Source organism: Hypomesus transpacificus, chromosome 10 (assembly GCF_021917145.1).
Source record: "Hypomesus transpacificus isolate Combined female chromosome 10, fHypTra1, whole genome shotgun sequence".
Lineage (NCBI taxonomy): Eukaryota > Metazoa > Chordata > Actinopteri > Osmeriformes > Osmeridae > Hypomesus > Hypomesus transpacificus.
The window spans coordinates 1,016,429-1,088,332 of record NC_061069.1 but is presented as its reverse complement, the minus strand read 5'-3'; the positions used below and the strand labels follow the sequence as shown (position 1 = coordinate 1,088,332).

The 71,904-nt window shown below is 44.9% G+C and overlaps 3 protein-coding genes and 1 long non-coding RNA gene across 6 annotated transcripts in view; 3 read left to right on the top strand and 1 right to left on the bottom strand.

Annotated features, from left to right (window-relative positions):
- LOC124473135 (tubulin beta-2A chain) overlaps positions 1-852 on the top strand; it is a 5,448-nt gene extending 4,596 nt beyond the window's left edge. The window contains exon 4 of the mRNA XM_047028409.1: positions 1-852. This exon is cut by the window's left edge and continues 578 nt beyond it. Within this exon, the coding sequence (XP_046884365.1) occupies positions 1-507 (507 nt within the window). The 3' untranslated portion in view covers positions 508-852.
- A 1,997-nt stretch (positions 853-2,849) lies between these two features.
- Positions 2,850-11,863, bottom strand: LOC124473044 (desmoglein-2-like). 2 transcript variants are annotated; one of them, XM_047028280.1, is made up of 14 exons: positions 11,664-11,863; positions 10,683-10,805; positions 9,965-10,120; positions 9,627-9,768; positions 9,189-9,352; positions 8,839-8,973; positions 8,533-8,718; positions 8,019-8,302; positions 7,687-7,829; positions 7,372-7,593; positions 6,918-7,151; positions 6,590-6,723; positions 6,100-6,471; positions 2,854-5,687 (listed from the first exon to the last, which is right to left on the bottom strand). In XM_047028280.1, the coding sequence occupies exons 1-14, from the start codon at positions 11,715-11,717 to the stop codon at positions 4,554-4,556; spliced, it is 3,483 nt and encodes a 1,160-aa protein (XP_046884236.1). In that variant the 5' UTR covers positions 11,718-11,863; the 3' UTR covers positions 2,854-4,553. The 2 variants fall into 2 exon arrangements, with proteins under 2 accessions (XP_046884235.1, XP_046884236.1); XM_047028279.1 differs by having other exon boundaries at positions 2,850-5,687; positions 7,372-7,829.
- A 2,848-nt stretch (positions 11,864-14,711) lies between these two features.
- On the top strand, positions 14,712-22,347 carry LOC124472952 (desmocollin-3-like). Its single transcript, XM_047028138.1, has 16 exons — positions 14,712-15,000; positions 15,222-15,315; positions 15,501-15,700; positions 15,789-15,893; positions 16,264-16,419; positions 16,784-16,928; positions 17,043-17,197; positions 17,327-17,461; positions 17,600-17,785; positions 17,965-18,212; positions 18,413-18,555; positions 19,153-19,374; positions 19,602-19,823; positions 20,238-20,353; positions 20,466-20,792; positions 21,185-22,347. The coding sequence occupies exons 1-16, from the start codon at positions 14,935-14,937 to the stop codon at positions 21,380-21,382; spliced, it is 2,718 nt and encodes a 905-aa protein (XP_046884094.1). The 5' UTR covers positions 14,712-14,934; the 3' UTR covers positions 21,383-22,347.
- A 3,327-nt stretch (positions 22,348-25,674) lies between these two features.
- Positions 25,675-54,240, top strand: LOC124472981. 2 transcript variants are annotated; one of them, XR_006956670.1, is made up of 5 exons: positions 25,675-25,889; positions 30,970-31,032; positions 41,087-41,273; positions 41,422-41,569; positions 53,992-54,240. It is a non-coding gene; the product is annotated as an uncharacterized LOC124472981 (long non-coding RNA). The 2 variants fall into 2 exon arrangements; XR_006956671.1 differs by lacking the exons at positions 41,087-41,273; positions 41,422-41,569.
- Positions 54,241-71,904: the final 17,664 nt, after the last annotated feature.

The following is a 71,904-nucleotide window of genomic DNA, read 5'->3' as shown; positions in this document are numbered from 1 at the left end:
GTGCCCGAGCTCACCCAGCAGATGTTCGACGCCAAGAACATGATGGCGGCCTGCGACCCCCGCCACGGCCGCTACCTGACCGTGGCGGCCATCTTCCGCGGCCGCATGTCCATGAAGGAGGTGGACGAGCAGATGCTGAGCGTGCAGAACAAGAACAGCAGCTACTTCGTGGAGTGGATCCCCAACAACGTCAAGACGGCCGTGTGCGACATCCCGCCCCGCGGCCTCAAGATGTCCGCCACCTTCATCGGCAACAGCACGGCCATCCAGGAGCTGTTCAGGCGCATCTCCGAGCAGTTCACCGCCATGTTCCGCCGCAAGGCCTTCCTGCACTGGTACACGGGCGAGGGCATGGACGAGATGGAGTTCACCGAGGCGGAGAGCAACATGAACGACCTGGTGTCCGAGTACCAGCAGTACCAGGACGCCACCGCCGACGAGATGGGCGAGTACGAGGAAGACGAGGTGGAAGATGAAGAGGAAGTCCGTCATGATGTCCATCACTGAGCTGTGCCGTATGGAAGTACCAGTCTGTGCTCTATCTAACTAGTCACTTGAAATCGTCAATAATTGTTGTCCAGAGATCTAGAGGTTTCCGACTATGCAGTGTGTGCGTGTATGAAGTTAATTACAGCTCTTAAGCTATGCCGCATCTAATGGTGGTTTGAATATGTTCTTCGAAGACCATGATCGATCTTAGAATATGACAATTATGTAATTGTTATTATACTGTAGTAATTGGTTTTCCGGTTCATGTTTTAGGCTATCAATGTTGGTGTCAGAAACTTCCAGTATGTTTTTTGTTACCTTTACCTCAAAATGCATTCTCTCTTACAAGTCAAAATTAAAATGTTCTATCCTATTCATTCTAGTCCTTGTACATTTTCATAATATACACGCATATAAGGTTACACTTTCAAAAGACACTACCTGAAGTAAGCAGTTATGTCAGTTGAGCAAATACATCTATATTTTCCATTGAAAGATTCAATAAAAAAACGTTTCATATTGTGCGCCTTCCCTGAGCAATGCAATGGCAGTCTCATTATTCATTGTTTGCAGTGACAGGACAGAAGATTTCTTTTTCCAGGAGACAATGCTGTTCTGGTTACAAGCTTATGTGTCAGATGCTGGTCAGTCTTTTAGTTCTGTGGGTTCCATTGTCTGGGCATCAAAGATCTGTTCACACAAATATAAATGATCGATCACAACATTAGTTTCAGCTGTTTCAGCATGTGCTCGCGAGGATTGCCAATGCTAGTAATGCTCATTGGCAGAGGTTGTCACTGTGAGACATGTATTGTAATATCTCTTTTTTTGTTTGTACAAAAGTAGACATATAGCAACTTATATTGCGAAGAGCTCTGAAGATGATGAGGTCACGGAATGTAACAATCTCCAGCTGATCTCCAAGCCTAAACTGTTGTTTGGGGCGAGGGGGAGAGACAAACATCTATCATCACTTGAAGGAATGTGTGTGGTTATTAAGGCGGCTCACCCACACCAAACAGACACACACACATACACTTACACACCCTTATGCAATCGGATTCAACACCGGATGCATGAAGGTGGCACTGTCTTGATTGACGGTGTTCCTGAATCCTGACACGGCTGGGCGGTAACTCGTCCTCCTCATTCTTTTCTAGAAAAATTAGGAGCCTGATGTCAGGCCATGTCAGACAGTCACCTGTCTAACATTAGCAATGTGTCTCCTGTCTGTTACAACATCTTACACGTTTATGCAAGACTTCTCAGTTGATAATGTAGTCATGTCATGACTTATCTATGAGTCATATACAGTACCAGTCAAAGGTTTGAACACATTTCCGCATCGAATTTGAACTTTTGACTGGTACTGTATGTGCTCATATGCCGAGTAAAAGGTATTGTTAACTACTAACTTACTAAACGTGCCTGCATCACAATGTATTTATGAGATCAGAATGTTCCTGTAATTAGGTGTGGTTTCATCCTGTTTATCACTAAGGCACAAGGAACACATGAAAGAAGTACAAGGATAAGTTTAATTGTCAAAATCAAGGAAACTAATGATTTACATGTAGTCATTTAGCAGAAGCTCTTATCCAGAGCGACTTACAGTAAGTACAGGGACATTCCCCCCGAGGCAAGTAGGGTGAAGTGCCTTGCCCAAGGACACAATGTCATTTGGCACAGCAGGGAATCGATCCGGCAACCTTCTGATTACTAGCCCGACTCCCTCACCACTCAGCCATCTGACTCCCTGTTATCTGAAAACTGCAAACTCAGTGACATAAGAGATAACTAGGTCTTAGTCTTAACTGCCACCTGTGGAAGAAAATTGGATTTCCTGTGTACTTATTTGATTCACTGATCAATATAACTAGTAACTGGAAACTAGTTAGTATGTTGTCATGTGAGTTTGCTATTGATAAGAGTAGATTGTGTCTATTTGTCAGGTTGAATAGCTGTTCAAGGTCAGGAGAAAGTACTGGGTAAACTTGTCTTGTGATGACGACAGGGAGAGCTCCACCAATGATCTCTCTCTGCCCTGAGAGTGGTCATGGGCTGGGACCTGGGAATCTATTTCTCTGTAACTATTTAAACACCATTACTGCCTGTTTGTCACTATGTTTACTTTCTTGTGCCCTATAAAAGATGGTCCTCCGGCCTACATAGCTAAGAGACATGATTGATAACGAAGCCTGGTGTTGTGTTGTCATTTATTGTCAAAGGTCTGGTTCTCTCTCCCAATCCGCAGATTGATAACACTTATACAAATCCAGAACTAAACTGAACTTTGTCACTCCTTTAATGAAGAGAAGGACAAAAGCCTTTCTTCATCACACCACATAGTGCTTTAAAACACGTCCAGTGGATTGGCTCCTCTTGATCTTAAAAGTCGACATAACTGTACGGTCTGTGTCTACAGTAGACTTGAAGTGACAACATTGAGTGACATCTAGCGGGGATGTTGCGGTTGAAAACTTTGACAACAAAATTCATCCTAATGATCTACTCTTGACTCCTAAAACGTTCTCAGCTTGTGCTTTTGTCTCTGTTTAGGGTCTATGCCTCTCTTGTCTTCCACCATTAATCTCAATAAAGGACACAAGGAGACATTTTCGCAAAGATGAAACATGGCAAATTTATTTGGACCTATCATAGGCTTTCTAATGTGATCAATTTGAGGCCACGCCTATCAGAACACACAAAGTGAGCACACGCCTTGCTTTTGGATTAAAAAAAGTACATACATCAAAAATACATTAGACATAAAATCTTGAAAGTGAGCGTTTGCTAAACATTTGTAGCAATGTTAACAATATTCATGTATATCAGTGCATAGCAGTAGCTCATCCTAAATAGATTCCCCACACAATCTTGCCTTTACTCATCCAAAGTAAATATGTATACAAATGTATTCCCCAATTATATTATCCATTGTTAAAAAAGCATAAATCATTGACGTCACAAAATAGATCATAGACATATATGTACAAAAACTATTGCTTGTTTTTTGACAGTTTAGCTCCAGTTAAATCCCATTCCATGTACAAAATGGGCTACCATTTAAATCATGTTAAGTTGGCATTAATGACATCAGTTACATGGAAATGTGTCACAGTTGAACATTAATCTTATGACTTAGTTTTATTAGTTCATAAACCTTAACACATGATTATTTATTTTTCATGCTTGGTGATTATAAAGTGCAAACTGAAATACTGTTGCTTTTCCATGGATATGTTTCTAATTCAAATATATATATATATATATATATATATATATATATAAATATGAAAAGGGTAAACACAAGCTGGGTAAAGCAAGAGAGCTCGGGTAAATAATTCCTTTCAACTTTAGTTTTCAAAATACATTCAGGACAGGAGTTTCATCTGCACTAAATGTACCACACACTGAATATACTAACCATGCCATTTTTGTGCAGTACAATAACATCACTTCAACAGTTGTGTTTAACAAGTGTTTTACATATTACGCATTTATGCTTTAGTGCAGGGGTTTTCAACTGGTTTTGTCCCAGGGACCACCATTCTTTGTAGAAAGTAATCCGCAGCCCACTGATGTGCCTGCGCGCGGGAGCGTGCTTACGCGTGTGTGTGTGTGTATGTGTGTGTGCGTGCATGTGGATAGACATTTAATCTGAGAGTAATCTGAAAATGTGTTGAAATATCATATTTATAAAAATAAAAAAAACAATGGTGGACTGATCAACATAGGCTCGTGACGCAGACCCCCTGCAATGCCACCGTGGACCACCAGGGGGCCGTGGACCCCCAGTTGAAAACCCCTGCTTTAGTGTCTGCATTGCCAGAAGACTAAGAAAGCACAACATTTTCTCTCTCTCTCCCTCTTTCTCTCTACCTCCCTCTCTCTCTCTCTCTTTCTCTCTCTCTCTCTCTCTCTTTCTCTCTCTTTCTCTCTCTCCCTCTCTCTCTCTCTCTCTCTCTCGCTCTCTGTAACTATCTTTGCTCCTCTTTTCCTTTATCTTCCCCATCATTGACAATACAGCCAAAACAGACGACAAAAAAAGCAATAACCAGGGTTCAGGCAATGGAGGTGGTTTCCACGTTCCGCTCTGTGACACACACTTCCTCGTGTTGAACCAGCACTGTGTGGCTGCCGTGGGAGCCTGCAGCAGCCATGAGAGCAGAGTCCTCGTCTGACCCCACAGATCCAGCCTGGGAGCCGGAGCCCAGCGAGAAGCCAGTCTGAGCCCTCATCTCCACATGGGGAACTCTGACCTCCAGGCTGTGCTCCCCAGCGGAACGCCCCAGGGCCATGCCCGAGGTGAGGCCGGCAGAACCGGCCGCGCCCTCGGACACGGCTGAGCTGCTCTCAACCACACGGACATGTTTGGATCGAGTCACGCTGCCCTGTGACATGCCTGAACCCATGGCAAAATGCCCTGGCCTTACCATGGTCTGCCCCACCCTGTGTGAGACTTGACTCCCCCCTGACAGGGTGTGGCTTCCCCCGGCCACTACACCGCCGCCTCCTCCTATCACAGCCTGGCCTGTGCCGGTGAGCACTTGAGCCCCTCCACCCCCCCCCACCTGCCTCTCCACCAGCACCATGCCCTGCTGGGAGCCGTACGACCCGGCTACCTGGACCAGTCCCTGTCCCACCCCCACCCCCACCTGGCCCCCGACCCCTGCTCCCCTCGCATCCACCAGAAGCACCTGAGGCTGGGGCTCGACCACGTACAGGGCCGGGGTGGAGGTGTAGTACATGGCGGGCTGTTGGATGAGGAGGGTCTGGCTGGGGACCAGCATGCTCTCCTGGACGTGGACCCTGGGGAGGCTGGCGGACCCCTGCTCTCTGAGCACCGTCTCCTTGATGAGGGCGGAGGAGGAGGAGGAGGCCAGTCCGGAGCTGGTGAGGGTGTGGATGTTGGCAGACGTGTTCAGGGAGGTCTCAATGTGGGTGCCCGAGGAAGGGGTGGGTCTGGGGGGGCACACGGACACCCCCGCAGATTGTTCCGCCTCCAGGCTGGACCCTCGGCAGATCTCGGCCAGGGACCTGAACTTGTAGCCCAGGTCGTTGAGGAAGTCGAGGTCGTTGTCGTGCTCCAAGAGGCTGCAGCAGCCCACTGAGCCCGCCAGTGACCCCTCACCTTCGTAGTCGTAGGTCATTGGGGCGTCTTCCTGTTGTAAATGTTGTGCTGCGTGGTTGGCTTTCTGCAAGCAGCGAACAGCCCATGAATCAAACGGCTTCGAAAAAGTTACATACTGTCATACTACAATACAGTATTGCAAATCTAGGATTGATAGTGTGTCCTGTTCACATACATAGGCCCGAACAAAACATTGTCTTAACTGCAAGCTTGACTTTGTTTTACTTCACTTAGAGTTTGTCTTGTTAAGTCAGGGACAATTCATGTCTCTGAGACTATGACTTCCACACCCTATATGTATATTTATTGTGGACCATGGGACCATGTACAGTTTAAAACTCAAATGTCCCCATTTGTTGCACCTTACCAGATTATAACTTTAAATTAACTCAACTCTGTAGTCCCTTAGCAGGTCAAAACAAAAAAACAAAAACACATTTTATAATCTACGCATCAGGCTGATTGTTGATACTCACACTTGAGTAGTACTCCTCCAGGAAGCTGTCAGACAGGGCGATCCCGCCATATAACCCTGCATCGTGCCACGAGGAGAACTGCTGCCCTTCTGCTACGGTGGCTCCGCCCACACCCATGCCCATGCCCTGGCCGTCCACACCCATAAACATGCCCTGGCCGTCCACATGGTCGTGCCTGCTGACCATGTGCTGGTGGAAATCACTGTCACGGTACATGTCTGTCGTGGACATGGAGGTGAAGCCGCCTCCAGCTCCTCCGTTCCCCACGGCCACCCCGAACTCAAGCCGATGATTATCTCCGTACTTCGTTGCGTCCCCGGCATGGATGGAGCCATGGTCCATCTCGAGAGGAACCCGGAGCAAGGGGACTTCCTGCGAAGGGAAGGCGTGGGCCAATGAGAGCACGGCGATATGCGGTGTCAGCCAATGTGTTGCGTGTGGGGGAAAATGACGCTGTGTCGAGCCAACGGGAACGGAGGGCTCTCTGTACCTTGTCCTCTCCTTGTCCTTCCGTGTGGTATGAGATCAGGCTCGTCACCACTTTGGTGTCGACCGGCATGGGCTTGAAGTCTCCCACGGCCGCCATCCCTCCGCACAGGCAAAACAACAGGAAGAGGGGCAGCACTGGAAACACACGCACACGTTTACTTTCATATCACTGTCCACATTTGAAACACTTCACCCAAAAGCTAACCTCGAAGACAATAGCATTAACACTAGAAGAGGCTGCATTACGAGATGGAGGCTCTCGTTCCGCCCTCGACGGGACTGTTATCAACCTGACAGAGGGTGCGAAGGGGCATGCAGGCAGGACTCACACAGGAGGAGCAGCAGTCCCAGCAGTAGCATGAGGACACCCAGAGGGCCAAACGTGCTTCTTGTGTCCGTGGACGTCCCCAAACAGGCCGTGTTGGCGGCATCGCAAGTGCACACCACCACGTCGAGCAACTGGACGTCCCCACAGACCTTGCCCTGTTGGTCCGTGATCTCCAGGGCAACCTGGTAGTACCCAGGCCACAGAGAGGCGTGGTGTCGCAGGATCGCAGTGGTGTCTGAGAAGTCGCGAGGGCAAAAAAACAAGATGGACCATAAGAGCTTTGGTAAGCCAAGACGGTTTGGAAATTTGAAAATGTTGACCACTTTATTGAGCTACTTTATCATTCTTATTCTTAGAATTATTGTAGATATTTTGTTTTTGCATTCTATATATTTTCCATTTTCAACCACAATAACATTTAGTAAAATATATACTTGATGCAGACTACGACCAACCATTAAAACGCTCTATGGTCCACTTCTCCTTGTTGCCTGCCTGAATCACCCGGAAGTTAAAGGGTGCTCCGTTGGGATAGGCATCCTGATCCACGGCTGTGACGTAAACCCTGTTGGTCTCATGGCACATGGTCTGAGATGTGCTGGTCAGCTTAGGACAGTCGTCGTTGGAGTCCTGCACCTGGATGGCAATTGTCCCTGTGGCCGTTTTGGCGTGTACTTCTGTAAACAGACAAGAATTCCTTTGGTTTAGATGTGAACGACAAAGCAGATGCATGATGAAGATGAGGGCGTCCGTGGGCCTGTCACACTTGCGGTTAGTGATGCAGACTATCTTGGCTGTGTAGGTTCCGTTAACCACAAACTTGGACTCTCGGTCGGGCCATTTGTTTAATCTGATATCTGCCGTCTTCTCATCGATGATCAGCCAGTTGTCTACGTCATATAATTTGGCATATCTGACCGAAAGAAAAATCAGAAAATATATCAGTGTCTTAGTGTCCTTTCACCCACAGCACTACAGTATACAGTTCATATTGAATGTAACCAAACAGTCTATAGTCACTTTCCGCCATTGTGACATACGGTATATTAACGCCTGCTTGAGATGTACCTGCAGTACAGTGAATGACATGAGCTTGTCTTACCTCACGTTGGTGGCAGTGAGCAGGGTGTCACTGTCAATGGCAGCGTAGGTGGTGAAGATCTTGTTGAGGGAGATCGTGGTCTTGTCCTCGGAGATGGTTACCACCTTGATGGCAGGCTGGAAGCGCGGTCCCTCCAGCTGGTTGACCACGTTGATCTTGACGGAGTAGATCTTAGGTCGGTCGAGGGAGGGGCCTCCACCGATGACAGAGCCAAAGTTGTACTCTGCCTTGTTGGAGACACTCACCCGCAGGTTCACCACCTTCAGCTCCTCATAGTCCAAAGCCTTCATTTTTGTAAGGCACAGAGCAAGATAACGGTCAGTTTAAGGTATTTAGTTGAATACATTAAGAATATTAAGCTAAATCTTGCTCTAGATTTGATTGCACGTGTGATTGACGGGACTGACGTATGTTTATTCCATCCGACTTTAACTTTAATTTCTTGCAAGGTTGTTTTAGACTACATCGTTGCGCAGTGTATACTTTGCTTAGACAAGCTCAAGCCCAACCGTACCTTAACGATAGTGATAATACCCTCATTCGTCTTGGAATCAGTGGTGATGTGGAAGTAGCCTGCTTCATTGCCAGACACGATGGTGAATACAGCCAGCCAGTTGTCGGAGTACATCAGGTCCAGATCCACAGCTTTCATCCTCAGCACCTCCATGCTGATGGTGTTTTCCATCACGCTCCCCTCGTACTGCAACACAAACCACGTCACACGAGGTCCAACCCACAGCACATACTGGTTCACTCAGGGTTCATATAAGGAGGTCTGGGCTGAAGGAAGAAGTATTTGTGTTTGTTCGCTGCTCCTTACTGTATCTTTCTCCAGCTTGGGTATGTTATCGTTGATGTCCAGCAACTTAATCACCACTTGTCCTGTTCCAGATAGCCCTCCTGAAGCTCCGTTCATGTCAGTACCTTTCACCGTCAAGGTAAATGTGTCTTGTGTCTGGACAAGGAAAACAATATTAACTAAGCCTTCACCCACTGGATTCCATTCAAGTATCAACACCGCTCAAGTGTCATTGTGAGAAGGAATTGAATTTCAGCTTCATATGATTTAAGATCCTCATTTAACCCATGTGGATTGATCTGCATAGCCCCGGTCTCATTGTAATCCCAGTTTGCGTACTGTGATGATTGGTGCTGATCATGACCTCTCACCTCTCTGTCCAGACTAGTCTGGCGGACCACGATCTCTCCGGTCTTGTGGTTCATGGAGAACATCATGCCTGAGGAGGACTGCTCCACGAGGCTGAAGCTAATCTGAGTGTGCTCAGTGCCGGGTTCATCGTCATCCGTCACGTTCACTTTCATGACAACTGTGCCTGGGATAGACAGGGTAAAGACATAAGCACCGCTACAAGGGTCGTAGTTCAAAAGCACATGGCAGGAAACAGGTGGAGTCAAGTGGCTGAGCGGTTAGGGAATGGGGCTAGTAATTAGTTTGCCGGTTCGATTCCAGGCCGGGCTAAATGACGTTGTGTCCTTGGGCAAGGCACTTTACCCTACTTGCCTCGGGGGGAATGTCCCTGTACTTACTGTGTGTCGCTCTGGATAAGAGCGTCTGCTGCTCAAAAAATAAAAGAGTGAACCACACACCTGCTGCGCTGTGTTCGTACACTTCTCCGATCTGCTGCATTGAAAACACAGGTGGGCAGTCGTTCTTGTCCAGGACAACAATACGCAGTTCAATGTCCCTCTCAGCGCGTTTTCCATTGCTGTACATAGCTATTCCGATTAACTGCAAAAGCCAGAACACGCCTGTGTCAGTTTCATCACCACATACACAGAGACCTTGCGTCTCTTCACACGGGCCTACCTCTAATATTTACAGTTGAGGGGGTTCTCTGTGAGAGAACGAAAAGTGAACAAGTAAGCCGATTTGATCTTGTACGCGTTTGTTTCTAGAAGATATGGGTTGTGTGGGTGAGGATTACAGTGTACGAGTCCGTCTTCTCTCTGTCCAGTATGTCATGGATTCGGACCGTGCCATTGGTTGGCTCGATGGAGAACAAGCCCACCGGATCCTGATTTGCCCCAGGACCCGCCAGGGAGTAGGAGACCGGTGAATCATACTGCTTATCTGATTGAATCTAGAACAGAGACGCCTATCAGTAATCATGTTCGAGTTTTTATATATAGAGGTCATAGGAACAGTAAATGAATAAACATATGGATGAATACTAATAAATAAACAAAGAAGAAATGTTACTATTTAGTTCTCCAGAACAGTGAATCCACTGTAGGGATCATGTACATGTTCCCATGTAACTATACATGGGAACTTAGTTTATAAGTAAGGATAACATAAGATAACACTAAATCACAATGAAATCCAAACAGATATTACGGAAGTATTCGTGGCCCTTGCTTTTATTTTATTTTGCTGGTCAGATAGAATTTATGCAAGAAAACACTCATCATCAAAACATGATCAATGAAAGGAGGAATTAGGAAGACAAGGGAAATCTACAATATGGATTTTACTGGATCATTCTCAAGTATCTACTGAAGCAACTAAAGGTTTGTACAAATGTATTCAAACTAAATATATCTCTTATTACTCAGTGTGTCAACATGGGTACAACATGAGCTGCAACCGTGCCCAATCCCACATCCACCCACAATGATGCTGTGTCACTGTTAAAATCATACCTTAGCAATGTACTGCAGGCCTCGGTAATCCTCATTCTCATATAGTTTACGAGGAGCAATAATCCACTCTCTCTTCTGTCTTCTCAGTTTCTGACCGTCACCATCTGCCACCACCTTTAAAAACTAGCAAGAAAAGAGTCATTCAGCAGGCTGGGATCCATCATCATCAAAGTGTTTTATTCAAACATTTTAAATACAAATCTATCTCTAAAAAAGAATCAGTGAATGACGACTCATGCTGACTCCATTGTCAGAAACACTTTCAATATGTTAAGCAAAATGGTTTAAGACGACATAGTTCACACAAAATCTTGGATTGGTGGATGTTTCTTGGATGGTTGGATAATGGTAGATAAAAACGTTTGGTATATTTGTACAAACATACATTATCACCACGATAGTGTACTTTCATGCCGTAGCTATTGCAGTTGTCATGCCCGATAACATTCATTCCTCTGGCACAGCCTTATTTTAGGCTATACACTCAGAACCTAAGATCTTCGATGATAATCTATTTTAGTTTCGTCATTTGCTTTAAAGTTCTCTATGATTTTAAGGAAATGCTATGTCTTGAACCGTTTGTCAGAGGATTACTTTGTTGTTACAAAAGTTCCTACCAGTAACCTACACGCAGTTTTCAACTGCGTTTCTCAAAAACGTTTTATTCAACAGCTGTTACTATTACTTCTTTGATTTAGCTTTTTTGGACATAGGCATATGCCTTTAGGCAACAACATAGGCTATACATTGAAATGCAGTAAATAAACCCAAACCCAAAGGTCTAATTCAAATCTTAAAACATAGTCTATGATGAGTAGGCCTTTCATACCAACTAATCCGTTATAATTAAATCCATAAGTGACACCACCCATCTAGCGTTCAATAGAAATTACATGGGCTACATTACACCATTGTCCCGTTACACGATAATTAACACCTGCACTTTTTCCGATTCGGACAGAAACTCTTATTCGTACTTACAGTTAGCATGAACGGTAACCATAAAATAACGCTGGATTTTGAAAGTCGGACCATTGTAGCTGGACAAATGTGTAATGTATCCCTCCCCGAGGTAAATTCCGTATCGTGAGCCTGACTGTTTCTATTCAACTCGTTTATTTTAGACTTTGGACTCTTGCACCGTGTCGAAACTTTCTCAAATACTATTGAGGCAGGATAGGCGGTGCCTTCCTTGATACTCTTCTCACAGCCATAGGCTGATAGCGGGAATGCGAAGCTATTCATCTCAACATTGGTGCACATTGAATAGTTTGTGCATGTTCTTTTGACAAATTTGATAACTATTCTTGTGAATTTTCAATAGTCTACAATACTATTTAACTCAAAAGCTCGCAATTTAGGCTACTTTATGGTTGTATTACCTAAGTTTGCGTGTTTGGTTCAATATTTTCTAGGACGTTTTCTTGAGTATCCATTGTCAATAACTGCACGCTATTGCTTAGCAGTCATATTGGCCTACCTTGAAATGTTTACACACACACATGCACACACAATAAACAACAACAAGCTAAATTGTCAAAATTGAAAACTATATTTCGATTGGCCTTCGTCTTCAAACAAGCAGGTCTGTGATCTGGCACTTATCTGTAAAACTTCACTTAGGGCAGTGAAATTCTGACTGTCTCTACCAAGATGGACATCATTAGCCTAAAATATCTTACTAATGCTTTCTTTTCTTTTTTATGGGTGCAGGCAAAATTTGTTATGGCTAAAACTGAAATAATTGTGTGTGTGTGTGTGCATGTGTCTGTTACAAATACAAAGTAAGACAGACAGAAACAGATAAGACTGAAGGGGGAGTGTGTGACAGAGATGAGTGTAAATGTTTCACAACTGTTGCCAAGTTACCAGTAACTATACATTCAAATGAATGGGAGAGCTGTGTGCTTTGATATAGGCTGATTAGACCATGCTACTTCCACCCCCAATTTAATTAAATATTTTATTAATTGCTTCACCGGATGTGTTGTAAACGACACGTAACACAGGTGAGGCTTCATTGGAACTTGACAGATGGTGAGAACCAAGAGGAGACTGTCAGGTTCAAATATATTCATTGGTAAGGCATTACAATGGGCTTAGCAGGACTGCCTTGTCAAACCCTAGTTCATGACAAAGTCCATGTTCAATCCCATTTGAGTTTCTTATGCAGTGCTAAACTCTGTGTGACAAAGGAGGGACCGTGTGATAGAAGCAACTTCCATTACAATATCCAGATGGTGTCTAATCATTAACTAGGGCTGTATCAAAAGATAAGAGCTGTACTGGGTGTGGTCGAAAACACATTCAGCACCCGCAATATACCCTTCTGTATATTTGTGAAACCTAAACATATTACTAAGTATTTGAACACACTATTTGAGCTCTCAGATGACTGAAATGCTTTGGAAATCACCCAAGTTCACCTGGGGAGTTAGGTATTAGTGTGGGTCCACGAATAGGTCTCTCTATAACCAACTGACTTCTTGACATGAACACACCTAGAAGAGGTCACTGCAAATATAGACAGACATTCTTTAAGAGGGAATAATAAAAAACAGGTCATATCTGCCTCTGTATGGCAACATAAATAAGTGGGAATTCATTTCTGCCGGCCAATCCGATCAAAAACATCTTTTGACTTTTGACGTCTTTGCATCCTCAAAATGTGATACCTGTTCTGTAGTCTGAGACACCTCCTAGTATGCTCCTATGAGAGCATACTCTTAACAGTTTGTTGTTTTATCAACTCTTACGAAGACATTGATGAAACACCTGATGATGACGTGTGTCCCACTCTCTCTCGCCATCTGACAGGAAACCACAGCAGTGGAGCAGGATCAGTGAGTTGTACGTGTGGAGCGGCGACTTCTGAGATGTCGGGTGGGGCATGAGCACATTTCTTCACAGTGCATATTCTGTCCAAGCTGCTCAACCTAAAGCCTGAAGCCTGAGAGAGGCAGGGTTTATCTGACTGCGTCTCTGCAGGGGTGTTCGCAGACTGTTTGGAATGGCAGTGTTACATTCCTCTAGCTAGAGAAGGTTCTGTGGCTCATGGATAGGTGTGGTCATAGTAGAAAATGTTGCTCGTCTCTCAGTCCAATTCTCAGTATTTTCTCCACTGTAGAATTCAACCCATGAGACTTAATAGGGGCACTATTGTAGAATTACAAATTCCCCCTGGACCAAGGCTCGCTTAGTAAAGCTTTTACTTCTAGCTCTCATTGTTTATAATGTGAGAATTATGTTAATCAGACGTGTTATCTGCTTGTAGCTGTGTACCTCCCTCTGTGCTGTTGTGGTGTCTATGGAGGCTGTGTAACTCACCAGTCTTATCAGCAGTTCATGATGATATTGTGAGCTCAGCCTCCCCCACGTCAGCCCTCATCCAACACACATTCCTGCGAGGTTAGTTAAGGGCCCTTTTCAGCTTCACTTACCACAAGCCTTCAACCTCATACTGCATAAGATGAGCCAGAGAGGTCAAACCGTGGCACAACAGACCAAAAACTGTTCACATACAGACTGTAAGAAGACCTAAATGACATCAAATACTGCTAGTAGGCTACTCTAGATTAAATCTGTTTTACGTTGTACGCAATCAAGGACGTGTGGACGTGAACAAAACAACTATTGTTGGTGTACATGCCTTTGAAAGAGAATATATCATTTTAAACTAATAATTTCAATAAACGGGATCCCTCAGATAGGCTACAGAAAAGTATGAATGGTGCACTAGGTAAACTGGAGACAAATATGACCGAATCCAGAGATACAATGTTTCCCCCTGGCGGTAAAAGAAGTCCGTTTACACCACAGTCAGACGCAATCAGTAGCGGTTTTTGGCACGTGCGAAGCGGGCTCTGCTGGCATAAAAAAAAGGGGGGGGGGGGGGGGGGGGGGGAGGGAGGCAAATGTGCTAGGACCGTCACTGCATGCAATCTGAAACTGCCGTTCACTTTGTCACCTGTTATTCGATCCCACGCCCAAGGGTGGAGTTGATTAAGGGACTGGGTGGAGCATTTTAGAGGTGAGTCACTTGGCGGAGTCGGCGCACGTCTGCAGGACTTCATAGCCAATTGAATGCTTAGGTTGTTGCAAGGTGAGGCAAAGCGTTAACACGTAGAAAGATTCAGAAGTATCTTAAGTACTCAAGACTTATACTACTGAACCACTGGTTCATAGGTAGAGGCACCGTCTGACTCTACATCGACACACAGTAGGCTACTGTTGATCGATTGGCTGTTACAGAATGTCTTATAATAAGCGGAAGAGGTTTATCACACCAGGTTTTCTGATCAATATCTGCTTATTTTCGGTAAGTAGCCTACTGTTTTTACTTCAGTTAAGTTTGCTTGACTGTGAATACGAAGTTTCAAAGAAAGTTTAGAATTTAAACAACAATTATAGCATATGCCTAAGAAATATTGAGAGGAATTTTTGACAAACAGAAGACAGCCAACTCAGGGTGGCAAAATTAGCATGTGTGAAGTATACAGTACACACAATTACCAATTACAACTGAAATATTCTCTCCAGCATCTTTCCAGCTATGTTGAGTCCTGCTCCTTCCAACGCTCCCTTCAAGTATCAGTACCCCATACCATAGCTGCTGGATATGTCCTTTCTAAAGGTACTACTGTTCCTATACATGTATCCTTCTGATTTACCACGTTTCTACGCTCGCAACCCATCATGAGTGATAATTACAGAAATGCATCGTAGTCAACAGACTCAATGTCATCGTTTATGATCCACTGACGTCTGTCTTTATTTGACAGTCACCGCAATTGTTGTCGTTTCCTTTTGGTTTATTAGTTGACATGGACCGCTGTCAGACAGAAACGTTTGACATCAGTTCGAGTGACCCAGACTTCACTGTGAAAGCAGACGGCACCATCATAACATCACACACAGCCACAGTGCCAGCCAATGGGAGGATATTCTCTCTACATTATCCAGACCCTAGTGGTCAGATGGCTGTGATGGATGTCTACCTCGTCCGGAGTACCAATGAGGTGATTGAGAGTTTCATTGTCGATGGAGATTGACAGTTTCAAATAATACAAATGTGTGACGTGAGGAATCTTCTGCTGCCTGTCTTAGGTCGAAAACGATGGGGTTCTCAGGCGTTCCAAGAGAAGATGGAGCCCAATACCCTTTAACATCATAGAAAATGACGTGCCACCATTTCCAAAAGATGTAGAACTGGTAAGACGGTTACTACGACTGCTTTTTTACGACAGCTATTAAGTTGATCTATCTTCTGCTCCATTTTCTACTATATTCTCACACTCACAAGTACTGCATGGGGCAAAACAAACTCATAGACACACCCTTGAAAAATACATAAACACATGAGCCAAAGGCATTAGGTGGTGGATGCATGTGTTGTAACTTGCCTCAAGGCCCTCTATAATGTGGGAGCTTTTCAATCTTTAGACAAAAACCTACTGTCCAAAGGAAGATGGGTTTTGAACGATAGATATTGATTTTGACATTGAAAGTGTTTATTACACTTTAAAATGCCAGTACCGAATAGATATGATGACACTGACTTGTTTGGGGTTTGCCGGTACAGGTTGGATCTGACTCCTCGGCTACGTACAATGTGTACTACACTGTCAGTGGGCCGGGCGTTGACGAGCACCCCAGGGGATTGTTCAGTGTCGACAGGAACACAGGGTTGCTGAGGGTGCATCAGCCTGTGGATCGGGAGGAGTTTCCAAAGTTCACAGTAAGTACAAGGATTAAAGATGAGTATGATCCTAGTCGCCATCAGTCATCCTACAGTTTTTTGATATTCTGTGAAGAAGGCACTCAAATCTGTTGTAAGCATCCAAAATGTCCATTACGGTCTAAGAATTATTCTGTTCTTCGAACAAAGTTCAACATGCTGTGTTTGACCTTTCGATTCACTTCACTGACAATTACTCATGCTGCTAATCACATCTGATGACAGAGTTTGCCATGTTATGTTTATGTGTGTCTTTTATTTTGTCTACTGAAAATGACATTCTGCTTAGGTTGAATATCATAATGTCCGGTTATCTTACTGTCTCGGTTATCGAACTGAAGCTTCATGTCTTGTCTCTCGCCAGTTCCAAGCCAATGTATTTGACAGAGTGACCAACGTGCAAACAGACCTGCCTTTGCCAATCACAGTGAACGTAGATGACGTGAACGACAACGAGCCAACTTTCTCCGGCGCACTGCAGTTCTCTGTACCAGAGCAAAGCAAGCCAGGTGAGAGTGTTTGGCAGGGCGCTCCCGTTCCCATAAAACACCACCAAATAAACCGCGTACAGTAGCCTATATTTAGAGCGTTCCTTTAAACCCGACTTGCGTGTTTGGCTGTAGGTGTGGCGGTGGGGCAGGTGAAGGCCACGGACAGAGACCAGGAGGGTACGGACCACACCAAGATCCGCTACTCCCTCATCACCGGCACTGACCTGTTCTCCATCCACCCAGAGACCGGCATCATCAGCACCGTCTCCTCCAACCTGGACAGGGAGGTCAGTACCCCCCCCGCCCCCCGCCCTCCGGCCTCCACCCTTCCTCTCTCAGCACCAGCATGGTATCTCCCTCTGAGGCTTTGTAGAGGGAACCGACACTGCAATAGAATCTTTGTTGTCCTTCTCCAGGTGAAAGACACTCATTTTGCCATAGTCGAAATCCGGGATATGGGCGGAGCACCCAACGGCCTGTTCAGCACCGGCACTGCAACCATCGCTTTGGGGGATGTGAACGACAATCCGCCCACCTTCACCAAGTCATCGGTACGTGGTGATGGTTGATAGCGGATGGGAAAACAGTTGATACGTTTTGAGAAGTTATCTGACACAATGCCACTCTTTATATGAAGTGTGATCATTCATGTTCATTTGACTTCAGTTGACCTTGTGTGTTGCCTGTAGTACTCTTTGGACGTCATGGAGAATCTGGGACAACGTCTCCTCCTCCGCATCCCTGTCGAGGACAAGGACCAGGTGAACACGCCCAACTGGAACTCTGAGTTTGTCATCACTAAGGGCAATGAAAACGGTAACTTCAAGATCGAAAGAGACCCGATAACGAACGAAGGCCTTCTTTACCTGACCAAGGTGAGTTCCTCACCAACACATATTGTTCACTGAACAGGATTGACAGATTCCTGATCTTGCTGTATTTCGAGAGGCAAGAGACATGACTTAAGTGATGTGATATCATGACGCATAGTCCCAGTTCTCGGTTGTCTGAAACATGGACTTTGCATGCAAACTTCTTCCGTTCGTTCCTCCAGCCTTTAGACTACGAAGCCACCAACAACGTAAAGCTTGAGGTGATGGCAAAGAACCAGGCTAATCTGACTGGCACCACGGCCTCCTGGCTCTCTATCCCGGTGGACGTCAACGTGGGGAACGAGGACGAGGGGCCGGAGTTCAGCGCTCCCACCATGCGCATCACCGTCGAGGAGAACACATCGAATGGAACCCTCCTGGGAACCTACACCGCCAGCGACCCCGAGACCAAGAGCAGTGCTGGCATCAAGTAAGCTCTATCAGATTCTCCCCATGTCTCCCATCCTCCTTGTGTGGCTGTCATTTGTGGATCCCAACACAAGATGGTGGTACAGCTCTGCAACAAGAAAAATCCGGAGCATTTAAAGGGCAGTCGAAATAAATTCTTTAGAAACTCTAAGGAATAATATAACTAATATACCTGCATGTTTTGCTTCTCCTTTCTCCCAGGTACTATAAGGTTGTTGACCCAGGGTCTTGGATCAGTGTGGATGAAAACAGTGGTCAGCTGAAGGTGGCCAACACTATCGACAGGGAGTCCAAATACGTTCAAGGTGGCTTGTACAATGTCACCATGAAGGCTGTGGATGCCAGTAAGTCCATGTTGTACTAAACAACTGTTCCTTTTTCCACATGATTTCATACCAATCGCTCCAAAATTCCCTTTCACGGTTTCAGAAACCGAATAGAGATTAGTAATAGATTTTAGTTTATGACTTTTCCTGATTGTCTGACTCATTTCATTTAGTAGTGCACAGACCAACCTTTCTTAGATAAGTGACAGAGCTGGTTCTACAATCATGTCAGAGGGCCATAATTATAGCTTTGTCATGCTGCTACAGATGACTGTGTTCTAACCTTGAGGCGTGGTTAGCAGGTTGTTCTGGCGCACCTTAAATCGTCTCAGTGTGCCCTGGGTGTGTACGTAACACATTGGGAAAGAGATACTGCTGCCACATGGAGAGAGAAAGTGATTATTCACTGTTTACATGAAACAGACAGTGATGGGTGACGCCATCCCACACTTCAGAGAAACATGAGACAGTCTCAGACAACACCTGTAACCGCCCATGACAGCCGTTAGGCGTTGTCATGACACATACAGTGTCTTCTCTCAGCAAGTGTTTCCAACGGCGCGCACATGTTCTGGGATGCTTACCTGACCTGCGTTATCTTCTGCCGTGTTTCAGGTGGCAAGACCGGCTCGGGGATGGTGATTCTCGAGGTGGTGGACGTGAACGACCACACCCCTGAGCTGCCGTCCGCCGAGATGGTGGTGTGCGAGAAGATCGGCGAGCTGGGCTCCACGCTGGTGGTGGCGGAGGATAAAGACGGGCCTCCCTTCTCCTCCCCCTTCAGCTTCCAGCTGGGGGCCAAGAATGATGGGAAATGGGCTGTGAAGAGCTTTAATGGTGTGTGGTGAAGAGGATTCTCACTGTGTTCTCCTGCTGTCCACATGCTGCTAGCTAGTGTTGGACTGTCTACTGTAGGATCCGAGAGACTAGAACTCACTTTTTACACATAAAAAAAATAATAAGGAAAAAGAAATACCTCACCAAAATCACTAAAGTTGTCCCTAAGCCCATTTGGATTGTCAAAACGCCTGTAAAACTGCATATACCCCACTTCTCCACTTCAGGTACTGCTGCCACACTGGTTCAGACCAAGGAACTCCCTACGAACGTCTACAAAGTCCCCCTGGTGGTAAAAGACCTGCAGGGCATGGGAGAGGAGCAGACGGTCACCATCCGGGTGTGTCGCTGCAGGAACGGAGCCTGCGTGGCCCCGCAGACTTCCACCGTCCTGGGGGGTTGGGGCATCCTGGCCATGCTGCTACCTCTGGCCCTCCTCGCCCTGCTCTGTGAGTCCCGCTACGCCCTCCTCTCCTCCTCACAGCGCTACACCACAGACATATGTTTTACAGGGAGGGATTACTCGTCGGGATTGGGGTTTTATTGTACTTTAAAATAAATCAATATTGACCTTAACAAGTACAAAACAAAAAGATAAACTTATGATAAAGTGTATGCATAGTCTGAAGGAAGACTGGAAGCATACGTCCCATTAAATGTCGATATAAAATGTATGATTGTATGTATCATTACTGCGACTGAATGTACATTATGCAATGTGTGTCAAAGCAGAAGTGATTCAGTAGGGTTTCGAGAAGGAGCGAGTCACTCGGAAAACAAATGCATCAACCAGTACTGGCTTCTGGGGCCATGCTTTAACAGAGCTGTTTGTCTTAATGTCTTTGTCTCTCCGTCAATGGCAGGTGCGGTGCTGGCATTTGTCTGTATGACTAAAGAGGAGAACAAAGAGATGGATGATATGGGCGACAGTGGCGGGATCCTCCTTAAGTCGAACACAGAGGCTCCGGGGGACCAGCTGGTAAGATCCTCATGATGAAAGAACCTGGAAGGGATATCATACTGTATCCTACTGCTTACAGACCAAATTTTTTCATGCTGTTTCTTCTCTTTGGTGACATGCATCACCTCAGGATTCCAATCTACTTATTGTTCCTGCGTCTGCGACTGCTGACAAAGCCGGTAAAGGTTCCATGGCCGACGCGGGATTCACAGTCTCGCTAGCAAAGGGAGGGGGGCTGTACGCCCAGCAGAACTTGCTCCACCAGTCCAGTGGCCTTTTGTTCAGCGATTCCCACAACGGCTTCTCTCCTGGCCAGTACAATGGTGGAGTTCAATATGGAGGAGGACAGTTTTTCACTGGCGATAATCTCGCTATGGATAACGCTAGTTACTTCCACCAGTTGACAGACTCTGCTGTAAACCACTCCTGGCAAACCAACGGACACGTATTACAAAAGGTAGACATTTTAACTACAGTTAATCCTGAGCTTAAACTCATCTGGTCAATGACCCTAACCTAAACCTAGACAGGAGATTGTTCAACAAAAGGTCAATATCACAGCTCCCTACTTAATAAAAAGATAACGTCGTACATGCTAGACATTGAGCCATTTTTTCTCCAAGGTTTAATATTGCTCTTCCCTCGTGGTGAGAGCACTGTCAATTCTTCCATGTAATCTTGTCTGGCCGCTTCTGTAAACGTTCATATGTCTTATCTTGCCAGTGTACGGTTTATCTGTGTAATACCCTGTGTAATATCTGTCTGTGAAATATCCTGTTCTGGATGCTGCAGTAATACCACCAAACTTCATATCCTTCTTCCCACTGGCCTGTGCTTCCCACCCTGTAGAAGCTGACATACCTCGGGACCATGAAAGAGGAGTGCTACGCGGATGACATCCTGCACACGTACGTCTTCGAGGGATTGGGCTCACAGGCCGGCTCCGTGGGTTGCTGCAGTGACCAGGGTAACCAAGACAACCTGGACTTTCTCAACACTCTGGGGCCTAAGTTCCAGACCTTGGCAGAGGCCTGCGCCAAGAAATGAACAATGAGCACTGAGTGATACTTGAATTACAGCAGTGAATGATTGTGGGGTCATCACACTGAACTGCTATGGATGCTCGTTGTAGTCGTACTGGATTTGCACTGGATTTTATGTTTGCGATACTTGCGTATTCTGTGGCAAAGGGATGGTTGGCATTTCATAGCTTTTTTGCCTTTTTGCTAACCTTTTTAGTAGTGTTATAAGAGTACATTGGTGTGTGGTATTTAAGAATAGATTTCTCCCATGTTTTGATAACTGAAGTTTGAGCACATGAATTGTAATGGATTAGAATGGTTGTCATATTACTGGTTTATAGAGGGTTTAGAAAGCAAAATGTGCCAAACCATTTAAACAAGAAGACTGGAAGTGCAGAATTGACAGTCTACTTTTATTTGTATTATCATGGCCATACTCACACACACACACACACACACACACACACACACACACACACACTGCAGTCACACATACTACTGCCTGATCAACCACCACTGTTCTATGAGCATAACTACTATCTATTTGCAGAAATGTTTTCCTAAAACAGAACTTTGCCAAAGGAAATGCTGTGTTGCTGCCTCCACCACCCCACCCTTTACCTTGTGGTTCCGTTGTACTCTATCAGGTGGAGGGCTGGATGTTATACAGCTCTCTGTCATTGTTTAATCACAGGTATTGTAAAACATCTGCAAGTAAAGCACTTTTTGAAGCAGAACCATACCAATGAAGATGAATACCTGAAAATAAGTGTTCAATTAATACTTCCAACTGCCAAACAATACTTTAGTCAGCAGACTGCCCTTCTGCAACGGTTTTAATTACAAGTTCTCAATTATCATTTTACCTTAACTTGTGAGATTTGGAATATGATCACCCAACTATATATTTTTATCTATAGTACATGTACAGTATTTCTATTGATGGTTTTGAGCTGTTTGACAGAAAATAAATTGTTTTGTGTTCCCTTCTCATGTTTAAACTTGATTCGGTTAAGTATGAACATTTGAGAGAGGAAAATTGTACATCATGTGTGTACTTGCCTGTGTGTGTGACCGAGAGTATAATTATGTCCAGGCGTTACCAGAGAGCCTGTTTACACAGGTATATAAACAATAGAGCATGTGGTGAATCATTTACAGGGTGTGGCTCGAACTTGTGTTTACCCAGTGTCGGATGACCATAAAGCAGTTGGAGTGTGAGAGAGAAGCAAGAACACAGAGGGCTGAGAGAAGCTCTAGTGTTATTCGTGGTACACCACACACCTTTCCCCCCTCAGGTGGACTTCCAGAAGCATTTAAAAGGTTGCTAATTGTACCAACGAACCTATTAGGGCTACTCTTCTAACACAACAACAGCCCCTTCCTTCCACCTATAAATAACAAACATCTAGGATGTACAATATGAATGCAGTACACAACTCCACTATAAAATCCATTATCAATGATAACACTGACACCCCAGCGTGGCAGCCTTTTTAGCAGCACTCGCTGTCACTTCCTGTCTCTTCCTGTCATTTCCTGTCTCTTCCTGTCTGAAGTACAACGTAGGCTTTTGGGAACCCTTTTGACACTGCCAGGAAACTGCGATAAGAACGATGAATCAGTACCTTCAAACACTAATCTTTAAATGGCAACAAATGAATATACACAACAAACACAGCAACGTAGTGTTGTCCAAGTATTTATGTGTAAAGTATTAAACGTGAAAACTTACAGTTGGCAAACCCATCCAATGATGTGGCCCGGAGGGAATAGATAGACCTCTGTGATACACAGTAACCAAGCTAGAATGAGATTACCAAGCACACCGGTTAACCTTTTAACCAAATCCTCTTAGATTCTACCTAGAACTTGGCCTTCGGCAGCAGAGCAATATGGCATGTGCACTGTAACTCTGAAATCAGTATTCTGTCCAGAGCCTTGGGTAGAGCCTTCTAGTTTCACTCTACAACAGATCAATTTGATTTGGGGTCTTCTCTGATTACCATTCAGAATGATACCAGTGGACTGCCCAGCAAAAGATTTAGCTCAGCTAAAGTTGTTTCCAGAAAACTGTTTCAAATATACTGTATCCTCAGAGATAGGTATAGATTTGATCTTTCTTAAATTGATTCATTTAGTACACAAGCTGTTGTAACATGAATGGGTTCCATAGCTGTCATTGTTGGGGGATGAATATTAATGATGTCAGTGGACAGACAAAAGGAATGGACATGACCAGACATGGATTATCTGAATGAAAATGACATCTCTCCTAATGATCAAACAGTGCAGTGTGTTGAAAAATACAACGATGACATCAACAAAGATTACTGCGACTGTCAAACTTATGAGAATCTGTTGCAATGGGAGGGGTCTTTCATGTGAGCATTGCTAGAGAGTAGTGAGAAGTCACATCAAGGATTTTTGTTCAAATTCCCATTGGGGCCAATTAGTATTATCTTGAAAAGTCAGCACACTCCTGTTCAATCCTCAAAAATGACTTCACTGCTTCTGTGTTCAGAAATAATAGAAACGTGCAGCTGACCCACATACAGTCTACTAATAAACCTAAATATGATATATATTTACATTTTAATATTTCATCATTCATGGGTGATGCAATAGTTATGCTCCTATATAAAGAAATATGGAATTCTTGCACATTTTCAATAATGTAAGAGCATCATAGTCTACTAACTCTACACTCCTTCATGTAAGATCATGAATCTAGTAAATATACACAATATGTCATGTCTTCATCACCTCGCATGTATCCACCTCATTTCCCCATGGAGGCTTTTGTCACGGTTTCCTGGTTACAGTTGAACAACATCGGACTTAGTCAGTAGCACCACCCATCTGGTGCTAAATAATCCACCTATGGTCAGAATGATCACCTCATGGGTGACAGGGTGAAGGGATAGTGCCACAGACCTATAAACAACCAAGATGCTTACTGATGTTTCGGTCTCAAACTTTATATTTGTTGTTTTCCCATTAATAATTTGTTTAATAACTTAACAAGACATTTGAATACTTTTATTGTATGTTCAATCCCTATGGCAATAGATTGAATGTTTATTTACTGTAGCATAAGAACATTTCAGCCTAAAATTGTACTTACAGTAAAAAAAAAAGACTTAAAAAACTGACTTAGGACTTAAAAGAATTCATTTAAAGGGCATGAAGGGCCACAGCCAAGCAATGCCATTGGCAAGTTATGTAATTCATTTACTCAGTCTGTCCACTCTTATCGCTGCTTGAGCCATCGCTCCCAGTCACTTTTTTAAAGACGCAATTAATTCCAAAGCGGCAGCGTGAAATTAATTTATTGCTTGTAATTAGTTTTCTGCGTACTCTGAAAACAATCTCCAGAGATAGCCTGCTTTCTCTCTCCGCAGGAAACTCTAATGGCAGTTGGCTGCATTGGAGACCAATACGGAGATGCTCCTGGAACAGATAAGCATCTGGAACACACTAAAAGCAGGGTTTATGAAGACCACACCTATTTGCTGCACGTGTACTACTACAGTATTTTCCATACAGCATTGACAACATCACATAAATGTATGTGGTAGGAACATGTGGTCTTCTCACTGCGTGCCCTTCCAATCTGAAACAGTAGGTGTCACTCTTGCCTCTTTCCTGGCTCTTCTCTCAGGGTAGAGGGTGTCTTCTGGTCATTTCAATAGTCTCACTGGTTCTGGAGTGGAAACAAGAGCACACAAACTAGCTTTGTCCTTTGTCCACATCCGTACTTCACTTTTCAGTAGATACCGCAGGAGTGCCGACACAGAAGGCAATAGATCTGGGTAGCCTATGTCTGCTTTTGTACCATCTCCACAGTTGACTCTCCTGTCCCATGTACGGAAGTGGGCCCGAATACCTGGAAATACTATACATGATGGCAGTGACACCGGATGTGGTATACTGTACTGTTTCAGAAGTCATTTGTAACAGAACAAACTAAATCTTTGTCTGGTGCATGCAGGCATGCTTGTAACCAGAAGTGGTCTATATACGTTCAACGTCTTTGAGTGAACTTGACACAACAAATGAAGACAGATGTCACATCAGTTGACTTACACAGTGCCAACATGTGATAAATGTGCCCACCAATGATGTTTAGCGTTTTAATACTGACAGGAATATTATGTAACCCCCACCACCACATAAAAGAAATAGACACAAACGGTTGCTTGATTCTCTCATTAAGGTCCCAATGTCTCTCTTTCTGCTTATAAAATAGAAGTGGGCGTGGCCACATTCATATCTACACATGCAGGCTTACTGGTGATGATTAATGGGCTGCACGTGAGCACACAGTTAATGACGCAAGGCAGTCCAAGACTTAAAACATAAACCGTATCTAAAATATCCTTTAAAGTGAGTATGAAAGAAATGTGTTCCCTAAACAGAGAATATAGATTTATTTGGCAACATTTGAGTTCTTTGTCAAGAGCAGTGGCTTACAGATCAAGATGGATACTTGTATGAGGGTGAAACATTGTACACGCTGCCACATGGAGGTAAGACTGACAATTAAAGAGAAACAACTACATATGATGATGGAACGTTGCATTAGTAAACATGTCAGATGTTGTGCCATTTGCTGTGTGAGTTACATATATTCTCAACTAAACATGTTGGTTATGGCATTGGTCAACAACACATTTCAGTAGATATGCCTGACAATACTGCAATCCCTTTAGCCTGTGACTATTCTCACCAATTGGGAGAACATGCCCCTTTAATTATTAACAATTTAATTATGCAAGAGTATAATTTCCTAGTTTAATGATTTGTTTGGGCCATTGTGTTTGTTTCGGGGGTTAGAACTTCTGTCAACCATGCTCATTTGAAACATGCAGCCGTCAAGTTCTTCGGATAAATCAATTTGCTGGAAGACCCCAGAGATGGATCTGTATCTTAATTAGTCAACATGATTTAACAAACAAAGTCTAACCCACGTACATATGTGTTGCTTGTCAACAAATACAGTGGGTCATTTGGCTTTATTCATTGTTTGTTTTCTGTGACTGATCAGAACACAATAAAGCGGGCGTAATAGGCAGGCTCCGGTAGCAATCGGCGAGGGCTACCATCTCTCTCATATATATTTATTATTTACAGTGGCGACTGGTCATTAGGGGCAGTACCCCACCTGTTATCAACAGAAAGAACTGCAACAAAATTGTTATTTTTAATTTCTCGAAAACATTTTTTTCGTTTACTTCGAATAATTTACCATGAATACAGCGTCTTACTAAATTGTTTCGTTTCATTCGTTTGTGTTAAGATTTTATTTCATGTTCATTGGTCCCTGCCTTGTTGCTTCAGACTGCGTTCTGTCTATTCGAGTTTAGCATAGGCTAATCGTGAAGGTGGGGCTCTGGTGGGGCTAGCCCCTCTCTCACAATGCAATGTACATTGGACGTGGGAAAGTATTAATACGCATGCTCAGAATGTAATGTAATGTAAAGTAGATCACACAAATTTGATGCTAGTGGGGTTGAGAGCCACCACAGCGTCATTTCGTATTTCAGACCTGATTGGCCATCTGTCTTTCTGGCGCCAACATTAGTCGGCAAAAAGGAGAGCGTGGTGGGGCTAGCCCCTCCAAAATTCGAATTCTTGATATCCAAAATGCAATTCTTGATATCCAAAATTGGAATTCTTGATATCAAAAATGGAATTCTTGATATTCAAAATTGGAATTTTGGATATCAAGAATTCAGTAATTAAATGTTAAAACGGCTTGCCATACAATACAGCGTCATTTTGTATTTCAGCCCTGATTGGCTGCTTGTCGCTAACATTAGCCGGCAATAAGAGCGAGGAGATGTAGCTAGATTGTCTTAGCTAGATTGTTATGTTAGCTTCACAAACGCCAGATAACTTGAGAAAATGAATAAAGTGGATTTCATACTTGAGCACCGGTTGTATACCCTTATATACCCTATACACCCTTAATTTGGAGGAGAAAGTTAAAGTAAAGCAGCTTAAGTGGTGCCCATCATCCACGATATTGTCATCGCTCAAACTGCTGGTAAAAGTAACCGCAGATTTAACGTGGAGTGGTTTTTGAAGAAAGAGTGGCCAACGGTTAGTCCAGTTAGCATACCAAAGAAGGCACCTTTCTTTTCAAGTGAGCTCTCAGCCTTGGTGAGTGAAAGCATATTCTATCATCCTGCCTTTGATGTGCTGGTCTGTGCATTGTTCATATTATGGGGCTGGATCGATAGATAAAGATGGTGACGTGTCAGTGTGCCCATGCGTATCTGGTTGTTGTCATAGAAGGGATCTGTATCACTAAAAAGTTGTATTTCTGCTTCATTGTGGCCTTCCTGTTGTGTTGAGCTCATTGCTGTTTGCGCATGGCCCTGTAGGCACATTGGTTCTGAGCTTGGTTGCATTCTTAAATTAGGTTTGTAAATATGACAGTGGTAATTTTACGTGTGAGAGACAAGGAAAGCAATTACACAAGAAGGTCTCCCTCTCTCCAGTTTGTGTACTACAACACCTGGTAGAAGCAAGCCGCTCTGTCGTTAAAAGTGTTGTGTGGATCCACCCTGTTTGTTGACGTGTTAAATAAACACATCAGTAGCAAGAGAGACTTTTGTAGCTTACTGGTATCCAATATTTTGCTTACTGGTATCCAATATTTTGAAATGTTTTTTTGCCAGACCAATTTTGTACATATAAAAACGCCACTGATTATTTATAATTATTTTCCCACCGCTAAACCCTGTCTTGGTCCCGATTGAGTTGCCTGTATTTGCTCGAACATTCTGTCTTGAATTAAGTTTTCCCAACGTCATCAGTTAGCAACAACACATAGATACAAAATGTTAGTAAGACAGACAGCGATCATCAGCGAGCCCTCGGCATTAGAACCGTAGCTAAAAGTCTAAGAAGGTTGTGGCCACTTGGTTCGTTCTTTTGGTGAGCAGTCTCATAAGCCCTACTTACCTAGCATCATGGAGTCGACCAGCTAAATACTTATTTAGCACTAGCGTTGCTACCTGCATATACCTACAGCTGGCAACTGTGCTCCGTTTTACTCCATTATTCAGGCCTAGCTCCGGGGAATCGCAGGAGCCAACTAGTTGAAGGGCGTACAAAAGTACAGGAGCACACAGGGGCGTAGCAAGCTTTTCAAAAGTGAGGGGGATGGATGTGATTTGTAGAATCACATCCAGAAACAATAGAAACGATGGATACAATGACAGAGGTGTACAACATGTATAACATACAAGATATAAAAAGCATCCTATTTAAATGAGTGATACTAGAAAAGTATAAAAACACACTTGGAACACACGAAAAATAAGTAAAAACGCTGGTGAAAATACACAACAGTAGACTTGCTAAAGAATCAGAAATACTTGAATAATCCCAGGGGGAAATTATTTTTGTTACAAACTACAAATATACAAACAAAATATACTAACATTACCTAGCCTGGCTGCCAGCCCAACTTCGCCCCGCCCACAAAAAAATGTGGTGACTAGAATTATGAGTATGACAACGTCAGGCTACTCCAGACCCAACTTCCCGACCAAATGTTTTGGTGGGCGGGACTAAATTGGGCTGGAAGCCAGGCTAGTAATAATGGGCAGTGGTAAAGGAATAGGGCCAAACAGTTACAGCTGTGGCACTAGCAAACCTCAGTGAATATTGAAAAGTAATATCATGACGTAAATGCAAACAATATCTAATGGAAATAGGCTACTGTTGTTTAATGTCAAAAATGTTCAACGTTCAGCTTTCAACTTCACTTACAGGATTTCTCTTGAAAAAAGTGTGAATATTCTCCTGCCTCTTTCTTTTCTGCATCTTGATACTGCGTGACAAAAATATGTTGCTTGTGAAGTTAAAAAGGTGCAGTTACAGGACCTTCCATCCTGTAGTTACAACTGATAAACACACCATTTTCTAAATATCTGCTAACGTTACGCATATAGCTACAGTAACGGCATATAAAAAGAGATGAAAATGCCACCGGACATTAAACTTTACGAACAAAAATGGCAAAATACAACCTAGCTAGCTAACAGCCTAATGTTAAATGATAGGTTCAGTTAGCTAACGTTAGCTCAGGTTGTATCTAGGTTACCTAATTACAGTACGATAGCAATTTGTACCAGTATTAAAGAGTTAAGCTTTACATTGATGTAACACATTAACGGTGATAACATGTGTACAGCAAACACTAAAGATACTTGCATTACATTTCTTAAAAGTACTGGACTATTGGTTAAATTCCAGTGTAGAATACAGTCTGTTAAGACCGCTGCAAAGTATAACACACCGTTGCCATGAAAAACAGAGTGTTGCTATGGACACAGTTCTGTTCACTCAGGCAATATAATCGCTATACACAGCCTACGACGTAGCTACGGCGGCAGTTCGACGCAAGGCGTTTGTGTAAAATTGGGAAAAACTGCAGAAAAAGTGTGGGTGTTTAACCCTCTCACCGGGAAAAGTGTGGATGTTAAAACACCCACATCCCCCACGGGTGCGACGCGCCTGGGAGCACACCCCACAATCTCCCCAGAAATTGTACCCACTCTAGTTCATTGTTGTCTGTCTCACATATACAGTACCAGTCAAAAGTTTGGACACATTTTACAATTCCATGAGTTCAAACTTTTGACTGGTACTGTATATTTATTCTTTATTTATTTTCCCAGCCCTAAGGATCCCTCAATATCTGGACTACATAGCTAGACAACACCGGTGACAAAATGTTCGTCTTGTTAGCGATTGCGTTGCTTGCATTTTTCTTTACGTTCCGTTGCACGGTTTAGGAGCTTAGGCCTACAACGTTTTTGTGGCAAAAAGTCCCTTGTGTGGCCGAAGGGACCTAACGTCACAACGTCAAATGTTAGCAATGATGCATAGATACAACGTGCTAGTGTTGCTCAGCAAGTATGGTGGTGTACTAGCAGCATCATACATTTAAGCAATTCAAGACTTACATGTACAGTAAGTAATTTCACATTAAATAATAATATTTAAACTTAAGCTTGTGTGGTGCGTCGCTGTCTTCAATGCCACCGCCTACATTTTATGTCAATGTGTTTGTGAAAACGGCAAACATGCCCAAGCTGTGCTCTATCTAGCTAGCAGTTAGCAGTAGTTAGCTTGCCATAGGTTTTTTTCATATGGACAGATAATTATCTGTGTCTCATTTTCGCTCAGTTAATCTGTTCGACCTCATAATCTGTTTCCATCTGCAACGGACGCAAACACAAATTGGCAATTTCCTTGTTGTAGGCTACTGTAGTATGCAACCAATCCCAATATGGGATTCCTGTATAAGTAAAAGTATACTTTCATCCTCAGCAAAATGCAGCCCTGTAATATGAGCACTTGAAAAAGAATTATGTCCCATTAATGAATTCCATTAGTTAATACTGTCATTACACACAATATTAATTTCTAGCTGTGGACAAGATATTTGTGCCAACAGTCTTAAGTCTTGTCAGTCTAGAAGGGACTGTCCATATTGATTTGTCTGAATTCGCAAAACTATCATGAAAGTGCATCATCTCAATTCTAGTTCAGTTTCGGATGCCACTACAATCAGTTACTCTTTTCCAGGGATGAGGTGAGTCTTCAGTTGCAACTTCCTTCCTTCCACAAAGATGAGAGAGGATCCACAAGGTTTGTACTGTCTCGCCTACTCATCCATCTGTGTTATTATTGTCAGTTGCCAATTAAAAACAATCTGTTTTCTAAGCTTTATAACACAGTGTAACAATCAATGTACTGTGGGGCAAAAACAAGACAAAGGACAAATGTGGATTGAGTTTACTTTAAGTATTGTACTTAGTGATCGGAAGCAGACCACTGTCGTCCTGGATGTTTCATCTATGCATCCAGTCGATGCCACATAAAACAACTGAGTGGGTGTTTGCCTTCTGAAAGGAGAAGATTACTTGTTTGTGCTCGTCTTTGTTAAGAGACCATTTGAAGTCTAATATCAGAACCAGGGTGCAGCAGAGGTACATGTGATGAACATACTGTAGCGTTGCGATCATTATTTTGGTCTTGCTGGGTTTATCAAACTTTTTTTTTTCTCCACTTAGGGGATGCTCTTTGAAGAGACATCTGAGACAGGTTTTTGCAGCTCTTCTTGCCTTTCTAGTGTGCTTGAGAGTGAGATCAACCCTCCCACTGTGTCAAACACGCTACAATCTGTTTAATTAATCCACATTCACAGAGCTCTGTAAAAGATGATACCCTGATTAGAAACTAGAGGTGGCGTGTGAGGTAGCATGCACTCTGAGGGTCCCCCAGGATCAAAGCATCTTTTGTTTTCCATAGTCTCCTTTGGCATCACATACACACACACACACACACACACACACTATATCTTCTTCTCTTTCTATTTTTCTCCATGACTGCCTATGTCGTGTGCGTCATCTATATGCAATCGCAATAAGGAAGTGTGTGTTTTCGCTGCAGACATTTTAATGGAAACCAAGCCCTCTGACAATCTCACACGGGTCTCGTCCAGGAATTACACAGCTCGGCAGCCAGCAGCCAAGATGGGATGGCAATGAGAAGACTAGGTCCACTGAGTTTCCTCGCAGACACAGATACAGACAGAGAGGTGGAGGGAGAGAGCGAGAGATGCACAGACAGAGAGAAACAGAGAGAAGAGGGAGATGCTGGAAAGCGAGAGCGCAAGAGCCTGTAAGAGCCGATGAGATCGAGGCAGCCGACGGAGGCGGCTGAGAGGGAGGGAGATAAGCTGATAAAGAGAGAAAGGTGGACACCGACTCTGGGAGGAAGAGGCACACACACTCGGAGCAAGTTGGGGTGCGTGCGGTTGCTTTGAAGAGGATGTTTGTGAGCTGATTGGGGGTACTGCCTTAGGGGCCTGACTCTGAGCAGAGGGTGAGAGTCTCTCTGGGCCTCAGAGCATGTAATCCCTGTGGTGGAGATCTGTATCAAAGATCAGACCACCTGCAGAGGGGACCACCGCAGCTGCTCCACTAACCATGATGGCCTGCTCACAGCGGACTATACCACCCTTCAGTCTATGCGGGGATGCTGCACAGTAAGCAGCAGGAAGCCTAAATAATACCAGTATACAGAGAAGATTTCTCCCCTTGCATAGCCTTCCTCTGGGTCAGACCTGAATTGTACTTCAGTGCAGGAGTGTAGACACTGAGAAGTAAAGAGGAGGCCAACTGAGGATAAATGTAATGCCACCAACTGACCTCCATCTAACACTGAATACACCGTGACCACTTTACCACATTTGCATTTTAATTACTTTTTAATTAGGTTTGGTACCAAGGTGACAAGTTTCAAATTTGAAAACTGCAAGTCATGAAATGTTAGACAGTGTTGTGTGTGTCAATATTTTTTTTCTCTCCCAGATTTCCCAGATTTGACCGATTCTATTAGGCAGTTACATGCGCATGGTCATGTCAACACAATTCTGCTTTTTGGGGGTCCAAGCCACAGATTCCACTCAGATGGTAAAGATGAATTTCAATGTGAAGTGTTCTAAGTTTGAGAAACCCATTGTGCATGTACATGTACAGGAGGGCACATAAGCACACAACTTCATTACCATTGAATAAATGGATCCCAGGTGGCGTCAGAAAATCCAATACAGCTGTGCAGCAAAATCCCACACTAAGCCCTGCCACCACTTCATTGTTTATTTATACTAAAGTCGAGAGAACTTAAACCTCACCGATGCTCTAACACGTCGATCGCTTTCATGTTTCTAAGACTCAAAAGACATTTTTTATACATCCACCGACAGAGAAACGAGAGGGAATTCTTTTTATTGATTTGCTGTCAGGCTAGTATCAACACAGCCTTGTCTGGATGCTGGATGCGTATCAAGTCCACAGCCAGATGATGGTAAGCACTCTAACAGTGATGTATACTCCAGTCAGGGTATCACTTTAGCGGGTCAACCTATGACGCGCACGGTGTGTTTGGGGTCAGCGCTCCCAGATGGTCTCAATTCCACCCCTCTCTAAGATGTGACTACCATGTGAGCGCTTGGCTGGCTCTCACACACAATCACAAAGCCAATGATAGATGGCGGGGATCACATGATTTCATTGGCTTGCCAAACCAGCTGATCAATACTATGTGAAATGACTTGGAGCAAATACATTTTTACCCATCTGCCCTGTGTTGGGTGATTCCAGTCACACCTTCTTACCTAGACGAAAAGTGGGAACTCTACTAAATAGTCTGTTTCGGTTCTTGACCTGTACGTTATCCAACAGGCAAATCACTGGAGTTGCTGCCTTGGCAATGTTTATTGGGTGGTCTGGTGAACTGCCTGCCACCATCACAGAGAAACTCCAGTACACCACTGCTTCACAGAAGTGGATGCTCAATTTGTAACTGCCTGACCACCATTTGAATCACAAACATTCCACAGAAATCACTGAAATGCCAACCTTGGTGTGGCTGTCAGTGAGGTTGCTAAATCTTGAACATACCCAACACAACTTCCTCCTTCTTGACAACCATTCCCCCTCGTCCTCGCCACCAATCCCACCTCCTCCTTCTCATCCTCTTTCATCGACCGTTTTGCACACACGCCAGCCATCGCTCTTTGGCACGCTTGAGTGGCGTCTTATGAACACGGTGACAAAATTGATGGAGGCACAGTTCGCGGTCATCCCTGCTCCCCGACCTTTCATCTGCTCCTTCTGAAGTTCGGCCCTGCTCCATCATGGGTGCTTTCCACACGGTGACACATGTGCTTGCATTTGTCTTTCAACGGCACCGTTTGAGCTATGTTAGAGTATGGACATGACGTTTATGTATGTATTATGTTTCAGTTTGGATGATTTTTTATTTTATGTACCGTTTGGGCCTCCCGTCATGGATACTACAGCTGGGCCTTCACTTAACGGTTAGTTATCATGCACTATTGCGCCCATGTGAGCCAGAGACATATAGTAGATAGGGAATAATCTAAGTGAATTTGCATTTCAACTTTAAAGATTGCAACCCCTGTGACACTAACCAGGACTGTGCCTGCCTGGAAGGAAGCCATTAGTCACCTTGTCCAGGTTATTCCCAGACATGATGACGTGGTCCAACAACACTATAATTCAATCCAGCCAACGCTGCAAACTCATTTCATATGTGCATCGTGATAGAGATGTATTGACTGGATGAGAGGGCACGCCTCCTGCGAATACGGTCCTCCCGGAATGACCAACGACCAGGGAAGGATGACCTTTCATGGGCCACTGTCCAGAGAAATGAATCACCCGGATCGAAGGAATGTATTAGTCAGCCGATGTGATTAATTACCAACAAAGCCGGGCACTGACAGCAGCTGCAAATGACAGCAAGTGTGATAAGAATTATCACAGTACTATTGTACAGATTGTCTCAGTACTAACTCTACCCACAGGCATTTAGTCAGTCATTCATAATTTTCATGTAATTGATTGTGTGCATTTAACACACTTTTATCTAAAACGACAGGATGGGATTCAAACCTGTGGCCTCTCAATCTGCAGTTAAATACTTTTACTGCTGAGCTACACCCAGCAGCCATTTCTACAATGACCATTTCTACAATGACCATTTGTACAATTATAATTTCTACAATGACCATTTCTACAATGACCATTTCAACAATTATCATTTCTACAATGACCATTTCTACAATGACCATTTCTACAATCATCATTTCTACTCTGACCATTGCATAACGTATATTTGTGGTCAATCAGTTATCAATAGTTTTTTTGGGGGGCTCCTCTATGCTTGGTGGTGTTGTTCTAGAGGGTTTATCCAAACTGATGGGTTAAATCACTCCATGCAACAGCCACCAAGACAGTAATTGAGCCCACAAGCAATAGCAAGTAGCCAAAACAATAGCGCCTGGAGGGGATGAAGGTGTCAAGTAATTACATCTACCCTCTGGTTTAATTAGGTCACCTCCAAGGGTCTTTGTGTATGGAGCAACAAAATAAAAACCAATCATCAAAATAAAATAATTGGTCATTGTAGGCTAGATAGGCTCAGTTACGTTAACTCTGCTGAACAGCGAGCTGAAAATAAAGTCAAAGAAACAGGCTCTTCTATAACATACCGTATTTGAGATTGGGTTTCCTTTGTCTCCATAAATCATGCAGCAATGTGTCACAAAATAGAGACGTTTTCACTTCATTAGGCCTTGCCAGCTCACCGTGGCCAGCGCCTCTGACAGTGACACCAATTATGATGTTGCAGTAATAAGACTCAAGACCATGTCATGCAAAACCGTCATTTATATGACTTTGGCATCTTCCATCTCCTTTTGAGTTGCTGTAAAATTGAATATTGAAATAGTTTTCCATTTTCCAGGTTGAGAATGCGCCAATGCACAAAGGCTAAGAGAGCAGGGTTTAAAGTGCAGTCAAGTCCAATCCCATGTACAATAACACGTCCCAGGTGCTAATGCTAAAAAGCCATGGGTTAATGTTAAACTAATAGCTTTTCACCTTGAATCTGTCCTACATGAGCGACCTCCCCTTTACAAGGCTGGTTGAGCATGCAGAGAGGAGCGGCAAGGGGGGTATTGGCCTCCAGGCCCTGAGAATCACATCAACACACATGACTTCATGGACAGTGAATATGCCGTCTCTGTCCGTGCTTTTCAAATGTGATTGAAGGAAGTGAAAAGGTCAAGAGTTAAAATGTGCCAGTTTATTACCTCTGCCTTTTGTTACTGTACCTTTTATAGTATTAGAGATAGTATTTGGGCAGAGTACAGTATTTATGTGAATACTTTTATACGGTATGAAAAAATAGAAGCAGCTGTGCCTGCATGGTATCCTAGAACAGAGTTTTGGGGTTCAGAATATTCTGGCAATATCCATTATTATCAAACCAGGCTATCTCTGAGGAATGACTAGGTCTGCTTATGTAATCAATCAAAACATTCTTCCAAGGTGACATTGTTGCCTGAGTAGAACACGTAATGTTTTTTCTTCTTCATCCTCTTCCATTCTTCATTGTCATTTTAAACTGCCATATTTCCTCCAGTCTAACTCTCTCTTTCTCGAATCCCATGTCTGGATGTGTCCTTAATAAAGATACCCTCTGTTCTGCTAAGAACACCATTATTACCATGCATGACTGCTTTTTGAAAAGGAAAAAAAAATCGAAGCTAATGATGTTGGCTTGAGCGCCAAGCTAATTATAATTCTATAAATATGCCGAGGTGGAAGGTGTGATGGATGTAGTGTCAGTAGTCTGGTGAGCAGGGAGGCCCCAGCTCGGCAAGCAGCAGATCAATACACTCGGAACACATGACATTGCATCTGCATTTAATGAACCAACAGTTTTATCTGTTAATTACATGCCAGGCCACACTTTAGCATTCCGACCACGCTACCACGAGACATTCCTGCCTGTCCAGATAATGGCTATTACACACAACCAGTCTGCAAGCCACTTTCACATTTATTTATTTTCCCCCTGCCTGACTTTACTACTATCCTCTCCAGCACAGGGTTTAATTTATTGCAGGTAATTTTCCGTGCAGCACTCACCATTCCACATCCGTATTTGTTGTGTGTTTTTGTTGTGTCTTTTGCCCGCCTCTATCAGATTAGCATCGCTATTCTCTCCCTATTCCATTGTGGCTGTAGATTCACTCTTTGGTTCTACCGGGATCCTCAATCAGGGGAAATTGCATTTAGGGAATGTAGGAATGTTTGTGGGAGTGAGGAAAGAATTGGAAAAGCCATTTCTACTGGCACCAAATGTTGGTCCGTTTTTTTTTTGTATTTAACTCAGGGTTACCCACACACTTACAAGCTGCACTTTTTCACACCAGCCCTTAGGCAAAAAAACCCCAAACCTACCTTATTAATTTTTTATCCAGGCCTGTTGTGAATTGTTTAGATGGTTCCGCTTTATCCTCCAGCAAAATACACTTAATCGAGGTGTGGAGATCAACAAGACAATAATGTAAAGGTGCATATTCATGAATAATGAATGAATGTACAGGAAATAACAGCCAATACAAGGTCCTCTTGTGCCACTCATGGTCCAACCCCAACTTCACTGATGTCATCCTCACATCTTATCAGTAGCAAAGTTGATGCCGCTACAACATGCCTGTCTAAACTCTGTGCAGTGGTGTCAGTCTCTCTCGTTCTACCACCCACCACATTCTCGGTTCATTCCTCGGTCTTCCCGGAACATTGGGAAAGAGTGTTTTTGTCAGCTAAGTTTGGTATTGCTATGAGTGGGGATGAAAGGGGGATGGGGGGGGTTGAGGCTTCAGCCAACTGCCAGGGCCCTGAGGTCAGTGATAAGATACTATTTCTGCCACAAGCCCTTCAACACATCTCTGCTTTGTCTCTCATACCTTAGATCGCCACAGGAAGCTACTGACAGCCCACAGAACTCCCTCAGGAGTGATATGAAAGGTTTCTGTTTTACATCAGCACGCTCTACTGTACTCAGCTGAATCCCAATCAGAACATACAGCCTTTGTAACGTTTGTCTTTGAAAGGGTTGATTATCTTGTGTTTTTTTAATTAATCAAATTAATTGTCTATGAGGAGTTTTTTTTTAACGTTATTTTATGATATTCAGCCCTTCTTCATTCATCACTATTCCCCAACACAGACAAGTCAGCTAATAATAAAACCATTTGATGTCAAACATTTTATCTGAAATACATTTTGTTTTCACTATTTAGACCGAGCAAAAACTGGTTTGGTGAGGGCTTGAGGGATTCTCAGAAACCTTTTACATAGAAAATCTGTCTCCCGGTAACCCCACACATTCACGCACACACACACACACACACACACACAGAGCAGCACTCTTACTAAGCAAAACTTTTGGTGACCTATGGTCAAATGGAGATGACCCATTGGGCAGCTCCCTTGGCCACAACCTCCATCTTCCCGTATGAATTCTCTTGTTTACTTCTAACTGGAGCAGCTGTGAAATCTCAACTTTGTTCTCTGGGACGTTGACTCGTAGGCCACAGTAAGACCAAAGCAGAAAACGTTCTTTGGGATCCTCCCCAAAGCCAAGAGATAAAGCTTCTCGAAAAAATTTCTTCACGACATCCGTTAAAAATCAAGAGGCTGGGAGGAAGTTTGTCACCAGTGGTTCCTGGTGTCTTATTTTGTGGGGGCTTCATGTCCGACCCCCACGTCTCATCTTTGTAGAGTAAAACAGTGAATCATGCCACAATGTGTCAGTAATTACTGTAACTACCCTTCTTTCACAGTCAGATGTGACTCTCATCTGTCATCTTGCCATCAGCACCATTAGCTGCGGTTGCCTCAAAATGGTGGTCAGTGGAGTTGATAATGAATACCTTAAACAAACTGCATCCATGAGAGCTGCAGGCAGACAAGAGAGGCTCCTAAGCAAGCTGACTGCACTTCATTTCCTGGGAATGTGGTGTAAATTAAAAACTAATTTAAGGAGACACCTAGATTAAAAAAATAGAAGTGTTTTATTTCACCAATTTGCACAACTATTCCATTCCATTAGACGTGTAATTTCTGCTTGTCAGACACAGAAGGAAGTTGGCCTTCCCGGTGAAAGTTTTTTTTCAATTAAAGTAATGAATCTCGGATACCAGGGTTGAGACAGTGACTACATGTGTGTGTGAATATATGTACACGTGAACACAACAGAAAGAGCCACGGAGAACAAGAATCCACAACTCGTCACCTTGCTGTGAGGCACTGTATATAGTATATCTCTCAAATCCTTATCTTTAACCATAAATTGAAGGCAAAATCTGAGCCACTGTTCAAATCATTTTTTAAAGAACGATTATCACCCATTTTCTATCACATGGACCACATTTTCCACTGTGTGCCCCGCCTCGGGTCTGTCTTCGTTCGATCCAGCTCAAGCTTCCGTCCTCCTTCCCGACCCCCACCTCCGCCCAGCAAGTTGAAGCCCTCCGAGCTGGGCTGGCGGGGGTTGGGCTCCCCGGGGGGGCTGTAGAGGTGGATAGGTAGGCTACACCGCTGTGAAGGAGAGAGAGGCCCTGGTAGTGTGAAAAGCAAGAGGGTGTGCTGAGCTGTGTTTGTCTGAGCCTGTCAGCCTCAACCCACCCCTCTCACACACACACACACAGGCACACGCACACACACACACACACAGCCTGGAGACCTTATCTTGCACCCTATTGAACTTCACCAGTTTACCTGCTCACCGTGAGGATAAGCATGCCTCAGCCCACGCTGGTCATTACCTCCATCTGTAGGGGAGCCAGGGGGAGGGTGGGGGAGGGAGGGAGATTGGTCAGTGGGTATCGGTCCACCACCCTGCTAGTTGTTTGCTCCTCTCCTCTTTCCACTGCCCTCTGCTCTATCAAGTGCTGGGATTAAGCTCTACTTCGTATTTTTCACCCAGTCATCTTACTAATGACACACTCCCAAGATGTGTTTACTTACTGTGAGTGTGTGTCTGTTTTTTTCTTCATCAGAGGACAGGTATACCTCACCGTTAAAGCATTTGACAGCAGATCTAGCGGTTGCAGGTCAAAATCCAATTCGATTTTGGATTACAGCGTCTGCAAAGTGAACGTTCTTACAGTGTTGTTACCAGGCTCTAAGTTATGAACAGTTATCGTGTATGTGTGATTTGAATCTGAGCACTGCATACACACAGTAACGTAGGCAGTATCTCCAACTGGATTTGTAACTTTGTCTTATTACTGTGTGACTAGCGACAATATAACCTGCACTCTGTCACCGACTGCCTCCTCACCCTCCACTTCTAGGATGTGTGTGAACTGATGTGAAATCCGACGTGCATTACAGGATAAACCTCCAAGCGCCAGTGTCTTAAATGTCTGTGGTAAAGCGTGAAACCATCTTTAACATCTTTAACACAAAGGGATGAGATTTTTCGACAATAACCATCCGCTTGTTATCTTCAGTTCAGACCTTCGATGGTGAAAGAAACATGAAAGTAAAGTATACTCTCAACAAAGCACAAAGGAGCTTTGCCCCATGTTTGAAAGCCTGGTAAATACTGAACATTGTATTATAACGCGAGTCTGACGACCACATTTTGAGAATACCATCAATCTTTCCATTCATCTCAGGGTCAACACTTTTGATGTAGACTGCTGGAAGATGGAAGTTGGCAATGCAGCTCCATACAATACAGAACAAGCAGACCAAACCATCTATGATATGGAGCTTTTCTTTTGTGACAAATGCCATTCCTACAGGTTTCACAAGTTTAGCTCAGAGATGCCTACTTGGCCTTCAGATCATTATTTGACCTGGTAGAACTGGATGAATCGATCCAATGACGTACAGAAGAGATTCAAGTAAAACCTCTAGGATCAGTTTATCAAAGATCTGATTAAACGGTGGGATGGGGTAGGGGTTTGTCCCCGGACAGCCGCATGGCAACATCTACCACTAGAACAAGAAGGAATTTCGAAAAGATCTAAGTTACAGGTAGACCTAGTCATTGCACACATTTGGTTCCAATCCCTTTATCCAAATAGGTGCCCGACAAACAAGGGTTGTGTAAAAAAAAGTGTGTGAACATGCAGAGATTAAGACAACGTAAATCCAGCCACAGATAAGGTCTGGTTGTCTGCCTCCCTGCCCCCCTGCCCTACTGCCTCCTCCCTGCCCTACTGCCTCATCCTTGCCTGCCTGTCTGCTTGCCTGCCTTATCTGTGTCTGTCTGTCGTCTGTCTGTCTATCTGTCTACCCAGGACACACAAGGGTCTCTTTGACTGAGGTCGATTTGAGACTGACCCCAGTGGTTAATGAGAGTTGAGGGCGAGAGCTGAATCCAAGTGATCAAGCCAGACAACACTCCCTTGGCCCTGGGCCTGCCTGTCACTGTGATTTACCCACAACCATCCCAGCCCAGAACACAGACCAGACTCAATAGACTGGGTATGAGGGGGTTCGCTCCACAGTTTGCAGTTGCGGGACTCACCTATTGGTTTCATTGAACTGGTTGACTTAATTCAAGCTCAAGCCAAAAAGTTTATTGTATTTTTAGTATCAGTCAGGTTTGATCATTGTTTACCTGCCCTTGCAGACAGAAGCGTGGAGAATATTTGGACTCAGCTGTGGCTGATGGAGCTACGCATGTCAACTGGTCCCTGGATGGTGAACTCCCACAGCCTGTGTGCTAGGCTGTATATGCCTTTTCCTGTTTGGGGACCACTCCATCTGTGACACCTGAGGTAAAATAGATTCTCCCAATTATGCTTCCCCCTTTCCATCTGGAGGAGGAATGGTATTTACATGCCCCCCGCCCTCCTCTCATCTGCAGAAGCCTGCATGGTGCCTGAACCCAGGCTGCAGAACCTGACCCAAATCTGGCAACCCGCTTCTCACTGCTGCAGCAAACAGCAAACTTAGAACTCAGACACTCTCGCTGGAGGTATAAAGACCTAGATAACCAAAACGTTCTTTCTTTCTCTCTCTTTCTCTCTGTCTCTCTCTCCTCTTTCCTCTCAATTTATCCTCTTTGTTACTCGCTCATTTTAAAAATGTAAAGTGGGTGGGTGGGATGGGTGTGGTGGGGGAGGGAGGGAGGTAAATGAGAGAGGAGGAGCTGGTCTCTAAAACCTAATAAGAGAGAGAACCACAAGTTGGCAATCATGGCAATTATGATAATGCTAACTGAAACTTCTGGGAGATCAGCTAAAATTCTAATTTGCATTTATCACAAAGGGCTCAAATATTTACATCCTCTTAGCTCAAATGAACAGCATTTGTACAGTATTCTCTAGCTCTGACTTGACTGTGTTTAATCGACCGAAACAACTGTCTAATTGCGCTGTTTGAATTCCGTTAACAGTTGACTGCACTGCAGTGTAGATGGCTCTGTCGTCATGGGAGCAGTACCTCCACAGGGGTGAACTTTATGTCAATGACAGAACCTGGTGCCCAGTTAGTCTGTAACAGGTGTTTCTAAATCATTGGTAGATCTTCTTTTCTGGCTGTGTATATCAGGACTTCAGACACAGCCCTGTTTGAGAGCATTGCTGGTATTCAGCCCCTATGTCCTTGACGACTATTTGTAAAAGAGAGATAAAGAGTAAAGGATGGGGAGATTTTAAGACCCTGGTGTTGAATCTTAACAGATTCACTTCTCTAAGAGTGACGGTTTTGTTTAAGGGTGGTGAGGGGACAGGGTAAGAACAGATTCATTTATCAACATTAAGTCAAAAAAGGAGAGCAGGGGTCTGGGTGGGGGGTGCGAGGGTTCTTATACGCATGAGTGGGGACTGCAGAGTGTAAATGAGACAACAGTGGATGATGACTCCATCTCTCTCGTCCTCACTGAGTGTGCAGGATGTGCCACTGTGTGCATGGTAGAAAGGAGAGAAAAGGGAAAATGAGGTTCATCAATTACCCTCGGAAATCTTTTGGGTCATTGCGTTCTTGCTATTTGGCAGCTTGGCACATGGTGGCTTAACTCTATCGGCAACCGCATACTGTAAGTGTATCATTATTATTTATGTAAAAAAGAACTGACAGCCAGACTGACAACTGACATGGGATTACGTCCTAAGATTATGAAACTTGTTAAAGTATGCCTTACCCTCTCATCCGCTTCCATTACTCAACTCATTTCCAACTGTCACCTCGCTCCACCTCTCTCTCTCTCTCTCTCTCTCTCTCTCTCTCTCTCTCTCTCTCTCTCTCTCTCTCTCTCTCTCTCTCTCTCTCTCTCTCTCTCTCTCTCTCTCTCTCTCTCTCTCTCTCTGCCTGTCTGTCTCTCTCTTTCTCTCTCTCTGTCAACACACACATACACTTCACAGTCACACCATGGCAAAGAAGTGCCTGTCATTGATAGCGGCAGTGACAGATTTGCAGGTAGGCGTTGGGCGTGGGCGGGTTGCTAGAGTGTGCGGGAGGCCAGGATTCAGCACACACACTTCAAGTTCACAGCAGTGAGACATGATGGCACTGCCAGCACAGCAAACCTGTCCTCTTGATATCAAGAAACCCAGTCAGAGGAAGGCACGGCACCTAGGCTAAACGTTCACAGGGCTCTTTTATTGTTGACACAGCTGCCCGTGAACACATTCCGAGCACAAAGCAACAGAGAGAAAAGTGTATGCTTTTTCAAGCAGGATGTGTGGAAGGTTATGTCAGACTGGTGTTGGTGGTGCGATCACACAGAGAGGAGAGCCGTCTCCGTCAGTACTTACCCTGACAGGATCCCCTCCTCCTCCTCCTCCCGACTAGGGTTCATCATGTCCGTGTTTACACCCCCGCTCAGGTGAACCCTCAGCCCCTCCACCTCCTCACCCTCCTCGCCCTCAGCCAGACCTCCGCTCAGAGGAACCGAGGTAAATCAATCAAGCGCTCCCCATCAGGGGCCTCGGGGGACAGAGATGGTCTGGCTGGGGGAAGACATGGGGTCAACAGTCAGAGACAAACCACATACACAGGCTGGTCTACACAGTCCATGCAGTACTGGACATTAGCAATTCTCTATTTTGCTCTGGTTCAAGTGAGCATAATATGTAAATTGTATGTATGTTGGGTTGAGAATGTTGCTGAAAGCTAGCTAAGGACATATAAAATGCTTGGATGGATTGTTTGGAGACATATTTAGTTTGTCAGTCAATATATTGGGTTTTTGCTACTTCTGACAGGTATAGAAATACAGTTTATCATTAGGATGAAACAAATGCTGGAATAAATGCTGCTGTTATTTGAGTTACTATTAGTAAGAAATGGGATGTTTTGACTTAGCAGTAGCTTGAAAGGTTCCAGAGATAACCAAACATTTCCTGCAGCATTTCAATACTAGCAATTTCCTCTTCTGTTAATTGTCTACGGCCCAGTCTACGAGGTTTAAGTCTGCTACAAGAATAACAGAACAAACACAAAAAACTAAATGATTTTTGCTTTCAGAGCAACAGAAAGGCACACATCCAGTTTTTCAATCCGAGAAAACATTTCTGCTCGAGGCCTAATTGAGAGTTATTATGAAAATGTAAATTAAGATGTTCATTTTCTCTCATGTTGCTGAACATAATTAGCAGGTCTGACACCAACCTTCCAGATCAGTATGAGACTGTGGCAGATAATTAACAATCCGTGGGACCCAACTTTCCTGAAAAACACCTTTTCTCAAATCAATATCTGTTTCGTTTTGGTAATGACAAAAACATGAACCAACGTGGTGATGTGTTGTCTGGCTATCATCGCAGGTGGACTGGAATCCATTTCCAAACATTAACAAACACGGATCGCAACATCAATTCAAATCACATGGTGGGGATCGGGCGAAGCTTCCAGCACAGAAAGTAATTCCCTAACTCATAAAAGGGAGATCTGGGAGGCAATAACAAATTGCTTCTACTTCATTTGTATGTTTATTTAATTTAGAATTTGATTAAAGCAAAGTATTTGAAAACATTTGGAGGATGTTACCCAGGATTAGATGTTATTTTTCCAGTTCAGACCAGAATCAGTTCATGTGTATGCCATTTCATATTAAGAACGATTCAGAGAATATATAAATTGCATCACTAGTAAGACATCATGGGGGATATCTCTGCTTTTTCGCTGGTGTTGCTGTTTGACCTCCTGTCTCTGCTATCCATTCCTCCTCCCCAGAGTCACCCAGTAAATCTCTGTAAATCTAAACACACGCCTCTCCATCCGCTGAAGTGTAGTTTGATCACACGCCATGTTTGTTATCGCTTAGTGAGTTACTGTGGGATTAGAGTCTCTGAAGCAGGCTAACATACTGGCAAGTGGTGTCCTTCTTCATGCAAGGTCGTGTCAAGTGAAATAAACTTGTGTTCATTAAGTGTTCACAAAGCGGTCCATGGCTGTGCTGCATGTCTTTGAGCGTATCGGTGCTATCATGGATAAACGACGCATTGCCGAGCAGAAGAATATTCAGGTTTTTTTTAACTTCTCCATTGAAACCTTCTGTAACCACAAAACCAATTAACACCCAAGGTTGGACTCTGTGTTTTTCCGTTCAATAACACTGCCATTTTAATCATTACAAGAGATGTCACCCACGCAACTCAATGCTCCAAGGCCTTAAACATATCCAGTCTCTTTTCCACTGAAGCTCTATTTGAGTAGCATTTCCATCATGTTCCTCCACCTCAGAAGAGAACTGAAAGAGAACAAGAGAGACATGAACAGAAGTGGTACAAAGATGTTTGATTATGTCATTCCGTTTGACCAAAACAGGACAAAACATATACACCAATGTTAAACCTCGCAAGACAGCTGGATTCACAAGATCACAACCATGCAAGATTCCATCTTGCTGAGCTCCAAGTCTTTCGTTTATCATGATCAGTGTCCAATGAGGAGCGGCTGACAGCTACAGGAGTGGTTGAAGTTAGACCGGGATAGACGGTGATAGACAGATTGTTCATCCAATCACCTACCAAATATAGATTTTTTCTAAGTGCCTGCTGTTTTCCAAACAGTTTCCAAGGACGACTTCCCAGATGGATATGTGTGGCAAACTATCTGACGAGTCAGGTTACACCAATTTATGCTGTACAATCTATGCAAATCCCTGAGAAATGGATGTCTAAAGTAACACTGTTACAGATTACGCCATCGAAAGAAGAAGGGGCCATTCCCCAGCAGGGCTCCACACATCCAGACCCCCCACGCCACACACACACACACACACACACTCACACTCACACACGTTCAGTAAACATCTTCTGCTGATCTACCTCACCCAGTTCCAACTAGATGGAATCTCTGTAGGAGGCATTCAAACCACACACACACATTTGCCCAGATTGCCCACTGATTATTAGCCAGGTCCAAACCAGACTCTCTTACATTGCATTTGTACAGAGAGTCTGGGCTCGATCCATTGACAAGGGTTAACTTCCTTAAAGGCGGGTACTCTGTTAAAGTTTACAACTATTGGATCTGCCCAGAGCCACTCTGGATCTGGCATAACCAATCGCTAGCGTTCGCCTTAGCTGGAAACTCAAATGAACCCCATGGGGATCAAAGATTGTTCTTGCTCCGGCTTTAACTTCTGAATATTCAGCAGCGTTGCCACAACGGACCGAATAGCTTTGCTCGCATCTTTCTCCGCCGCCATTACTTAACTACAACTCAAACTAGCGCACGACATCAACGTTATCGTTCCCAGCCACTCCCTCTGTTCGCCGATTGGACCGGTGAAAAGTTTACCGGAGACATCTGACCAATATACCTCAAGCCCAGACGCAGTACAGAAGCAAAATGAAAATTGAGCGGAAGTACGTAGGAGGGCTGTTATGTTGGACCAACTGGCTACTGGGGTGTGGACCCAAATGCACGACTCCACTGAAGGTCAAGTTGACTGGTTTATTGAGGGTAGAGCCAGGCTAACTGACTATGTAAGATGGAAAGGATTTCAGAGAGAGAGAGAAAGGGTCGTGTAATTTTTCCCTTTTCGAAATATGTTCTCAATTATTCAATCTTGCTCAGAATAATATCAAGCAAAAGCAGGTCATCTAAGGGGATGTCTGACATGAAAGGAGAGATTTATTCCAGCTGCTCCAGGCTTCTCTCCACAGGACACCCACCTCTGCAAAAAACATTTCACTGCATCTAAGTCTGATTAATGCCAGGATACATTTTAAAAAGTAGCCTACAGTATGTGATGATAAAATATAATTTTTTACTACTTAAAACACTGATACCCATGCTTGTACAAATGACTAAGGTACATTTTTTAACATCAATTACAAATGGAATAGAACTCCTGATTTGATGTCAGATGCACCTTGACGTTTGTCAGGAGAATGATAAAAATTATGTATTGAGCACAGCGTATGAAGACAAGCAGCAGCAGACAGGCAGGCAGGCAGGTTTTTCTTTGACAGTGCATATTAAGTCTAACATCTGTGTGTGACAGGTGATGTGTCAAATCACTAAGTGACTAAAGCTGTCTCTCAGTCCTTGTTTGCCAAGAAACAAGTTTGCCTGTCACTGTGGAACAGTGGAACCGACTGCTCTCACACCAGAGACCTCCTAAACCCGGGAAGAAATAGTCAAGGGGTTGAAACCCTTTTCTTGTAAACAGAACAAAACAAAATCTGCGAAACTGCTTCAATCTGGAAAACGGGGCTAGCATCCAGAACAACCTTGGTTGGGCGAAACCATTAACATAAACATTGATAATGAGTTCTAACAGTGAAAAGGGGCCCCCTCAACATGTTTTCCACAATAGCTACAATATCCAATTACGTGCAGATGTTAACTTCACAGAGCTCTGGCTCCATCACATCTGGTGGTTGGGGGGAGAGCTCATTAGAACAAGGCAGTCGGAGCCCCCCCATCCTCAAACACGACTTGGCACTCACTTTACAACTGCGTGTTGTACATTTATAACAACCATTCCTGACTCCTGTAAACGTCTGGGGGTCTGGGAGTTGATGACAAGGCACGGAACTCAGTGAAGCTTGTCTTCTTCTCTGCCTTTGCGCCTACCCCTCTGAGATCCATACGACCAAGTGTGCACTTCTACTGATTATCTCCCCCAGAGAGGCTGGCCCGCAGAGCAGCTTGGTTTGGTGGCATCTTCCAATTAATGGTCAGTTTCATTGCTAATATCAACGGTCACCTGTCGGTTATCCAAAGTGAAGAAACTAGGAAGCAAATACTGCAATGTGAAATATACCCATGCATAGTGACTGTGGTGATGGGACACCAGTTAGTTTACCTCACTGGTAAGTGACTGGTGTCCCATACCCGGATCGCATCTTGAGATTGGCTGCCTAAAATCTCCCCCCTGTGGAGTCCAGTCCACACGGTGGTATCTCTGTAACACCCCCCCCCCCCCCCCCTCCTCACCAAAATTACAGAAATTGCAAAGTAGACATTTCAAAGTGTCAAGGACACAGCGGGAGTGTGTGAGAAACCCCCTTTATTCCATTAGGCCATCAGGACATGCGATGTCAAGCGGAGGTCCCATGCTGACAATATAATTGGCTTCTTGTACTGCAGAGTCAGAAGCATTGGTACTGGGCTCCCCAGGAGAATGATGAGCATATTGAGAGGGGGAGTGAAGTAAAGTTTGTTGCCTTGCAAATATTGCATATATTGTGCAAAATTCACCACTGTGGCAACTACAGTATGTATCTATCGATAAAGACATAAAGGTGGGGTCTGCAGACTGTGCTTCTTTATTCCAAGCCCGATCAATTTGTTGATTTGAGAGACATTCTGAACTGCTTCTTCAGTTGCTGAATCTATAAATAGGCCATGTGGGGATTTAGCCACACCACAGTTTTCACACAGTCCCAGCTTGCGCCGTCAAAACGTGCTGCTCCCAACTCAACAACATTAATCACTCCAGACTTGAATGGCTTTGATGAATTCACACGGTGTGTTGGTAAACCGCGCCCGTCTATAAGGGTCTTCTGGGCACAGAGGCAGCGAAAACATGACCTTTAAAAGCTGCTTTGTTGAGCGCTCCGTTCTTGCACACATTGCAGTACCTTGCTTCCGTGTCCCCCGTAGAATTAGGTTGATTGAGCGTGGCCCAAATTGGATCTCGCACGCTTGGAGCCAGAGGCCCGTTAAATGGGATGGACCGTGAGGCAAAACAAGCTCTCTGACTAGGCTGGCAGACAGGGCCTGTCTCCCATCAAATGATGAGGCCCTGGATTTGAGGTTATAAGGGCATGCTGGGATTGACTGCTGTCGTGATGCTCATTTGGAGGGTCTTTTCGGCCCGTCGTGCCTGAGCGCCGGTTTAACAACAGCCGCGGTTCTGCTCGTGCTTCTGCTCATTATGCACACGTCCTCTCCTGTCTGAGCCCAGCACACCTATCATCATTTCACGGAACATTGTGAATCAATCACTAGTCGAAGTTTCATGTAAACATGTACATTATCATGAGTGATGGAATGTATACAGTCGAAATTGGCCTTCCATTTCTCACTTTGCCTGCATAGCATTTGCTCCGTTTGTCTGTTTGTTGTGTTGCGCACCGTTGGCTGCCAACAGACACATGCATATGTTGTCACAATCTCCGAAGCATCCGTCACAAGCCCTCTCATATCTACCCTGTCTAAGAGAAGTATGTGGGAAAACAAACTTCAAACTCACATTCTCGCTTGATATCGCACTAACAAGTCGGCCATCTTCCCCTGCATGCTTCTGTAAAAGCCTTTCATCCACCCAAATGTCTCCACTGCGGCGGCCATTAGCATCAACCAGATCACAGCGGAGAGAGCTGTTTGAGACAAAATTAGGAGCAAATCAGCCTAGCAAAGTAGAACTGATGTGAGATATTGAGACAGATTTGGAGAGATCTCTGCTTCTCGCTCTCTCTCTCTCTCTCTTTCTTCACTCTCTATCTCTGCAAGGAAGGGGCTGGGATGGGGCTGGGGATGGGGCTGGGGCTGGGGGTGTGGCTGGGATGGGGGTGAGGACATGAATCGGTTTAGGAACAGAGCTTGGAAATAGGTTTGGGGACATGGCTGCTGGGTGAAGGGTCTGGGCATCGGACCGGTAGGACTGGGGACAAAGCAGATTGATAGCTAATGATGGGGGTAAGGTTTGAGGGAGAGGAAAGGAGCTGGGGATGAGGATGGTGTTCTGCCGGGCAGGGGCGGGGGGCCGACAGACAGTTTGCACAGCTGGGCTCTAATGAAGAGAAGGACGTGTGACTGGTCCACAGATGGAGATGTGCCAGGGGAGATCATCCCGAGCACAGTCAGAGGGCTCCCAGGGTTTTAATTACGCCCCTCAAAAAACGATGGAGAGGAAATAAAAAGGACGAAAATCGAAAAAAGAAAGCGAAGACAAGGCTGAACCACTGTCACATAAATCATTTATGACTAAGAACAGGGAGCTTTTCCAGACAAGGGACCGTCTGCCGTGACACCTACAGAGTTTATTAGACTTGGGTGCGGGGGGGTGGGGGGGGGGGGGTCTGGTGTGTCTCGGGACATATGGGAGGACGGCGGGGTGCTGGGGAGTCTCCACGAGGGGTAGAGGGGGGGGATGATGAGGGGAGAGGGTGGGTGGAAGGGGGGGGGGGGGGGGTGTGCAGGACTTCATGATTTGTGATCAGTGATGGATTCCGACAGGGGGGACGATGTGGTGAGAGGCTGGCGTGGGCGAGGGACGCGGCCCTGGCAGAGGACCCTCATTGATTAGCGAGGGGGATTTATCTCAGGAGCTCTTGGCTGCCATGGCGATGCTGTGAGCAGCCGTGTCCACGCTTCAGCTTTTAAAGAGCCAGCAGAACATAATCATTATGCACATACGAATTCAACTGTTATGTTTTCATGAATCATATACGAAAGAATCATGATGCAAAACTACAATTTGTGCATTTAGAAAGCATTTGCTTGAGTTATCACATACTCATATAAGAAAGCTTTTAGGCTCACCCTATATTTGCCCTGATGATTTTACACTATTAATCGTTTGTGCATAGACTGTATAGTCATTATATACATAGATACAAATAGCAGAATAGTGTCTTAGAATGCATGGTGCAAACAATACAAAACAAATTCTCATTATTGAGATGTGCATAATCTTCATCCCTATTGTGGATTCCCGTTTTGAGAACGCTTTCTGAAAAGTATGGCCCAATTTAACAATATAACACATAACAATCCCACGTGGGTAAAAGCATAAACAGCAGCTTTGTTGTACATTAGTAATTTATGACTCTTGAAAAAAAAAAAAGCTTTCAAGTACAAATGAGCTCATTTATTTTCCCCCAAGAAGAATCAACAGTTTTGTTCCCAGTCAACAGTCAGTGAAACAGCTCCATCTTAAATACAGGCTTCTTTCTGTCAGACTGGCTGATGGGTTTCAGTCAAATATGTTTCAGCTTGTCAATTGCCAATAACAATTACCCTGATTGTCTTAATAATCTGGGAATCTGTCTACGTCTTGTCTTGACATGTCGGATTGAAGACGGTGGGGGTTAATCGCTTTTCCAGCTTTCATCATGTTTCTAAAGGGCCATCACTGTAATCATTCCAAAACGGCTGGAGAACAAATCGCCAATTAATGAGACAAAAAATCAATGTGTGAGAAATGCTAATACAAACAGAATGAACGGAATGTTCACCCACGTGCTCAAGCATCCGCTTCCTCCCCCCCCCCCAAACACACACACACAAACTCAAAAACCCCTCCCTTTGCCGGACAAGCAGATCATCCGGCCCCACACATCCAGCATGGGTGTGACATGCACACTGACTATGCCTAACAAAGAGCAGCTGTTTGCCTGACTCATGCAGTTACACATCCCTGCCTGAAGGGGGCCTCGATTGTCCTCCACTGTAAAAGGAGGGTGACGCGTGGGACGTTCAATTCAGGTCAGGAAACAGCTCGCCTAGTCATGGCCTTGGTTTGTGTCTGACAGGATCTGAAGCAGAAGGTGAGGGGGTTTAGTGATTTGACTCACTGTGTAGCTAGGATTTAGCCGACATCTCAATCATGTGTTGTTCATGTCTCTGTCAGACACCTTGGAGAATTCAGAGATCTGGGGAAGGGATGATCTGAACAAAAGGTTTTCTACACTTCAGAATATCAATTTAAGGTTATCTCCTTGGTTGTGAGAAAATCCTTAAGATAGCACCTGTCTGGTACCGGCTAAAAGGGCTTGTGTTAGCAGCTGGAAGCGAAACAGATTTTCCAGAAAGTTCTCCTACATGGATGTTGTTTCTGAGAGCGGATCAGTAAGGTGACACCACCCTCCAGTGCTCTACCTCTGACATACCATTCATCCATGAGGACCATCTGCCCTTAAGAACCATGACAACGCTGGATGAAAGCCCATGGGAACCCTCAGACTGTCTGCATCAGCGATGGAGCTCCCGTGACCCCTCCCTCCCAATGACCTTTGGAAGCCCTCTGGTCTCAGCCCACCAACACCTAAACTAACTAGCCAGCGAACAGCAACCCCCTCTATAACCATCAGCACCCTTGCTCCTAGCCTCGTGGGCCCACTAGCCTTCTGGCTCCCTGGCAGCTGAACCCAGGTTGATGGAGAGAACCATTACTCAGCCTGAACTTAACCCGGGACCGGGGAGACAACTGCAGAGCAGAGGAGAGACGAGCTGGCGAGAGCAAGGGAGAGCGGGGGAGAGTGACTGGATTGATAGAGTGCAGGGAGGCTGGGACAGGATCAAAGCCTACAGGCCGAGATGGAGTCTGTCGGTCAGAGGCTGAAGATATATGGTCGCTGACAGCCGTTGGAACACTGTGGAATAGACCAGAGGGAGAAGAAAGCACAAGGGATCTTTTGTGTATGAATTATCTATTGAGCGGCTGAAATTTTCATGCAGGTCTTCATCCTCCGAATAGGGTTGAGACGTGGAGGGATGGAAACGGATAGGTTAGCTAGTTGGGGCGATGAAATCAAGTCCGAGCGAATGGGCTCTGTTGATTGGCGGATGTGAGAGCGGATTGGCCAAAATGATGAAGTGGCCAAGGGAGCTGATTGGTCCGGGGCTGTGGCAACCATTGTCAGCCGTGATGGAGCGTTGTGTTCACTGTGATGGGGCGATGTGTCACCCGCCTCTGGCTTCAGTCGCCACAGGGGGAAGCCATTACTATGATCGATCCCTTCCCTAGTACGGGCTCCTGGTGTCTCCAGGGTGGAGGAGGAGGAGGAGGAGGAGGGAGGTATACTGCTGTCAGTTAAACAGGGGCCTGGCAGGAGAGCGTTCTGTAGCATAGAATGGAGCCAGAGGATAATTTGTCAAAGGGAAAGTCATCGTATTACCCTTTCTCTGTCATCGGCACCATCGCTGGGGCCATCACCGCCGCATCTTCCGCCATCAACTTCACTGATAACATCACCATCAAGGTCATTGTCAATGCCGTTACCATTATTGTGGCCATTGTGGTTTACGAGCTTTCCGAACGCAGTGAAATGATGATGTTTTCACTGATGTCCATCTGATAACCATGTACAGAACGGTACATTTATGTGGGAAGGCTTCAGGACTGTTATGACTTGTGGAGATTAGAGTCTTTAGCTTCAGCTTTTGGAGATGACACTTTGGAGCTCACAGGAAAGTTCGAGAAAACTCATGGTGTCATAAAAGCCAAAGAGGAAAAAGACTGGAGTAAAAAGGACAAAAGTGGAGAAAGAAAAGTAAAAGACAAGAAAACTAGAATCAATAACAGTAGAGCAGAACTTACAGTAGGATCGACAAACTCCCACTGCAACAGCGCCTTCATATATTTCCTGTAATATCACAGAGATGGACAGCACACATCATAGCCTGGAGTAAATACTAGGAAGAACATCTTCTCTGTTGAAAGGCTAAAGTAAAAGTGAAGCCAGAACAGTCTTTTGTTGGCCTCTCAGAAAATGTTAATATGCTGCATTAGAATTTACCGGGGAAAAAATAATACAAATTGACTGTACTCAGATATACAGAACAATAGTGTACCTTCACAAATATATCCTCTGATGTCTGTTTTGTGAATTTGGCCTTGCAGCACCCAAATCCTACGTGCCACCTGAATACAGGTTATTTTCAAGAACTACGTCAACATATATTTGGCTCTGCATATCCTGCTGCCATTGTTCCAGAATGCCTCAAACGGTATCAAATTAAATTAATTTAGATGGTGCGCTTGACTTGTTGTTGTCCCCCTCTCCTGCAGCATGCATGGGAGCATCAAACGAGACGAGCGGGGAGCTCTCCCAGCAGATCCAGAGGAGAGCCAGCTCAGCTCCCTGCGTCTGGGCTCCGTGGCACGATAGGCCAGTCACAATCCACCGTCTCCACCCCAGACCACCTGGGTCTCTGCAGAGTGGGAAAAAGCAATCTGTGCAAGAAGCCTGGAGCCTTCAGTACACAGGGTTTGAACAATACGCTGCACCACACCTTTCTTTCTCCCTCTCTCTCTCTCTCCCCCCCCCCCCTTTAGCCAGTAGAAAACACATGATGTGTGCAGCCCCAATAGCTGCAAAAATTTGGAAAAGATGTGCTGATGGTAATTCCCTGCGTTAACCGTGCATCGCTCCCGTTTCTCTGCATTTGGTGAACGTGCATGAAAGGGTGGGACATGCGTGTGTGTGTGGGTCGTGTGCAACATTTGTCTCCAGGATGTCTCCCACTGTCTTGGTGGGCAGGCAGATATTCAACGCCCTGTGTAGGTATGTGTGTGTGTGTGTGTTCACATGCTTCAAGAACAGCATGCAAATTCCTGTGGCCCCCAACGTTTTATTTTCCTTGGATGAAAACACAGGTTTGCTGTTTATCCGGGCTATCAGCATCTGGCACCTATTACCGAGGAATGAGAACGCAAGCTTGGATTATTAGGATTACTGGAGGATTGGTGGGGAAAGGATCCATAGCCTGCTTAGTATAGCAAAACCTCCCCTTACCCAGCAAACAGGAGACAGACAAAAAGCTGCAGGCCATTCCTACACAATAACAGTTGGAATCTAGCCCCTTTCCCTGCAGAACGGTACATGAGAAAAATCCCCTCAGCAATCCCCTCCCAATCGGCTTTTACCGATTCCCCAAGCACACGAATACACGCACGCACCCAGACGCACACACACAACACAAGGGGAGAGCAAGAGCGAGAGGGAGGGAGAGAGACTGATAGGGGGGGAGAGGGAGATAGAGGGGAATAAATGCAGGGAGAAAAGGAGAGATAGAGAAAGAAAGACAGATACACAAAGAAACACGATGAACTTCCTCATAATCGGATTCAGAGCGGACTGTAAACATCCTCCCTTCTGAGGAATATCGGATGATTCATGTGAAACATAATGACTGTTTTATAAAAGATGTTCCTATACTAAGACATCGTCTCTTTTAACACTAGCCTTGAGATTTTGTTTAACATCATGTTGTGATATTTTTTTTTCTTTACGTGTTTGCCATCGAACTGCTGATGGAATTATCTTTGGAACAATCTGAATAATCCGTCAAAGACATTTCCTTGAGGAAAAGCTACTATTGTGAGATTTTGAATGAAACACAACAAACATAGATTTAGTTGCATTTTTTTCTTGTTCTTCTCTTTCTAAATACTGTTTACTCCTACCGGTTTTCTGAGTATTTGTGTGTGTGTGTGTGAGAGATTGTGTTTGCAGGCACATGTCTGTCTGTGTGTGTACGTCTTCGCTCAAAGCAGACCAATAATTTAAACTGACAGAGAAATAAACACAAGATCTGATCGAATTCATCCCGCACAATATCATTCAATTTCAGTTGCTGACTACCTAGAACTACACACTCTTACACACGCACACACACATGCACACACACACACGCACACACACACACACACACGCACACAGCAGGGTAGAGAGTCTACCATGCTGCTTTGTGACAGAGAACATGGCAGCTCTTCACCACCAGCACCTTCTCTCCCCAGCGGTGTGGGGCTCTACGTGGCGTCAGAGGACAGGAATGGAGCTGGGGTTGGGTGGGGACAAAATGCTCCATGCTGGTGGGGCTCTGGTGGTTGGTATGTAGTAGAGCAGGAGGCCAGCTGTGGATACAGATACTGGATGACCCAGATTGACAGCCTGTGTGTGTGTAGTCTGTGTGTAGTGTGTGTGTGTAGTCTGTGTGTAGTGTGCGTGTGTAGTCTGTGTGAAGTGTGTGTGAGTAGTCTGTGTGTGTAGTCTGTGTGTAGTGTGTGTGTAGTCTGTGCGTGTAGTCTGTGTGTAGTGTGTGTGTAGTGTGTGAGTGTAGTCTGTGTGTGTAGTGTGTGTGTGTAGTTTGTGTGTGTAATCTGTGTGTAGTGTGTGTGTAGGGACATGCCAGTGTGACAGCATAGGCCTGCAGGCCTCTCATTGGCTATAGGGCTGGTGGTAGACTGTTCATTGGAGCCTTCAAAGTGCGGAGGGCCCTGGAGGGGTTGTAACAGCTTCCCTGGTCATCTCATCCTCATCGACTGGACCAAATGAGTGTGTGTCTGTGTGTATGTCTGTGTAGTATGTGAGTGTATTTGCGTGATGGTTGAACACAAACAGAGGGCGGCGGGGGGGGGGGGGGGGGGGGGGGTTTCAGACACACTTGGTGTCTGAAACTTGCCTGCACCAGGAATGCCGCCCAACATCCCCCCCCTCACAGGGAAGGCAGTAGGGAAGGCAGTGGACGTTGAGGGAGCGATCTTGTTCAGGCCTGGTCGGATAAACTGCCTCTGGGACTCGGAGCCCAGAAGCCTCCAGCTAGCTCCCGCTCCTTTGCTCACGTTCCCCTTTCGAGCAAATGTTAGTTTTAGGAGAAGCTAGTTTGATAAGGCAACATGAGAGAGGGACATGGAGGAGCTGGTTTGATGTATGGTGCCAGATGCCCAGTGCCAGATGTTCTAGGGCTTGACGTGTGGCTTTGGCGTGCCGCTTCGCTTCAGAGCCGGGCATGAACTAATTAATCTACCCCCTCCCTACTTCCCCAGAAGGTCACTGCTCAAATATGTGGTGCTGGTCTGAAAATATCAGTATGGGTGTGAGTGTGTGTGTGGTGTGTGAGGAGCTGTGAGTGTGTGTGTGTGTGTTTGTGTATAGTTAGGGGAGGGGGGGCATGTGTATGTGTATAGTTAGCGTGAGAGTGTATTTTTACACAGTCCTTTCTGTATCAGCGTACGTGTTTCTCCGGTTCACGTGTGTGCGTCGTACCTTCTCCTTGGCGGGAGTATATTAAGCCAAGAGAACTATTTGAAGAGGAGTGTTGTCCTGGTTACGAGGTAAATGAACACAAGATGTTCTGGCCCCACGCTCCTTTGAAGGTGTTCCACATCATACCTTGGAATCTGCGAGAGGGCTTGAGCACCTCCATAAAAGGCCTGGCTGTTTACCTTAACCTGCCTGGGTCTGCTGGCCAGATGTTCCACCGTTTTCCTTTCATCTCCCCCTCAAATGTTATTTTTAATTTTTACAGCAAGGTTGGTTATTTTAGAATTTTGTGCTGATGGGAAAAAAGAAAAGTCAACTCTTTTTTTTTCATGCTCGAGGGGAGTCGGGGGTGAGTATGGGGGGGTAGATCAGGTCGACTCAAATTGAACATTGTTTTATTTGCTTTAGATAGCTTGCGGAGATACTGGAGCTGGGGGGGGGCATGGGGTGTGTGGGGGGGGGGGGGGGGTCTGCAGTGAGCTGGTGCTGCCAGGCATCCAGGCAGACATTGATACCGTGTGGAGCCCAGTGACTGGAGCCCACAAACCTGGCCTCCATGATCTCCTCAGCATCCACAACCCTGTCTGCTCAGTCAGACTTTCTCTCAGCAAGCAGATCACAAGAGACTCTTTCAGACTACTTGTCGTGCTATAGAAAACTGGGTGTTGAAAAGGTGTCACAATTCAAAAGAGGTAAAGACATTAATTAAAACTCGAATATCACATGAGTGACTCATTTTCTGATCACCAGGGGTGATGTTGTAAAACATGCAGTTACATCCAGGAAACGAAAAGTAAAGCAACTGGAATCAAACGATATGCCACATGATCAAAAGTGATCAAATACAAACAATGGTATCCACAGAATGACTTGTTGTTGTACATTTGTCTTTATGTTTTCAGTGTCTCTGTCTTTCTAAAGTTAGCTTCTCTCTAACGTAGATGTCATGATCCATCTTCTAAACAGTGCTGGATAAAAAGAGCATTGTGGGCGAAAGACATAGCACACATGTGCATTCACGAGGAGAATGGAGAATTTGACCTTTGCCTTCACAATGAGATATTGTAGTCCGACTCCGAGACTTATGGGTAATGAAGGGGGGGTTGCCCTGGCGACCCAGCCCCCTGCCAAGGGACTTAGGGTCATCACATGATGGAGAAAGGACTAGAACAGGAAGACAACATGCTGCCCCCTGCTTCACCCTTCGTCCACCCTCGTACCAGCTCTGCTCTTCAGAAACGCTCCCCTTGCTTGCTGACATGAATGACTTGTGCAAATGGAGAATGTTGTTAGCTTTATCTTCTACTGCTGGGAAACAAAATCAAGTACATGAACACAAATACGACATGTTTTATAGTAAACTTAACCAAATAGAGCATTACACAATCTGACCCCCCTCCCTCCCACACACACACACACACACACACACACACACACACACACACACACACACACACACACACATACCACAGCCACACTCCAAAAGCAAGTCAGTGAAACATGTTTTTTAGAGTCAAAATATAAAGGATATACACCCATACATCCGGTATAAAGGATGTGCACTTACAACAACAACAAAAACAAGCTTTAGGAAAGATCGGACAGGAAAAATAGGACATCTTTTTTATTCCATCCTTTTTGACTTTTCATTTGTAATCAGTTCCCCATTTCCGACTAAAAGAATTACAAGGTTTTAAGGAAATGGAAGGACTCAATGACACCATTTAAAAGCTTGATGTTTTGAAACCAAATCTTTTGACTAAGAAGTTGCTTTTAAGATGTCGAGAGAGCCGCCGAGAGGCTATTGGACAGCTTTTCAAAGCTGTTTTGATCGCCGTTGATTGCACCGAGCATGTTTAGAGAACTCTTGAGGTAATGAAAATGAGTTTGGAGAGGAGGCCATCGACGGGAGGGGGTGAGGGGCTGTCGGAAGGTGAAGGGGGGGGGAGAGCATTAGATGAGAGCGGTGATGGTGATGATGAGCCCTTTTCAGCAACAGCCCATCTCTTTCATGTTTCATCTCCAGGTGAAAAGAGACTGGAACAGTGTACGACACAGATACATATCCTTTGCAGTCTCCGGTGCCGCAGTAATGCTCTTTTCTAAGTGATGTTGCCTCTGAAGCTTTAGATGAGGCCCCAAACATCAAAACAACAGCTGGGCCTATAGCACATCTCTTTTTGTTGGCCGCCGAGCGTCATTAGCGTACATGTATCTGATCATCTGCACAAGCAGATGAAAAGCCAAGGAAATGACCCCTCAGCACTGCTCAGAATCCAACCTGTATATTAGTCAGCACTTCAGACCGCTCAGAGGATGACAATTATCATCTTGACTGCACTTCTCGCTGGAGTGTACTTAATCTACAGAGGGAGAGAGAGGTCACCGTGGAGAGCATCTCCAGAGGAGCAAGTTGATGCATATTCCAATGTACCGTAGCATGGAGAATCTCAGCACAGATGCATTGGAAAAGTTGACCAGGGAACGACAGTTAAGTAGTTTGGCTTGGCTGAGATTTTTGTTAATGTTATACCCTCCATACAGAGGCTCAAATATCCCAGAAATGGACAGTTTGTCATTTGTTTGCGCAACAAGCGCTGCGCGTGGCCGACACAAATAACACCTGTCAGCTCCGGTGAAGAAAACAAAGAAAAAATGATAACAACACCTTCTTTTCCATGATTTCAGACCAGCCCCTGCCCCCCCCCCCCCCCCCCCCCACCACCACCATGACACAAACACACACACCCTCTCTGCCTGGATGAAAGTAACCCATGGTTTTAAGAAGGCTGTCTGATTAGCGAGAGAGCCGTCCGGGGATGGGCCTACGGCTGCTATCTTGCTTCTCTCCCCTCCGCTGCCTCTGCTGGTGAGATTGATCCTGTTTGTTTTGGTACACCAGCACCGTGTTTTCTGCCTCCAAACTGATACGCACCTTCACTCCCTCGACAGAAAAATTACATTTTCACAGAGAGTAGAGAGGCAGGTTTACGCTCACACACCGCATAAAAACACACATACACATACTGCCTCCAGGTAAGATTTTAAGTAGGCTGAAACGTGTTCTTTGGTGTTCCCTCCATGTGCCGTGCTGTCCTTTGAAGAAATGTACACAGCAACATGCTGGTGGAGACGGATTCATACTGTACGTGGGATTACACTGCGTGAGCACAAACACCTTGAAACGATCTGAGATCATCTTGCATGGTCGTGGATTGCGTGTGTTTTGTGGCTGAAACACAACCGTTGCGCCATCTTGGTTTTCAGTGTGCACCTCTAGATTCCAGCTATTTAATTAAGCAGAAAGTACTGATGGACTTAACTAATGGAGACAGACAATCCGTCCAGAGAAGACTGGCAGTGAGCAGTTGATTGGCGCCCTCAGGGAGCGAGCAACACGACACAGCATCCCATAATCACCAGCACCCCAATCCCCTTTCGGAGGCCTAAATCTATGCATCACAAATGGATAGACAGATACCGGCTTTAATCAGCCGATAAAAAAAACAGCGAAACTTCGACTGCAATTTGTCGTTACCTTACAGTCAGAGGGGCTGTTGAGAAGGAAATGCATTATTTTATGTAGTTGGTCTTCACTGGTGACAGCTGCATCCTAATAGGGAATCCCTCCAGAGAGACCATCTGCCCAGCTCTCTCCCTGACTCTCCTAATAATCATGACGGCAGTGGGGTGAGTCCAGCACCGTGGCCAGTGAAAGCACTTCTCTGTGATTCACATCACACGCACGGCCACTGGTCCTCATCAGAGGTGGCCCCGTGTCACGGAGGCAGGGCTGGCCAGGGTCACCTGGGGGTCACTGCCTGTCTTTTCTCCGCAGGGGGGTCAACAAGCCATTTGGACTGAGGGTGGTGGGAGCTGGTGTGTTAGTGTGTGTGTGTGTTGGGGGAGGCAGTCATTCCCCTTTCCATGCAAGGTTGAATACCAATGAATGACTTAGGTGGACCTTTGAGTGGTTGGTATCAATGGATGGGGAATGACGTTTGTCTGTGTTCTTCTATACGTATGAGTTTATTTACTTTGCACAACAGAGCAAGCAGATACGGAAATAGGCCAGGCAGAAGGGACAGGGAAGCTTCTTTCTCTGGGTGTTTGATATCGGGAGCTGACAGGCTGTGTCCATGGCGTGTTGAGTTGCCGCGGCGCAGAAAGCACAACATCTGCTCAACGCTAATTGTAAGCCCCAGGTGAGTTGGCAGTTGACGTTGTTACCTGAGCAGTGTGCGTCTATCAGACCCGGAAACAGACTCTTCTCAAATGAAACAATCTGTCGCTCGGAGGAACGAGAGCGGAGCTGCACCTTTGTGGTATTGTAACTAACATCAGGGAGGACCTTGTGAATGACCTTGGAGGTGTGTGTGAAGTTTGTGTGGAATCTGTGTCACACATGCACACAAAAGCACACAAAAGCACACAAAAGCACACACACACACACACACACACAGACAGACAGTAGAGTGACCGTTTCGTCAAACAGATTTTGGGGGGGGCAAAAAATAAATGGAATACGACAGGGCTGTGTGCATGGCATGCAGACATGGATAATTGCTTATTTTTTTCAAATGACATAAAGTCTAATAAATGGCGCGCACTAAGGTCCTTAATAGCTTTCTGATCGAGTTGAACCTCTTTTCTCTCACGTGAGTGCGTGTGTGTGTGTGTGTGTGAGAGGGAGTACAGGGATTCTGTATCCGCTGCCCCTGTGACCCTGTGGCTCTGACAGAGTGTGCCGGACTGTCTCCATTAGAAGGCACTGACCTAATGTAATAACCATCCAGGCTTGATTCTTGCCAGACTGTCGGTGCTTTATCACAGATGATAAAACCCGCTTCGCTGCAACAGAGAGGGAGGAGAGGAAAGAGAGGGAGTGGATGGAGAGAGGAGGCCAGGTTAGAGAGAGCGGGGTCACGTCAGAGAAGCTAGACGGTCTGGCGTAACTCTTCCACAGCCCTCTGACCCCTTTATTTCCCTCCGTCTGTAAATTCAGCTTTGCTTGTCAGGGAAATTGGCAGGCAGTGGGGGAGAGAGGAGAAAGTAGAGCGAGCGAGCGAGCTCCCAACTCACAGGCCCAACTCAGGCAACAATCAGAGGCTTTCCCCTACAGAGCAAAAGAGGAGAGGTCAAAAGAAGAAGGGGAACGGAAATAACAATAGATTCAAATCTTTTTAGATTGCTCTTTTTTTCATGGACCAAAAAAGGGCTAGACGACCTGTGTGTGACATGTATGAAAGGTGGTTGTGAGCGACGCTCATTTGGAGGGGTCTGCGACTGAGATGTCAACGTGAACCAACCCCAGGAACGAAAGGATGCAGACACGTGTTATCACGCCGTAACAAGTTCGAAGTCTTTTTAACACTGAGATAGGTAGGAGCTCCTCTAAAGCTGTTGAACAGTTGGTGATGAGCTGCCTGAACCATCCCACAGGCTATTTAATCTCTAAGTTACAAGTCGCTCACAGGAATGCCAAATGGGCTGTTAAATAAATTCCCCCTCCTCATCTTTCCTGAGTGGGAGTTCTCACTTGGACAGCAGGAAAGATGCAAAGTGTGTTCGGTGTCAGGAAGTCTAGCATTTATCTTCCCAGGGATTCTGCTGTGAGGCCCGGAGACAAAGAAAGAAAGAGAAATGTCCGGAAGAACAAGCCCAAAAAACAAAGCACACACAAAAGCACACACATACGGTACGCACACGTTCACACTCGTTAAACACACACGGTAGCGGAGTAGTGTTGTTTTACGAGGGACCTAACTCTTTGCTCCTCCTTTTCAAGGTAAGCAGGACGGCTCAGTAACAGCAACAAGGGCTCTGGGACTGTGGTTCAGTACGGCTAGGGAAACCTGGAGCTATGGGGATTAATCTACCTCCCACAGTGGCTACTCGTTTATCAAGGAACACAGGAGAACCGTGAGAAGCGCTCACCGTGGGTCAGGAACCGACCTCCCACGACTGTGCACTCACTCCCTCACTCTCTTTCTCTCTCTCTCTCTCTCTCACTCACTCCCTCACTCTCTTTCTCTCTCTCTTTCTCTCTCTCTCTTTCTTTAAATGAATCGATCCACAAAGAGGCGCTTGTAGAATTTATTGTGGAGTCTGTGGTTGAAGGCAAACATAATTTCTCCTCCTGGTTTTAAGTTCATTGATCTTGAATGTTTTTAATGTTTTCAGAACAGTACCTTTGAAAACATGACAGTGGAAATCCTTTACTCGGTTTTTACAAATAAGATGTCTAAAGTGCCGAAAACATGTAAAGATGGTTAAACAGACGACAACCACTGGCTCACTGTACATCTGCTATGTATTAGACCCTTGAATGGTGGACATGGGTTGATGTGAAACAAAACATGTAGAAATATGAAAAACATGACATGGTTCTACAAGATGTAATAAATCCCTCAAACAAGGACCAGATATTCTGACTTTGACCTGAGGCTGGTTTTGGAAATCTACAGCCCTCATCTCCTCTCAGAACATCGAATGATGAAGAACAAAACACAGGGTGGTTCCTTATTCTATTCAGACTTCGACAGTTCTGGTATGACTTGAAAAGAAACCAGTGCGGTTTGCACCTTCCTCGTGTCTGAAGGGCTGGGCTGCAGAGCAATGTGTAGGCTTATGCCAGGTGATTCATTATGGCAAATCCATTAGGGGGAGTCATTGATATCTCATTGTCTGATAGGGGTCCATGCCTCCTGCAGGTTTTGAACCCTAATGGGATTGGCTAGGTTGGCAGAGAGAGCGCTAAATCCCTGCTCCTCCTCTGCTGCCATGCGGGCTAAACATAGACACCACCACCCCCGCCCACCACCACACTCACTTCCTGTCGGCGTTGCTGGAGGGTTGCTGTAATTCTTGATCTAGAGGGAGAAGCCGGAGGATTTTTTTTTTATAGGACTGTATAGGACTGTATAGGTTTGCCGTGTCTACATGTGTGCGTGTGTCTAAGTGTGAATAAGTGAATGAACTGATGCTTTCTTGTTTGCATGTCGGCCCAAAGATGACCCATCCTTTGCCAGACACTCACTCTGTGTGAATGTATGTGTGTGTGTGTGTGCGCGAGTTTGCTGCTCTGTTTGTGAGTATTGTGTGTGTGGGGGGGTTGTGAGTGTGCATGTGAAGTGTGCGTCTGTGTGTGTGCGAGTGTGGTGCTGGGTGAGAGAGTATTGTGTTGTGTGGGGTGAGTGTGTGTGTGCGTGTGTGTGAACAGACCTTGAGTTATCAGAGTCCCTGAGGGGAAAATGCAAGGCAGAATGCTAATCAGTGATTAAAAACCGTCCTGTGAAAATGTGTTTACGTACAAGCATTAAAGGGATGACAAAGAATTTCACAGTTTTATGTAGAGAAGTGCCCCAGCCCAAATAATAAAGGGTTATGCTGTTTTATCTCTCAGCCGATCATTGTTTTATCATGAAAAGGACTGCACTGCTTATTGAATTGGAGATCAGTAAACTCCCACAGATTACACCAGCAGGTCCTAATCAATGGACTTCATTATACCATAACAATTCCAAAAAAAAGAAAGAAATTGACACAAAGTCAATACGGTTTGGCTAGCTGCAAACAAACCTCCCTGAAACAAATTTTAAAGATGAACAGAACCTTGGGGTACATGAAAGCAAATCAGCTTTCATGTGAATTTGACAACGGTCTTTCACAGATACAGAGAAAACGTTGTTGAGCACTGTATAACTCAAACCAGGATTCACAGTGCCTACACAAGATTCAACACACAATTCTCCCAGGAGCTAGCCTGATCTTGAGAGGAGAGCTGGAGCTTGCTGTGATTGCAGTGTCTCTCCCCCTGAACAGAGTGCAGACAGGGTGTCTGTTGCCTGCTGCTAGATGTGCATTTCCATACATCTCCTGACAAATCCTGGGGGATCCAGGTCGTTAAGGACCTGAGCTAAATGTACTATACATGAATGCTAAATGAGCTGTTAAATAAAATCACCCTGCTCATCTTTCTTGAGCAGGGAACTCTGCACGCTAACTGCTGGAGATTTGTGTGTGTGTGTGTGTGTGTGAGTGAACAGGAAGCATCTGTCTGTATTGTTAGTTGAGACTAAATGGCTTTGGAACTGCTTTTTCTGGTATCTTTCTTGCTAAGGAAGAAGAACTAAATATGTCTTATGAGTTCTGAGCGCACTCCATACCACAAACCATATGTTCATCAGCATACTGGCTGAGAAAGACATGTTTCTCATGTAATATCACGCCATACCCATTAGTCTTTGAAACATTTTTTGTACATTGTGCATGTTTTGCATTCATTACCAATGATGCCCCCAGGCAATGGATTTAGAAGTGCTTTGCCAATTCTCCCTCCCTCCACCTGACTTGAAGTTCTGTTCTCATCTATGAGTGGGAGTTCACTAACCTGACTCCCAGATGGTTTGTTACATATATCCATCTGGGAAGTCATTCTTGGAAAGTGTTTGGAAAAGGTCAGGCACTTTCGAAAGGGCTTGGCAGGTGATTGGATGAACCATCTGTCTATCACCGTCTATCACGGTCTAACTTCAACCACTCCCGTAGCTGCCAGTAGTTCCTCACTGGACACTGATTGGTCGGAGCTGATAAGTGGGAGCTCAGCAAGATGGAATTTTACGTTTGTCGAGATCTCTCTAATCTAGTTGTCTCGCACGAATAGGGGCTTAGAACACATCTACGCAAAATCGGAGTACAGGGTTTGTCACAGGACCTGTGGTTTCCTAAAGACCATTGTAAAATGCTATTTGGAATAAAAACCACGTCCAGCAAGGTCAAATATCTGCCCTTTGGCAGTTCAGACATCCATATGCATGAATCTAAATGGAAACAAGTGATAGCCTACTGTACAGTCCCCTTAAAGAGCACTGTGGGAGGAGATGAGGTGGACAGCTAGCCACTGTAGCATGGAGATAACAAATAAGAGACAGGCACACTGTGTGGTTTCTAATCTGGCCACCCATTTAAGGGCTAGCTTTGGCTGTTGCTCAATGCCACAAAAGCAGTCTTGTGATTAAAGGAGGATCAAACGAGGCGAGCGGTTATGCAGATGACATTCCTTGATTAAAAGTGCCCAGCAGAGATCTTCATTTCTCTATCAACGTGACAAAAGGCCTCACCTTCGAAAGACTTCAACACAGCAGTGTCTGTCTGCCTCTCTGTCTCTTTCTCTTTGGAATGTTCCACACTTCACATCTTATCTCCTTTTCCCCCGCAATGTCTACGCGGACCTCACTGCAAATCGAGGATGAACGAGGACGCTGGAGTGGCGAGAGACTTCAGAGACACACGACATTCCACGTCGACGGAGGTGCCCGCAGTTGAAAGAAGTTTAAAGACTCACTAGGACTTAAAAGCAAAGCTTGATATCTTGTGAAAAGAAAAAATGATGAAAGGTATGCTGGGTATTTTGTTAGTCCGGATCTGACGCTGTGATCATAGAGAACCCGTCCTAACATTGTCTGGTCGGATGGATCTACTTGAAACAGAACAGCACAATTAGCTCATGTACTCAATGGACTCTTCTTCTACTACTGACTATTGGAAGAAATACATGATTCATTCATACTAGATCATGGAAAAACATGTTGGGTCGTCTTTGTATTCATATTTTCCCCTCAAATGACAGATAATTCAACTCTGGCATTCAAAACACATTCGGGCTCCACATTTAACAACTAGCAACATGACCATCATCACACTATCTCATTAAAACCTATACATATTAGCTGACATTACAGATAACATTGTAAGCTATAATAAACATAGTATACCTTGTAATAGGCAAACAGTGTAATCATTCATTTAAAATGTGTTGTTATAATTATCTTGACATGGAGAGAAGAGAATCATGAGGGAGAAACAAGGGATACGAGGGAGGTGTTCACATCATGGTGTTGCGCGCCTGCGGGCAAGCATTATTTTTTCTAAATCTCTCATTAATTGAGCTCTAGAGCTTAACAGGGGTTTCTGCTGAGAGTAGCTCCACACACACAGGCCGTGCTAGAGAGACATCCCATCTTCTTTTGTGTTTAAACATCCGTCTGGCTCGACGTTAGGAAGAGACGGCGTTCTCTTTCAATTTCACTCTTAGAATGTGGGTGTTATGAGTAGATCGCTGTGTGTGTTATGCTGTCGGTAAGTACTCTCGGTTTTCCGACGAGTGCTCTTTCTGTTCGGAAAAATCCTTCCCTTTTTTTTTACAAGTCTAATCCAAGTAGAGATGCTTTCACACTTCAAATCAACGAGTGTGGGGAAAAGCTCTGTGTCTGAAGGATTCGAAATGATCTCTCTCAGAACCCAATATTTATTATGTGAGAAGGAAAAATAGGCTACAGGCCGATATTGACTGGGCTGGTAGGCTTCAAAATGGGTGAACCGAATAAGGCAAATTGGCAAGTGACTCCTGTATCATTCATTCTCTGCATTCTCTGCAACATTTGATGAAGTGTGATAGCTGAGTACGCTCACAAGATCGCCGCTTCCTGATGTTCTCATCTCACGCTAAACGAAGACAGGCGGTTATTTGCATAATTTATTTTTCGAACTTAATTTGATATTCATAGATTACCAGGAATTGGCAGGCCTCTCCCCCCCCCTTCTACATCCTCTCCAGATATCAACCCTGAGAGCCCGAGTGCTACAGATGCATTTTGCTTCTCTGAAGTGACACACTTTGTGTTTTTCTATCAGTGTGTGTGTGTGAAGACTGCCCAGCTTGCCAAAAAAAAACATGTGCCACACGGACAGCCTTTTCCTAACACACTGCATCGGAGGGCTGTTGAAAAAGGGGCTCTAGGCTACAGTGCCCCCCCCCCCCCCCACCCAGGAGAGGTTATTGTAAGTGGTGGCAGTGGCCTCATGGACGTCTAAGGTCACTGAGGCCATGGTGATAACAGTGGGAGATCTGAGGCCATGGTGATAACAGTGGGAGATCTGAGGCCATGGTGATAACAGTGGGAGATCTGAGGCCATGGTGATAACAGTGGGAGATCTGAGGCCATGGTGATAACAGTGGGAGATCCGAGGCCATGGTGATAACAGTGGGAGATCTGAGGCCATGGTGATAACAGTGGGAGATCTGAGGCCATGGTGATAACAGTGGGAGATCTGAGGGCCATGGTGATAACAGTGGGAGATCTGCGGCCATGGTGATAGCAGTGGGAGATCTGAGGCCGTGGTGATAACAGTGGGAGATCTGAGGCCGTGGTGATAACAGTGGGAGATCTGCGGCCATGGTGATAACAGTGGGAGATCTGAGGCCATGGTGATAACAGTGGGAGATCTGAGGCCATGGTGATAACAGTGGGAGATCTGAGGCCATGGTGATAACAGTGGGAGATCTGAGGCCATGGTGATAACAGTGGGAGATCTGAGGCCATGGTGATAACAGTGGGAGATCTGAGGGCCATGGTGATAACAGTGGGAGATCTGAGGCCATGGTGATAACAGTAGGAGATCTGAGGGCCATGGTGATAACAGTGGGAGATCTGCGGCCATGGTGATAACAGTGGGAGATCTGAGGCCATGGTGATAACAGTGGGAGATCTGAGGCCGTGGTGATAACAGTGGGAGATCTGCGGCCATGGTGATAACAGTGGGAGATCTGAGGCCATGGTGATAACAGTGGGAGATCTGAGGCCATGGTGATAGCAGTGGGAGATCTGCGGCCATGGTGATAGCAGTGGGAGATCTGAGGCCATGGTGATAACAGTGGGAGATCTGAGGCCGTGGTGATAACAGTGGGAGATCTGCGGCCATGGTGATAACAGTGGGAGATCTGAGGCCGTGGTGATAACAGTGGGAGATCTGAGGGCCATGGTGATAACAGTGGGAGATCTGAGGCCAGTGTGATAACAGTGGGAGATCTGAGGGCCATGGTAATAACAGTGGGAGATCTGAGGCCGTGGTGATAACAGTGGGAGATCTGAGGCCGTGGTGATAACAGTGGGAGATCTGAGGGCCATGGTGATAACAGTGGGAGATCTGCGGCCATGGTGATAACAGTGGGAGATCTGAGGGCCATGGTGATAACAGTGGGAGATCTGAGGGCCATGGTGATAACAGTGGGAGATCTGAGGCCAGTGTGATAACAGTGGGAGATCTGAGGGCCATGGTGATAACAGTGGGAGATCTGAGGCCGTGGTGATAACAGTGGGAGATCTGAGGGCCATGGTGATAACAGTGGGAGATCTGCGGCCATGGTGATAACAGTGGGAGATCTGAAGCCGTGGTGATAACAGTGGGAGATCTGAGGCCGTGGTGATAACAGTGGGAGATCTGAGGCTATGGTGATAACAGTGGGAGATCTGAGGCTATGGTGATAACAGTGGGAGATCTGACACTCACAAACCAACACCAGGGGAAAGGAGCTTACAGCACATCTCTGTGACACCCTGTAATTTTGGAGGTTGAAACTACATCAGGTAAATGATAGCTTTCAGAGAAATATGTAATTAGATGAGAGATGTGCCCTGTGTGAGTCAGATCCACATCCCTCCCCTCCTCTACCCAGGGTAGCAGACCCCCCCCCCGCCCTGCGCGAAGCCATGAGTCATATCACATCGCTCCTGGTTATGTTTACATAAAACAAATTAGCTTTAGTCACTGGCCTTTAGGACAAATAAAGCACTTCATTACCAAATAGTTTGCTTTGCAATCTTAATGAACATACCATGTCCTCACATCTTTTGTCATGTTGGAGATGGGGCTTTAATTTATAAAGATCTGAAAGAGATATCAAGAATTGATTGGATATCAAAGAGAATTTCAAAATTCACTTGAAAAAAGCCAGACACACACAAACACGCACACCCTTCATCAAATCAAGCCAAGTCTCCATGGAAACTAGAGCCGACCGAAGGCGGCAGGGAAGCCTAATCACTTGCTAAGTACTACTGCTTACTCTCCGGCCAGGGCAAATACATCCAACTCTGAATCTCATATCAATATCCGGCACCAGGGTAGGTGAAAGTTGCCCAACCAATAAGGCCACATGGTTGATGTCTAGATAGCTCTCCAAGAGTTTCTCTGTGTTACTTTACAGTAATTAAAAGCATTGTCAAGTGTATATAGTATCTCTAACTCTTACTGTCAGGAAATCCTACAGATGTATTCAATATCAAACTACTGCTCCAGTATGAGTTTTGAAGATGAACACAAATAGAAACCATCATTCTCCAGTTAATGTCAACTATTGTATTGCCAGGTATCAGAATGCCCAATTAATCACACTTTATCATCATGTTCCTTCAACATATATATATTTTTATTTTATTTTGTTTTCATTTTTTGTCAAAGTCCTCTTTTTATGTAAATATTCAAATATGCCAAAAAAAGCTTGTCTCACTCTGGAAAACTTTAAAATATCCAAACTACCCAGAGTGAGTGTGAAGGAGCTGTGGTACGAGTGATGGATCCACTGTTCCCAGGCATCACTCTTAAACTCCATGGAGACTTGAGGCTTCTAGCTGTGCACCACTGGGATGCAAACACCCACACGTAAACACGTGTTGTGTACACCTATGCTTGTGAGAACTCAGAATTCATGTCCCATGAACCTATCCCAACTTTAACCTTAACCCAAAAACCTAACAAGAACCCTAAGCGTAACCCTTGTTCGTAACCCTAAACAGAACCTATCCTCAACTCCGAACCATTGTAATCCTAACCCTAAATCCAACCCAAAGCCTAATTTCCGTAAAACCACCTACAAATAACACTTGAAGGTTTATGGACTATGAATATATAAGGTAAATATTTCTTAGCTGCCTGATCTAAACCTGGGCAATCAAATGAAGCCACACACACACACACACACACACACATACGTATAGTACACACACAAGGATACACACATTATGTACCCTCCTCCTCCATTTATCTTGCTGTAAGAGGGATAGGAGACAAGGCCTGTTGGACAGTTTTTCTCCCAAGAGCTGCATATTCATTATGACATGCATTAGAACAGTGGTCTTCAAAAATGGTCCTCAGTGCTCACTGTCCTGTATGTTCTAGAATGTTTCCTTGCTCCAGCACACCTGATTCAAATGAGTGTTCGTTATCAGGCTCCTGCTGAACTTCATAATGACCCATTCATTTGAATCAGGTATGCTGTAGATGGGAAACATTTAAAACATGTAGTACAATGAGCTTTGAGGACCAGGATTGAAGGCCACTGCTCTAAAAGACTCAGAGTGCTTTGAGAGAATGTGTATTTAAAGCATTATTGTCTCTTTTAATGTAAATGTGCCCCTCTCTGCTAGGTTGGAATGGTGTATCCATGGTAACAAAGCCTAGACAAGATGAACTGGTCCAAAACAGAAAAGTATCATGGAGACCTGAAATCCACTCACAAGCTGAGCCATAGCTCACTCACAATGAACCTCAAAGTGCTGTGCCAATTACATCCCATTTTGACTTTCATTTTAAGATGACTGGATGTCTGGCTGAAATGGCCAGCCAATGGCTGCTGATAGAACCAGCGTGACTCACATCCAACCAAGCCTCACTGAGTGATTACAGATTCAAACAGAGTTTGACTCAGAGCTGCCCCAGGCCAAAGTACGATGCCTTCAAAGCTACTGTAGATGAAGTTACGAAACCCTATTTACTTAAGAATAACAGAAAAAGATGCAATCGTGAGAATGTGTCCAGAGGCAAATTCCGGGCAAACAATTGATATGCTCATTGATAAATCACACATTTTTTATTCCTTCACCATGCCGACAAAGTCACAATGTAGATAAGGGTAGGTAAGGTTTGGGAATAAAGAAAGCAACATCACAACAATTTGTTCACCACCCGTACTCACACATCATTAAAAAAAAGATTGCCTACCCCATTGGCCTTTCTCTATTGAAACAAAGTCAATGACTCATTTAGCATTTCTTTTGTCTTTCTTTTTCTCTAACCCTGATCACAACACATACGCA

Excerpts from the sequence above, each read along its gene's own strand:
- LOC124473044 (XM_047028279.1), bottom strand. The coding sequence starts at position 11,717 with ATGGTCCGACTTTCAAAATCCAGCGTTATTTTATGGTTACCGTTCATG. Across the intron at positions 8,719-8,838 it reads CCAAGCTGGAGAAAGATACA|TACGAGGGGAGCGTGATGGA; the intron begins GTAAGGAGCAGC and ends TTTGTGTTGCAG. Across the intron at positions 6,472-6,589 it reads AAGGACAAGGAGAGGACAAG|GAAGTCCCCTTGCTCCGGGT; the intron begins GTACAGAGAGCC and ends TTCCCTTCGCAG.
- LOC124472952 (XM_047028138.1), top strand. The coding sequence starts at position 14,935 with ATGTCTTATAATAAGCGGAAGAGGTTTATCACACCAGGTTTTCTGATC. Across the intron at positions 15,316-15,500 it reads TGGATATGTCCTTTCTAAAG|TTGACATGGACCGCTGTCAG; the intron begins GTACTACTGTTC and ends TTGGTTTATTAG. Across the intron at positions 15,701-15,788 it reads TCGTCCGGAGTACCAATGAG|GTCGAAAACGATGGGGTTCT; the intron begins GTGATTGAGAGT and ends TGCCTGTCTTAG.